The sequence below is a fragment of the Mya arenaria genome, chromosome 2, assembly GCF_026914265.1.
Source record: "Mya arenaria isolate MELC-2E11 chromosome 2, ASM2691426v1".
Lineage (NCBI taxonomy): Eukaryota > Metazoa > Mollusca > Bivalvia > Myida > Myidae > Mya > Mya arenaria.
Genome location: NC_069123.1, coordinates 38,261,317 through 38,333,405, shown reverse-complemented (window position 1 = coordinate 38,333,405; position 72,089 = coordinate 38,261,317). Strand labels below are relative to the sequence as shown.

The window sequence follows — 72,089 nt, the reverse complement described above, 5'->3', positions numbered from 1 at the left end:
TTAGTATCTTGTGCGCACGACAAAGTATGTCGTGCACACGCGATTAATAAAAAAACACATCGCATGTCACCTCTGTTCCACCGTATCTGTGTCATCGTATTTATTTCTTTTATATTTGCATAGTTATTCTCTCGACGAACGGAGACTAACGTACACAAATAAACATGGTATTCCATATGAATAATAACATGAGCTTCATGAATCGAAGACACACGTTAAGAAAAAATGTGTTTTTGACGACTGTATGTATATATATCCAGTTTACATTCATGTAAATTACACTCTGTTTGCACGTCCTGCAACCGTTTCCCTAATCAAACGGTCCCTGGTCTGCCTACCAGAGAGCACACACTGTCCATGTTCATCATCGTCATCCCTGTTTTCATCATCGCCCTCGTTATTGTCCGGCACGTCAGGCTCATCGGGCATCGGGATCCCCCTTGTGACACAAATATTGTGCAACACGACTGTAGCACAAATAATGTTCACACATTTCACAGGGGTGTACATGAGATGACAACCAGATTTGTTATGGCAGCGAAATCTTGATTTCCGAACACCGAATGTCCTCTCGATAACACATCGCGTTCTTTTGTGCGCGATATTGTATCTCCGTTCAAGAGCGTTTTTCGGACGCACTAGGCTCAGTGCGGAACGAAAAAAACGGATGTTAGTTCAGTAGAAAGGATTCCCACGCCACAGCTATCCGCGATAACAGATTGAAAACTCCCCGTTGCATAATACCGTTGAGCCAGTGTTATATGCAGCGACACAGGAAGTGCATGACTGCGAAATGTATGTATTTCCAATGCCCCACCCAGTACGTTACACGGGTGAAAACAGATTTTCTATCAATACGGTATTTACTGATTAATTCAGCATCACCCATGTAATCCATCGGATTCATCATGTCCCTAAAGACACGCCGGGCAACGTTATTTCTTCTATTTTGTAAATTCACGTGCACAAACACCGCCATGTTGCTACAGTCGTGTAAATTTCTTTATGATGTCACAATCTATGCATTGACAAAATGCGTACGACAACGCTAAATGAACCTCTTGTCACTTTAATTTATTGGTGCCTTTACGAGGAAACCTTAATTTATGAAGTTTTCAGGTAGTGGACAAAACGCCTACGAGAGGCCTGCGATCGATTAACAAGAATCGTAACACTTAAAGTGCTTTGAGATACTATCCCCAGCCTGGTAATTTTCAATTATTTACTTATTTGCTGTGAAATGTGCTGACATCCGCGTTCAATATGAACTGCATATTCCTTATTTATAGATACCGTATGATCTAGGTGTTATTGGCTTTAGTGATCTTTTAACCACTACAAGCCTAAAATGCGAGAGAATCAGTATTTTCTTTGCACACACCATACTGATTACGTGAATGCCGGACACCATAAGTTATCAGAGTAATGTCTGATTGAGAGAATTACTCTCAATATATGTATGGGAAGGGTGGGGCGGGATTGCCCCCAAAACAACACCTCTTCTGTTGGTGTAATTGTTATGAAAATTGGACGGGGAAGGTGCGGGAGTGTGTCCCATAATGCCAGAAAACACCGTGGCTGAGTCCGAGATTGTTACTGAAAAGATGGACGGGAATGGTATGGCAGGGTCTAACGTGTCTCTGTAAGAGATTGTAACTAAAATCATGGCAAGGAGGTTTGCGAGAGGTGTCTACCCTCCTGCAAAGCAACATGATAGCTGAGTGCGAGATACGAGTAGAAGGATGGACGGGGAGGGTTTCCTCTTTCCAAAATATCTATTGATGGGTGAGAGTATTTGACTCAAATGGACCTGGAGGATGCTGGACAAGAGTTCCCTCCTTCTTCATTCTCGTTTCATCTTTTGATTCACTTAACAGTCATCAGAAATGTGTTCTCATATAAATTTCAATTTCATGGCTAAATGATAGGTAGCTTTCTTATTTAAGAGGGTGGGCGCAACAACACAGTGCTTGAAATTATAACTGGCGCGCACGCCCTCTTTTTTTGATGCACCGTTTTGGTCAAAAATTGTTTTTTCTACTTTTATACTATGCATACAATAGATATGTTCCTCAAGATTTAGGTGTATCTGTATTCTGTTTTAAACCATAAAAGGAAGGTTCACATACAACTGGACCTCTTTCTTACAAATAGAGACGCACCTTTATATTTAGACCGGTCTCCTTTTATTAAGATCAGCATCTTTAAATAGTTAATTGCATCTCTATTTCTGTTCTACTTTTGACTTTAAGCGACTGTTTACCAAAAAATGGTACGTCATACTGTATGGGCTTACTCAGACTTAAGTACATGTATAAATTTATGCCTAGCCCTTGTATCAATTTATCTACTGGCTCATTAACAAGTCTGAATGAGATTACTGACACTATGACCGAATACATAATGTATTCTCTGCATGTTTTTTTCCAGGGGAAAAAAACTTATTGAAGAAGGGGGTGGTATTCGACGGTGTCTGTAAACTCCCTCTTAACTCAAGTCTGCTAGTGCAAATGGGTTATAAGGATAAGTGTTGATGCTTAATTCTGTACTTAATGTTATGCACCATATGTTACTGGAACAATCACATATGACATTATTTGCTCAGAAAAACGTTTCACCAGTTGAAATAACGACTTCGTTTGAATAAAATGTCTGGTTTATCATAGATACTGTACTATTCTTTAGTGTACAGTCTCATTAAGATTTCTTAGTCGTAAACCTTACCTACTTAAGAGGGATCAGAGACACCCATACTATTTAGGGCAGAATCTATGGAGTAAATGACATTACTGTTATATTATTGAAATGCAGTTTGCTCAGAAATCGGAGTTACGCCTAGAAAACTACGATATTTATTGATATTGATACAGTGCCCTCGGTTTACGACTTAGATAAAATATTGAAACGAGTTTCTCACCTTGAGGCATATAACTGTTTCTGTATTTCAGAATGCAGCTACCTCAACTGATGTTTGAGATTGTAACTCGTGTGGAGTGGTGTTTAGCAATTGCGGGAATAGTCTTGCTATATCCATCCGGAGGCAATCGGTTTTAAAATAAACCTGATGGTTTTAAGTTTTCCCACTGAAATAAAATCATTGAGTATTCAAGTATGGACCATTGGCAGTATGGTATTTAATAAAACAATAAGACAGTGTAACAGTTCAAGAAATTAACTAGATGTAAAGTTTGATTAAATAAAATATCTAGATACACTTGATTCGTTATTCAGATGGCCTCTGTATCTGAGTCGATTTTAACAAACTCACAAACAAACACTTATCTTTAATTTGATTATAATGTCAATTTGTTTCAGATCTGGGTCTATCACTTCAGTAACATGATTTACAAGAACACTTAATCAAGGAGACCGGAATGGAATATTGGATATATCACTTCAGTATACTACTAACCAGGGACGTTTAATCTAGGTGATAAATTTCATCTTGGATCGATAATTTCAGTATCCTGATCAACATGAAAGTTTTATTCTGTAGACCAAAGGTGCACCTCGGATCGATCAACTTTAGTATCATTAGCACAACGAACGTTTTATCCAGGAGACTAGACTTGCATCTTCAATCGATCATTTCAGTTACCTTATCAACAAGAACCTAGTATCAATGAGACAAGAGTTGCATTTTTGAGCAGCATCATGAGCACCCGGAATGTTTTATCCTGGAGACTTGACTTGCATCTGGGATCGATTTTTTCAGTTACCTAAACAACAGGAACGTATTGTCCAGGAGACGATAGTATCTGGGAATGATCACTTCAGTATCAATATGACAAGGAAAGTTTTATCAAGAAAAATAGAGATGCATCTGAATCCATTACGATTACATTAATCAGAACAACCAAAACGTTATACCCAAAAAGTCAGAGTTATATAAGGGATCAATCACTTCAGTGAACTTATCACCAGGAACGTTTTATCCGGGACTTAAGCGTTTCATTTGCACCACAAAGGGTTCTCACATAAATTTCATAAATGGTCATTACTAAGTGTTGTTTTTTTTTCATTTTAATTTACTAGTGGAACTAGTTAAATTGTTTGAAAAACTCCTTGAAAATGTACGTAAGGGAATATTGCTTTCTTTTATTTTGTTTCACAATTCCTGAATTTGCAAGAATGCATATTTTTGTGAATTATTGAAGAATTGTTTTAGATATATGACAGAAATGTTTTTTGTCAGTTTTGTTTAATTACCATTTCATGTTTTTACCACATATTCTGTTGCTGATAAACTAAGTTTTCTGTTTCGGAAAGATATAAGCCATTTCCATTTTTTACATGATTAAATTGTTCTTGACGTATAAAAGTATCAAGTTATTGATTTTTTTTAAAGAGTCCGGTTCGGCAATATATACAATACTCAATCATGGTGACAAGACTTGCATACGTTAGCCTAGTAAGTTTAGAACATATCAAGCTTATCTTTCATTGACATATCAAATAATAATGTAAATGTAGTATTAAATTGAGTTATTTTATAAATATAGTGCATTCATGTACGCAATATGTTATGATACTTTAACCGCTATACTTTACAATATTACAACATACATGTAAAACTATATATAGATATAATTATAATCGATGCATTATGTTCATTATTCAGTTGACTTTTTTCAAACTTTAAATAATCTCACTCCGATTGGTGATTGGTATATTTAAATCTATACATATCGAGGCTATTTTTGCATATATTGTTTACGTTATATTCAATGATTTAATGAACATAAAGAAGGTCATATTCAGTGGATTTTATATTCAGGGGGTTAAACCACTTGTCCTGGTTGTTTGCAGAACCTTAAGCAATTTTAAAAAATACACACTACTTCTTTGCATATTTAAAAAAGTGCATTGTATGTCATTTGATTGTAGAGTAGAAAATCAATCTGTGTCACGGGGGGCCGTTAATTGGGTTCCCTGGTGACAGTGTTATTAACTGGTGCAAGTAAAAAAACCAGGGAAGCTCTAATCAGGGTTTACATTCTGTCTGTGCACTATGCTTTAAAAACATGAAATTACTAACAATCTTATCGGATCACTTGCCGATACAGCCTTTCCAAGTGCGAGTACAGAAAAGCGTACATACTCACATGTTTCTGTGATATTACATGTTAACATTCACTGTGACACTGATATCCAAAAGCATAAAGCATTAAAAATATTACCTAAATCAGTAAAAAGTCACAAAAAAGAGTATATCATTTTTAATCCAAAATTACAAACGTTACAAAAATGATATTCTTTTTGTAATTTAAATTTTAAAAGCAAATCATATGTAACATTTTCAAAATGTAAAGGGATTTTTAAAACTTTTCTTTTGAAGGATATTCAAAACTTCGATGGAACAAACACGGACGCACATTCAGTACAAACGAATGCATTCATCTCGAGCTCGAGGGAGAAATCTTCATCAAGAAACCAGGATACTACATAGTAATTTCAACGCTGATTGTTAATGCCACAGGAACGACAACGTTCAGTCACAGCCTTAATCTTCTGTCCCACAAATTTGGAACGACTGGTGCTCTAATGCAACGCAAAACATCCATCGAAGAATCAAAGGACGATTATTTTTATTAAGTTTTATATCCGCGGTTTTCAAGCTGTATATGCATGACAGGATATCAGTTTCTGTCAGCAATCCAAATTATTTAGCTCATAATAATTCAAACGACCATTTCACTGCATACTACACGTACGACATGTAAATTTGAGTTCCAGCTCAAATAGGAAATCGTTCAACTTGTCCTTTGCAAAAGTGGTTTGAAGCGGACAGCATGGATGATATTTTGTCTGTTTATAAAAATTCCAAAGTTTGATTGACCGTTGTGTTTGACACTGACTCAATCATCCATTCAATATAAAAATTGTTTGTTCTTTGCTGTATTAACAAGACATATCCAAGATTGTTTTTATTGTTTTTGACACTGATTCTTTCATTTATCACTATTGTTTATTCTTCGCTATTTTATTAAGACAGCTTTTATGGTGTTGTTGTTGTTTATATTATGTTTGACACTGACCGATAAATCTGATAGTTTTAATTTTTCCCTGTTTCATTAAGACAGTTCAAATGTTTAATATCTGTGCTAATATGCTTTTAAAAAAGACAAACAAGTGCTTGTGTAAACACAATGTAATTGTGTTCTGTTTGATTGTAATAAATAACTTTTCAATCACTGATCATATTTACCTATTGTGTACATTGAAACGGAATACAACTTCTTCTCCATCTCCTTCTTTGTAACAGAAGTTGTTATTCTATCAAGTATTGGTACTTACAATTTGACGATTAATTTTACTTAAATTAAAACTATGCAAAAGCTTTCATGAAGGCCCAATCGAGTCACTTCCATCCTATATGGAGTTTGCTACTCATATTTAGTTTAGGGAAATCGCAACCTCAGAGGTTTTATTAGGGAAGGTGATACCTTGATACCCATGGAAACAGCATCAAAACAAGAGATGCTCGTCAAGCATTATGCCCAGCTTGAATGCCATGTTGTCAAGAATATTTGAATATAATTAGATAATAAATGCAATCAACCGACATGCTTGCTGATTTATCATTTCACATTCGATGCCATTTTATTCGAGTTTGTATACCGAGGATAGTACTTACAGTTGAGATGATGACTGATATTTGCAGATAAACATGTATCCTCCTGGCAGCAATGTGACCTTGATCCGATTACCTTCAAATCAGTTATGGTTATATACTGGTAACACCCAACCTCCAAGTTAAGTTAGATTACCATATGTCCAGGAATATTGAGTTATCACTCGAACAAGAGTTTCGCGTTCACATTCATTGTGATCTTAAGCTTGGACACGATGACCTCAAAATCAATACAGGCCATTTTCAGTCAATGTCAAGGTTGAGAACCATAGGCCTAAGCATTTTCTAGTTTCACTCGAACAAGTTTTGCGCATTGACCGTCAGTCACCTTGACCTTTGAACTTTATGATTCCAAGTTCAATATGGGTCCAACATCTAGGTTAAGTTTCAGGTCAATAGGTACAGGCATTGTCGAGTTATCATTTTGACAAGCTTTTTGCTTTCATTGTCACTGTGACCTTGACCAATAACCCGATGACCTCAAAATGAAAAGTGATCATGTTACGATCACGCCTAACCTTCAAATCAAGTATATGAGGTTCATTGATCCAGGCATTATTGAGTTATCACTCGGACAATTTGGTCTGCCGGCGGACCAACCAACCGATCGACATGTGCAAAGCAATATACCTCCTCTTCTTCGAATAATAAGATTTGGGAGAGTTATAAAAGACATTGCTATGTTAAGTTTTTTCACTTTGGTGAGATAAATATAAAAATGAATTGAATATCTGCTTAACTCCAGGTATACATGTGGAGCGATCTTTTAAGTGCAAACCTGTACGACTTTGAATGTGAATTTTCATATGAAAAGTATTTGTGTATAAATGGCTAGATTATTTTTTGTGAGATTGACGGTGTTTGGAATATATGAAGTTAAATTTGGAATTGTAAGAACATGTGCAAGTTACATTTCGGAATATATGCTTACAAGCATAAGTTATTTACAGGCATATGATCTTTCAAACACATGTCGTAAATGTTTCTTTACGTTTTAGTATCGGTGATTTTCAAAGGCAAAAAACTGAAATATAGATCTAGTTATCAAAATGAATCGAACATCAAGTACATATTATTGTAGTAACACGTCACAAAACGTTTGTTTAGTCTTTGGGAATTGCAAAGAAGGTCAAAATATGTCCAATTGCAGTTGAAATAAAGACCAAATATAAAAATTGTAATCACTTTATTTATACTGTACGTTGGTTTGAACAGTATTAATTGAACATAATTGTTTATCCATTTTCCCATCTGACGATGTTGCTTTTAAGTTTATTTTTCACCAGATTTTCACAAAATGACATTCAATGCAATATATCATTGCGTTCTTTATTTTTTTTTAAATTGTAAACCTGTGTACGTGAAAGGGGAGATTACTGCGATTAATTAATGGGGTGCTACCGTGTAATCTGTTGACTGTCAGCTATTGAAGCTTTTATTGTCTGCTGCTTTCCAGATAATGTGTGTTTCTGTTCAATATTTTCTACTTTTATTAACTTGCTGATGGCATAGGTAATGGCATGTATATACAGTGGAAATTCAGTTTTGTAAAATGTATGGATAATGATGTTGTTTAGTTTTTCATTTGCATGTTTTCAGCGAAAAGTGTAATTCGATGTAAATTCCGGACGACAAATTCGGAAAAAAACGTAGGTTAATGCAGACATGGACAGTGTGCGTGTTTATGTCACAACCGAATAACATCCCAATCAAACTCCTATCTCTCTTTCATTAATGTAAAACCCCTACTAGGTCCCGACCTAGAGATGAGAATAAAAGAAATGACAACTGAACTTTAAACCCTACCTCGTTGCTACACGCCACTGATTAATTTCCCTAAAACTCAATACTATGGTGAATTTACCAATGGTAGTTTGATTTGTGACCCCTTAAACCCTTAAAACCATATACACAATAAAGTATGATTCAAAGCTACATTTATTTATGTTATACCTGGTCGTGAAAATATTACTTTAAAGTAAAGATTCCAATCGTGAGGTTCCTATTACCCAGGGCTTTTTCTGCCCATTTTGAGAAAAAATACCCTGGACAATTGGTAAAATTTGCATCGCAAAATATGGCCAAATTGGGAAAATTTACAGTTAAAAGACATGCTTTTCAGTCTCATGCAAATGAGGATATTATTCAATTTATTTTCCCCTTTTAAAAAACCTGAATCGGCTAAATTATTAATCCTTGGGGTGTAAATATATTTTGCAATAATTTAGTACATTATTTCAAACTGGTCTCTGAATTTGAAGCAAATCAACGATTTCTGAATTCAATTATCCTCAAAACTTTACACCACATTATCTATTAGGATGTTGAAAGAACCGGTACAGTTAAAAAGACTCATAGAAAAAGTAATATAAATATACATTTCTTTTTCTATATACTATGGCATTTTCAATAAATGCACAGTTACCAACATATTTTGTCATTGTTGATTACTCACAAGCTTGAGATATTTCTTCATTAAAAATAATATGGTCTGCAAAAAAGCCTGGTACAACACATAAAGATAAATATGATTTTGTTAAATTTGAGTTATTTAAATACTATTTAAATATTACATCGTATTTTATATTTCAACAACAACAATAACTTGAATTTTTAGAACCAACCATATCACTTCCTTGCACTGTCCTAGAAACCTATTTCTGGACTGTTTTTAGTTCCAGGAATGCTATTCTATAGAATCAGGAAATTGCTTTGTCAAACACTCAAATAAAATGGCCATCAAGTTTAGCTTCAACTGAGAAACAACGATGTCACTTATATATTTTTATTCAAATAACAGTGTGCCGGAATCCATTTAAAGATGTTTCCATGATGAGCTTATTTCTGTATAGATTCAAGTATATATTGCTTATGATAATTCAAATCAATTTTCTTAATAGCAAATAGATAAAACAATATGATAAGAAACATGGACTAAAAATCAGAGAGATGACTAATGAGTATCCTATCTTATTTTGCTTTGATTACATGTATAACCCATTTATGAAGCAATAAATTATTCTTTTTCTAGAGTAAAAAACAATTATACACTTAAACATAATCGGTCTAGTATGTATGTCTTACCAGAAAGAAATCCGATGTTTTGAATTTAAATCATTAAAAGTCTCACTGTTACTAAGAATATTCCGAATACAATGTATGTCTAATTACATGAAGTCTCACTTTTAAAATATTAAAGCTACAGCTTTGAAGTAATCAAATTAAATAATTAAAAAAATAAAATATGTTTGAAAAATGAATCGCCAAAGGATGTTTCTATGCCATCAGAAACCAAGTTATTGTGGCAACAAATCACTCATGTTTTAGCTGTATTAACTCTGACATTCTTCATGTTAACGCCATCTTAAAGAAGAATGTTAAATTTGCTAGAAACAAATATTTAACCAATAACGATATAGGCAAAATTGGATATCAGGAATAAAACAAAAAAACATGTTTTCCCCAATAAATACTAGCCAAATACAAAATTTCAAGAGTGTCAATAAATAAGAGTATTATAATCAATAATAAATCAGTTTTAATATCTACAAACAAGGAAACATACTCGTATTTGATTGAAGACAAGGTTACTAAACCTCTAATCATAACATAACCAATAAAATAATAAATGATAAAATAATGCGATACCAGACAACAATAATGGTACAATTAAGATAAGGTTTTAAATAACATTTTTCCTTGAGTACGGTTGACTCCCAAAATTGCTATATTTGCAACACAGTTGAGACATACACACATGTTTTCATTAGTTGATCATCAGTCAACTCTGTTTGAAAGATCGTTCCAAATGCCTTTTAAATATATGGGGTAAATAAAAATGTAGAAACGATAGAAATATAGTACTCGGATATAAAATTGTAAACCTAATTTCATTTAAACATTATTTTTGCCACTCAGGTTATATCATTTATAAAGCATATTATATGCGGCTATATATAAGACCTGAAAAGCATTGGGTGAACGTCGAACAGTTCGCATACTATCATCACGTCGAAATGTGCACAAAAACTCACACTCTAGAATATCAGTTTGAACGAAACGATTTTCTCTTTTACCCGGAGATAAATTGTTTGTGTTTCATTACGATTCTTGCGTTTCATACGAATTATTTTAAAGGGAATGAACTATGTTTGTTCAGTGTGAATGATTCAACTTCTATAATTAATTCTCTATAAACATCATTTTAAAACGTAAGGATGTTGTCAGGGTTTTCTTAATGTATATCAAGTTACAAAGTTGTTGTTTTAAAACTGTTATCGTGGAGTGTTTGAGACCTTTACCTTTACTCCATGCTATAGACTGCTTAAGCTATAAATAGAGCGTGTTTTGAATTTCGAATTCAAGTACTTTCACTTGAATAAATAATCCCAAATCTAAATGTACGCAGTTGGTTATACATACATTAAACATACCGTCTCCGTGGCCTAGTTGTTAAGGCGTCCGCCTACGGAGCGGGAGGTCGAAGGTTCGAGTGTCACAAGGGGCTTGTTCTGACATGGCCGGTTAGTTAAATCGAGGGGTATCGATTGCCTTCCTGCCAGGCGCCAGGCATTTGGGATAAAGAATCGGGGTAAAGATTTTCACGAATGTAGGTGTCTCATAAGCCCAACGGGCTGGCGCTTAACTAAGAGGAGTGACACAGTGATAAACAAATACTTTACTTAACATATTGTATTTAAAGTCATGGCTCACGGATTACAAGTGGCGGCCAAACATGATATGAATTCATCTGGTTTATTTTGCATAATAATTAACTATTTAATACGGTCATCAACATACACAACGTGAACTTAAAAGGCCAATTTTAACTACTCAGGTCGCAAAAAATGCATGACTTCTAATTTGACAGCTATGGCAATGACACGAATTTACAAGTGCAGATGGCAATGAATTATTCATCATGAATTAACACGGTCGTATCTTTTAAGAAGTGTCTGGAATAATTTTGTATATCTTAATGTAAGCGTATTTGTGAGAGCCTGTAAGAGTCATAAGGGGCCCGCAAAAATACAGGTGCCCTGTTGTTATCCTCCTGTCCTTCCGTCTGTCGGTTCGTCCATCTATCCACATCTTTATGGGTTTCATTAATAACTTATCGGCAGGTCAATATATCAAATTACTGCATTTTTATGGTTTTGATAAGTCTTTAAAAAACCGTTTAAGATATAAAATTCAATCTTTCCATAATTTCTCAGAGTAATAATATTTGAGACAATTATGTAATTCATGCTAAAAATTGTCACACGCGCAAAAAAAAACGTCAAATAGAGAAACGTGCAAAAAAACGTCGATTTCATGACGCGTCGGAAGTGACGTCAAACTATCTTCACTTGTCCTTGAATTTAAGTGGCATGAAAATCTTCTTTTAAGTACATGTATATGACGATTGACAGATATACTCTTGTGTATATATTTAATAACATGCCTTCAAATAGCAACCATTTTTTAAATCTCCTTTCATTTGGGGCCCATATCACTCATGTGATGGCACAAGTTTTATGTTTTAACAAAACTTTTAAATAAGAACCTATAACTTAGTTCTTATATATTGGAAATAACAATTTACGACTTATAATAAACTTTGGCAGGAACTTAAACTCATCGTTGAGGACGACGAAGAGAAAGATTACGTCAAGAAAATATTTGGGTAGTAATTTTTCGCATTTGTTCTACCAATGTTGTCTGGTTTTTACATCCGTTTTAGTTTTGCTAAATGTTATCGAAAAAGGAAAAGTGTTTATTTCTCTCTTGATGATATAGAGTCTTTCAATTTCATTTCAATGGGCTCATTACTGCACGAAAAGGCTATCCGAATATGAACCGTTAGCTATACATAATATGTATACAGCAGTACATATATTTCGCTCGGATGTTTACAAGTTCTTTCAAAGTTAAAAATTGTGTTTGTAGGTTTCATGTAAGCATATAATAAATCATAAATCACTGTGTCGTAGAGATTCAGCCTCGTCTGCAGCCCTATAAAAACCCAGTTTGATCCCTACTGCCAGCGCAATGTGTTTTAGCTTTTGTTTTGATTTTTATGACTATCTTTACAACGTATCATATTAATATGTTTTCCATTTTTTAGATATATTTAATAATTGAGTGTATCAAAATTATGGGCCTTTAAGGGTTTATATTGATTTCCAACTGTGTGATTGCATAAACAATTCTCGTGCGTTTGTTTCAAAAACAGCAATACTGGAATCCGTAAGTGAAAAAATTATAATGTTCACTTCATGCTTTAAATGTTTTGTTGTTTTACATGTATGTCGAAAAACTATGAAATAACTCAAAATAACTTCATAACAAGCAAGATAACATTTTAACGGAATCATCCGATGGCCTTTTATACTATTAAAAGCATTTTTACTAAAATACATTGAAACACATTATCCATGGCATTGATTTTAGAATTGGCTATACATATTATATTGAAAACACTTTCCAAAGAATTGTCTCAGAAAGTATTTTACCTTAAACATATTGCAATACATGCAAACACAATAAAAAACCAATTGTGCATAAAGATGCTATGTTAATTATTGTTCAGTAGCCATTTACAAAGAAGACATGCGTATTTTCTTACGGTTGTGTGTGTACGCGTACTTTTTTATAAATTTTCTCGGACATCGTTTTTTGTGAATATGGAGTTAATGTATAAAATATAACTACTTTGAAAAAACAATGCATTTAATATTCAGATGTTCACTACGGAAGTGTTGTTGTGAAACGGGTTTTATGTTTCAAATTTCGACTTCTGTGCTTTTTTCTGTAGGTTTCCATATAAATATTGAAAATACACATATCGCAGTTAAAACCGATGAAGCATAGAATGTTCAATGGCACTAGCGATATAAAACATGACGCTGACAATATGAAACGTATTTATAGTTAATGCAATATTTTCAACATTTATATATATTATTTTACCTTAAACATATTGCAATACATGCAAACACTTTAAAAAAAACAATTGTGCATAAAGATGCTATGTTTATTATTGTTTAGTAGCTATCAGATGACTTCAATTGAATAAGGCTGTGGTAAGCTAGTCATACTGTTTAATGATAATAACAAAAGGTAAGGACCATAATTTCATTTTGAACAAATATCATATAGCAATGTTACTTGGTACCTACTTACATGACCTAATACTACAAATTTAGCACAGTATATTTACAAATCAGTTATAAGAATATTTACTCAACAAAAAGAACAACTAAAAAAATCACATTAGCTCGTTAAACGTTTGGTAATGCAGCAAAATTATCAGAGAAAAAAAGGCTAGTTTTCATGAGAGCGAAAATGAAAGTGTGTGGTTTGAATGTGATTCTAACCTTACACGAAATGTATATTCTTTTGATCCGATACCAGATGTGCTTCCTCGTGCGACGTGTGTATTGAGGAAACGCTTTTAGTGAGATTAAATCTAGCGTCACGACAATTGTTGACAATTTTGAACTCTTCCACTATATATGGACTACGTGGGGCTTTTCCAGATTCAGTCCATGTATGAAAAGGCCACAATGTGCCGAAATACGTTTAAAAAAGGGTACCAGTAGCTCTCTTGAATGGCACTGCGCTGAGAAAATTGTATTAACAGTTTCGTTTAAACGCAGGGTAGTAAAATCCCATGTATCGGTGCCTATAATCGAATATGTTAAACAGAAATTAAAGAGTCATCTTCACAGAAGCTTGGGTATAACACCGGATACCCATGTATCTCACTCAGTCTGGCGGGCACTGTAATTTGAAGAATCACGCGTATTCATATCAATAGGCAAGACATTGCAATATTAAAAACATTTTTTTTTGTGTCAAAGCAGGCACGATTTTCCGAAATCACAAGGTAGTCTTATGAACGGTGATATCGTAATTTTTCCGGCACAGTTTTAAAGCCACCAAAGTCCCACATGGTCTCTCATAAATAGATGTTTCTCGTATGAGTACATGTATATGTTTTTTTACGTACTCTTCGGTTATGTCACGGATCATAACGATGGTCGGCGCTTTTTATGAGCGTGTATTGCGTAATAACCTAGATAACCTAGATAAACAGATATAAAGATTGTTTTGATAATGACGAGGCCATCGACAAAAAATGGATAAGAAAATGACATGCCACCGAACGACATGCATTTAAAAAAAAATACTAGTCACATGATAACTCGGTGTTCATTATCATAATATACTGATCCGGGTATTTGGAATTTGTTAATCCACACTAAAAATAATTAGTCGCATAATAACTCGGAACAACAAAACCCACGCGCACTTGGAAATTCTGACATCATCGGTGTTTCAAGCGAGTTCGAATTAGATTGCGTTTACCGTTCACGGAGAAAGGAGGGAAGTTAATTGAGGTTTGATTATTGTATATTTAATTTAACCGAAGTAATTTCATATAAGAAATGCTAAAATTTGAATAACAAAAATAAAGAATAATGTTAAATTGTTAACATAATATTCTGATCCGGGTATTTTGAATGTCCATTTTTTAATCCACACTTAACATTGAACACACTATATAAGCACGGTTTGAATAAAACAAAACTTTAAACAATTATGTTTAATAAAGTTTTTTAATAAAATGATAAATCGTCAAAATGTGTTCGATGGGATTTCGAATAGAGCCACTACGTTAAATAATAAACGAAATCAAACAATGTAAGTACAATGATATATCATTTTAATTACTTAAATGTAATTAGATTTTATTTATCTCCGAAATAAATAAATATATATATAATATATATATATAATATAGTAATATATATATATATATAATATAGTAATATATATATATATATATATATATATATATAGAGAGAGAGAGAGAGAGAGAGAGAGAGAGAGAGAGAGAGACGCTTTTTAAGTTTATTTCACATGTCCTGACTGAATTGTTATGTACATAGCAAAATTTTTATTGTATTTTTTATGTATTGGTTATTTAGGTCTCATCAGCAGATGCTTTAATGCAATCAAATATTTCTAGGATCTGTCACTAGTATTCATATAAAACACACTGTATTCAACGATTTCAGGAAATACATTACTAAGCGAACCATTTGTAATTGTTCATTTCCCAAACTGTGTAACTTATATAATTATAATTAACAGTATTGAAATTCAAATAACAAAGTAGTTTAAAAAGATACGTCAATATGGTACAACAGTGTGTGTACAAGTATACCACGTGATTAATTACGTTAAAAATATTTGTGTAAAGTCTTTATTCGAAGCAAATATTGCCTTTCGAAGGAGCAGATATGACGCAATTTATCACGTGGTATACACATTGTGCAAATCATAAATCCTTTTAAGCATTTGTAAACAATTTTGTTAAATACATCTATGATATAAGAAGTTCTTATAAGGCGCTTTTAGTATCTAACTGTTGAACCCTAACACTTTATCAACGTTTATAACATTTAAATAATGCAAACACAGTTGTAATATATAGCTTACTTCATTTACCATTTAAATATAAATGATGTATTTTCACAATCTAATCAATCTATTTCACACTGTACAAGGAACGTCACATTTGGTATTCGTGATATGAGAAAACATACGCGTTTTAAAAGGGTTTGGACAATGAATCATTAGTAGCAAACAATGCTAGATTTTACAATCATAATATACAAATTTAGAGAGTTATTAGCTAAATTTTAACTGCATGTACTACTCGCACAATACACATTACTAGAGTTATCTTATAACATCATTATATGTATGTGCCATTTTGATATACTTAATAAAACTTTCATATTTCTTAGGACCACAACAGTTCTGTTTAACTTAGTATGTGTTTTATCCTTAACATATAGTGATGATTGACATGGCTTTATTAATTCATATATATTGTTTTACAATTGTTAAAATGGCATGTTTATTATTTATTTTTATGTCGACATTAATCTGTCAATCCATCCATCCATCCATCCATCCGTTCATGGATGGATTCATTAATTCATGAACATGAAACATGAAACTAGTATATTCAAGTACGTTAATAAGAAAGTTGATAAAAAAAAACATTAGCACATAATTGAACATCAACAAGCTTTTATTGAAGTTTAAGCCGATATTGATAGTTTAAAGGTTATTTAAATGCAATATGTGTCATTTATTGATCTTGTTTAATTAATTTGTAAAAATGGGGGACTTTTTGTTTCTAGTTATTGGTCGAGACCCTTTTTATTGCAAACAATCATTCTGGCCTTGAACATAAACTGGCGTCAAAACAATAGGGATAATAATTTGGTCATGACTTACCTTCCATTGAAATTGGAGGACATTGTCACATTTTGTTCATGGTCAGAAACCATATTGTTGAAAGAAGTCACTGTGATTACCTATATGACTGCACAATCAACTTTCCTGTGATATTTGAACAACCGGTGCTCAGTGTTTTTGTTTTTTTAACGGATTATGTTTGATTATTAAACAACATTTAACTTCAACGTCAATAGGGGTATCGTAGTGTCATGCCCGATGGATTTTGAGTAAACAGTTCTCAATCGTCTTTGAGCTATTAATCGGATCATGATTTATTACGATAATGAACCATACAGCTTTTACCTTTGGACGCAACATAAAATGCGGCAATCTACGTTCCATATCCTTTGCAAAACCTTCTTGTAAAATTAAGAGTCATGGCCTTATTCGTTATCTTTCGGAAAACAGATACACGAGCGAACGGACAACGGCACCATTACGAATGTGTTCCTTACATCGCAACCTCAGTAAGGACATACTGACCTCAAATTTTGTATCATCTTGAACATCTTAAATATTCACTGCAATAATAAAAGTATATATATTATAGCATGAATAGAGAATATTATGCATCGAATATATCTTCAATTTGAGAGTAAGGATAGTCCACTCATTTGATAACATGAACTTCGTTTCGGGGAATATTTGAATATCTAACATTTGATCAATAATAAAACACCCTATATGAAAAACGATCTCTAACGAATTACGATAAAGGCTGATTATGCATCACTTCTTGAACGAATATTATTCAAAAATAATTATCTAAATGTCTCATTTAAACAAAAACGCTAAATTCTTTTATGGAGCTTTAAATCGAAATTAAATTTACACAATGACTTGCATAGTGACAACTTTAACAGCATATGAGCATTTTATCTAAAATTGATCAATACTGTTATACTTTACAAGTCAAGTAAAGTCAATGCATTTACTCACTCTAATTTATTTACAACATGAAACAATCGAAGAAATTGATGTAAATAATATAATTCAGCGTCTCAAATTGAGTATACAAAGACAGAACATACATTTAAGTTAATCAAATATTTAAAGACTAGATAGTCCTGTTAAACATAAGTATGAATGCATATGGCACATGGATCATTCGATTCAAACAGTGTTACAATATCAAATTATGTATGTACGAATTACACAATTGGTTAAGTACAATGATACAATTTTAACTAATATAATGCAATAGTAATGATTGTTTTAAAGAAATAAGAATAACAAATATCATTTTACGAATATTCAAAATTTGCTTTTTTATTGGTTGTGTTTACCAGCAGTTCAAGTTTGCGAGTTTTGGGATGTCTGTTAAAATATGGTTTTATATACTGCTAAGGTTCGTAATCAAAAATGGAATTAATCCCCTACTTTGTTTAAGGTCTGGTATTCTATTTCAATTAGCGACTTTAGCGGGTTATCTGCCCCAAATCCCACTATAGGTGGCGCTGCTGTCGAGTAGGTCCTTTATCCGGGTATCCTCGGATCTTATCAATTCATCCACGCCATTGTTGTTTACCCAAGCGTTTGACAGTTATACATTGAAAGTGATTAATCATGCCTGAAACAACTTGTGTTGTACCATTTTGTTCACGAAAAGGACGTCATAGGTTTCCGAAGGACAAAGCCCGACGAGATGCATGGGTGCACGCAATTAAAAGGGGAAAATCGAAGTTCGAAATGTGGTCACCTACGAAGTACTCGTATATCTGTGAGAATCATTTCACGGGAGATGATTACCACTCTGAGACGTATTCTGGTGAGAATAATGCGTTTGTATATGTTTTAATTCATTATAAATATAAAAGATTTCAATGCAAATAAGAAATAGCAGCCCTAATTTGCGCACGGGCCATATATACAATATACATGTCAAGGAACTAAATCAGTAAATGTACAGTGCAGTCCGTATGTGTATCTTTCGAATCTGTTCTTAATGGCTCTCAGTTATTTTCCGCATACCAGAATTTTGTCAGATTATGTAGTGACTCTGCAACCCCCTCTCCCTGTTTTCTCATTACCCCTTTTATCCTCCTGTAATGTGGGTGGGGGGGGGGTTAAAACAATAAACTTGTGCAAAACCCCCACCCAAACCCCACCTGTGCAAGACTTACTTAGAAATCATAACTATTTTTTTAATCATAAATGGTGATTATGATTTTGATATTTAATATTTCTATTTCTTTTTTACATTTCAGGGGTCGAACGACAGAAAAAGGCTCTCCGAAAAACCGCCGTTCCAAGTGTGTTTTCTTGGACATGCCAAGACACATTGCAGAAGAAGAGGGCACGCAAGGACAGATGTCTCTCTCGAGATGCTAGAAAGAGGAAGCTATTCCACGACATTTCGAATATCAGTGAAGAGCCACAGCCAGAGTTTATTGCTCAGAAGTTAGAAATTGTTTCAGATGATTTGGATGTTGGGGCAGTTGAGGAAGTAATTCCAATGGACACTGAAACTGTATCTGAAGTTGAAACTGATGTGCAAGGGATACCTTCATATGTAGATGCTGTGGTTCAGACACCAAAACAACCAGCATTTTCTATTTATAACTTTGAACATGATTCAGCAGCAGTTCATTTTTATACTGGACTTGAAAATTATTTGAAATTTATGTTTGTTTTGAGTACACTTGGACCAGCAGCATATCATCTGAACTATATATATCACTCTGTTATTAGTGTGACTGTGCCTGACCAATTTTTAATTGTGTTAATGAAACTTAGGCGACACACAACAAGCTTTGAACTGTCTAGAATGTTCAGTGTTGCTGAAAGTGTAATTTCAAACATATTCATTACATGGGTTCTCTTCATGGAGAGACAGTGGAGGGAACTCAACATCTGGCCGAGCCAAGAACTTGTTAAGCACTTTGCTCCAAGCAGTTTCAAAAGAAACTACCCAAACACACGTGTTATAGTAGATGGAACAGAATGTCCAATTAAAAAACCTAAAAACCCAACCGCACAGCAAGCCACGTTTTCAACATATAAAAACAGGAACACTGTTAAAGTACTGATAGGAACTTCACCAGGGGGTTTGGTTTCATATGTGTCACCTTCATACGGAGGCTCAACAAGTGACAGGCAGATTGTGGAGCGTAGCTCATTAGCTAAGATGTGCGATAAAAAAGACAGTATTATGGCCGACAAAGGTTTTAATGTACAGGACATTTTTGCGCCGCATGATGTATTTATTAACATTCCAACATTCTTTAAGAAAAAAAAATAGAATGTCCAATGAAACTGTGATAAGAGATCGGAAAATTGCAAGTAAACGGGTACATGTAGAGAGGATTATTGGACTGGCGAAAACATACAAGATACTGACAGAGCCCATGATAGCAACAGAAACCAAACTCTCATCTGAAATAATTTTTGTGTGTTTTATGCTGTGTAATTTCAGAAATGGCATTGTGCCCTCATATGCCTGAACTTACAAAAATATTTTCACCTTTATATTAAAGCAACACTCTCATTCAAAATCAGAACTTACACACGTATAACAAAAAAAATGAGTGATAAAGCTTTTACTTCTTATTATATAATGCATTTATAAAAAGTATTAATAAGTGATAGCAAGATCAAAAGATCCTTCAAAAGAACCATAGTTTTCAACATTTATTCAACCTTTTTGGTCTATTAATCTTATTTGGGAGTAAGAGTGGTGCTTTAACATTTCCTGTTTATGTTGTGTTTTTTTGTAAATAAATATTTAAATATGCTGATGTTTTCTTTAATGTGTTACTTATGCCAACAAGGTTTTATAAAATAGACACAGTCACATGTCTCTGGTATTAGGTGGCCGTCAGGTGAGAATATCGACTCCGCTGATAATAGTACTGGTTTTCACACGATAAATGGTTCTTAATCACGTGTGTCTTGTGCATGGTATTCATTAAAGCAAACATGAATCCGTTTGTCGCTCAAAAGCTCATCAGAGCTTATGCTTCTTATGTATTCTTATGTTGAAGCCGCAGTTTTTTTAAAAATCATTGGATATGACATGAGGTCAAAGTATTTAAACAATCTGTGGCAGGTGTGCACTACTTGCACATTAGTGATAATAAAATTTGGGATTTATATGTAACATTGATTTTCATTTATTTACATTCAAACACCAGTCGAAGCATAATACTCTTATCATCTTTATACTCGACCCATCTGCTACCTTTCACGTGTTACTGTATAAAGACACCAGTCCTTTCTATTTGATAAACCAGATAAAAAATAATACAAATAAAACATTGAACCATTTTTATTTTACATTCAACTAAGACCTTATACATATATACAGCTAATAAATGGAAACAAGTGTTTCACAATGATACATTGTTCACAAATAGTTTTCAATCAACAAAGTCAGAGTTAAAGCTGCACTCTCAAACTAAAACTTTAAAAAACTGAAATTTATTCCAAATAAATGAGATAGAGATACATTCTATTGTGAACTATCTTATAAGACTTATTCTAAGATAAAAGAAATAAATATATTTCAAAACTGTACATCTGTGAGGGTGCAGCTTTAAGTTGTTATAAAACAGTTCAAAACACTTAAGTTTTATAAAAGTACTTTTCAAGAATTGCGGCTCTGAAATGTGAAGTATTGAACTGGTCAAGCTTGCATATCATGTGTGCAATAAAGTTCTCATTCCGATCAATTCTAGTGAACAAAATATCACTCAAGGTGTATATTACCAAGTCACAAAATTGTCTTTCTGCACAGAACAGCTGACCCTGAATTTGAAAATAATATGGATGCTTAGTACTCAAAGTCAGATTTCCATTTGTCTCTTTCAAGTATGGCACGGTGACTGGTGATATCTTTTTGTGTTTAGCACTGAAGGGGCACTTAACTTCAATAAGTAGGTTTTCATCTACAATGCCATCGGGTGATGCACCTAAAAACGGAAGGTTTTTTGATACAAATATCCCACATGGTTTTACTTTGACATTATTTTTGCTTTCATATTGATGGATGGCGTCCTTTTCATACTGAATTCCATGGCGCATTGCTTCTGTAGGTTTTAATCCTTTTCCCCGAACAAAGGACTTTGCCAAGTCATGTAAGTCGGTTCTTTCTGTTGCGGTACACACACGGTGAAAATTAGATGACTGAATTCTTTTCTCTCGTTCTTCAAACCATCGGTCGTTCTTGTTTTGTCCCCTAGTATACATTTCAATGTCATCCCTGTCCTTGTCACTTAGTTTGGTTATTTTACATTGTTCCAGGAAATTGTCTTCATGAGATACTTCAAAATAATCATGGTCATTGGAAATTGCACGAATATTGGCTGGGCTGAATGTCTGAAAAATTGGTGTCTTTGATATACCCCTAAAATTCATACAAATATTGTGAAAATAGTCTTGATATCCATCAACTTTACGGAATTTTTGTGGCCGAGGGTCAAAATCTTTAATGTCACAAATATCTGCACCGCCCAAGTTTAAATCTCGAGCCTTAAGGGGGGAACCAGTATGCTTTTTTGCTTTGTGAAATGACTGCAATTTTTCTGTGCATGTTGTCTCAACTTTAAATTCTCCATCTTTAACAAATTTACAACATGCATATATCATAGTTCTAATATGTTTGCAATGTCCAAATGGGCCTTCTCCTGCACCACATTCACACTGTGCTTCATGAATATATCCATTCTTGTGTAAAGAAATGTCTACAACATAATTAACCTTCTTCCTCATTTCTGCTTTACATGTCCCACGAACAAAGTCCAGAGATGGTGCCGAAAACAGTCGCATGTATAGAAGAAACTTGTCGTCGTACAGGTCTTTTACCTTCGCATCAAACTCCACCCGGTACTGGTCCATGTATTCGATGGCCTTCTCCATTGTTATTGGTGCCATTTTAGCATCTGAATTTACATCTCTGTATCCACTAGTCTTGGGCAGGCTCATGTTGAATTCTGGTAGAAGATCTTCTTCCCTGTTGAAATTCTGGTTTCTGTCATATGCCTCCAGTCTGGAAAGATACGAAATTAACTTGTGATACCATATTTTGTGTTAAAAATTTCCCCACCCACTGTATTTTGTCGTAAAATACATGTAAACACGAGCATATAATCAGCTAAAAGTCATTGCAATAAAAACACAAAAGTGTTCACATTTCAAAGCTTTATTAACATTACTAAAATGATAAAATCATTTGTTAAACAACTTAAATTATCAAGATATCGATTTAACAACTAGTTGTCCTCGGGCTACATTTTGACAAGTTTACCTTTCGATTAATTCCTTCTTCCGTCCAGTCAACTTTGCATTGCGTCGCCTTTGCTCCGTTTTAAGCTGGCCTAATGATAAGGTGCAAAAATTTGAAGCCATGTTGCGATATCAATTGAATATTTACAAATTTTATCGGAATTTTATCACCACTGTTATCGATCTGTAATACGGAAGTAAACTAGGGACCTATTCGACAACAGCGCCACCAAACGAGCACCTGTTTGACAAGGGCAGATAACCGACTAAAGTCCCCCATTACCCGTTTCTATTCGTAGTCTGTGGTGTCCTATTATAAATTTGATATTATCATGTTGATATTATAATGGTTTTGGTGTTGAATGAAGACACGTTTCTTAGCCAATTGATATTTTCAAGATTTTATGAAATTGTCTGTTGCTAGCATTTTTTTAATCAGGGATATCACGATGCTAAGAATAACTCTTTCAGCCTGCACTTAACAGTAAGTTTTGGCCAATTAGAATTTACACTTGTTGATATTTCCAAGTTTCTGGTGCATTAGGTTTGTATTTATTTACTATTGACTAGTGCATATTATTATTGCTACGTGTTTATCGATGATGATGATGATGATGATGATGATGATGATGATGATGATGATAATTATCATTATTATTATTATTATTATTGTTCTCTTTTAAAAAACACTTGCACACACCTTTAAATATTGAGTGCGAAATAGACTTTTTTCTAATGACAAAAATGATATCAAACAGTCAACAACATATGGAATACCATTTTCTGGGGCCATTGTTGTTTTAACTAAAATAAAGCAAAACAATTCATATCTTACATGAAAACGCTTACAAAACTAGATAAAGATGATAGATTAGAACATATGATTTTAAATGTATTGCTTGCTTCAACTGTAAATGTTTACTACGTTTTTTATAGATGTATTTCTTTCCACATATATATTTAAATAATAAATCAAATAGTCGCCATACGGTCAAACGATGAAGACGGGCGTATAAGAAGTATTCGCTGGAAAAAATAACGTTTTCTGTGACTCAAAAATAGAAAGCCGCCGTTCATGGTGTAGCATATTAAAGGGTCTTACTAGGTTATTTCTAAAGTAATCGTCTTCTCTTTTTAATTTATTTACATTTTGCCTAAAACCTTGCAACTCCAAAATTAAATATACGACATATTTCTGCTTGTCGCTGTTCATAGTTATTACAAACATAAAACCATTCATGCTCTTTGCAGCATGTTGATGCATTCGAAATAAAAGAACAACGTTTCTCTGCTACAAAAGGTCTGCCGATCCCAAGCCCAGAAAAGGGAATGGGAGGGGAAAACATATCATCTAAGTATTTAAAACTTTAATAGAAATGTACAACCAAATCACGCGTACTTATTTATACGTTTATTAGTCCACCGTATATAGCTATCCAACTTCCCAACACTAGAGATCAGGGTTTGTCTCTAGTAAACGTTAACTATGTCGCGTCCCATTTTTTAATAAAAATAAACATTACTATCCAATATCTAACTTGGAAAAAACGATATCTAAACTCGTAGTAAATGAAAGCGAATAGAATATATGTTTTAACATGATTTGTTCGTCTTAACTATAAATGTTTAAAATAAGTCTTAACACAAGCTACTTAGCTTGTTCTGTTACTGATATATCAATAAATATACAGAACAATAAGCGCCATATGGTAAAACGGACATGATTAGCGCACGCAAATATTACGCTGGAGATATGACGTTTCTTGTGATCAAAAATTGAATCCATTAATGCTCTTTTTAGCATTTGGTTTGATTTCAAAGTGGACATTCCTCGAACAACACCGTAACCCTGCAAGACAAAGTGTGCCGGTGCGTATCCCAGTAAAAAAAACGTAAAGGCAGTTGTAATTTATCATATAAGTATATGATTAAATTATTATGAGTAGATATGTTTAAAACATTTTATAAAATCAATATATAACCGTTGTATTTGCTCTAATTTGTTTGCATTATTGGTATCATAATTAATGGTTTGGTTTATTGGCTTAGTGATGTATTTGGATTCAAATACAGTATGATACATATAAGTTGAGCGTACTTGATTATAAGTTTAATATATCTTTACATTTGGAAAATAGATACCATGGGAACCACCTGCATTCAAAAAGATGGGTCTTGAGTTAACGTTTGAAGGAAAAATATTACGACATGTAGCTGTTGGATTATTCATACTGACAATTGTTCAGTTACTCCTTTTGCTCATCTTGGCTCTATCGTGGAGAATCATTATGGAACCGCCGCCATTGGAGAGCAGCATGCACTGTTTGATATGCAATAATGTCTCGCAACCGTACCCTTACAATGACTTAGGAAACGTCATTGATGCACGAGGACAAATGTATAACGAGTCGGTATGCTGTGATCCCATTCGTGAAGTTATGGAGCGCCGCATTCAAAACGTAATGAGCCTTTTCATGGTTTTGCCTTTAAAAAGAAGTTTAATTACTTTATATGCATTTTCTTACTATCAACTAACCTTACTTAAGCAAGTTATACAAGATTTACAAAATCGGTTCATGATTTCATTTCTCAGTAGATGACAAAGCACTTCAAAACCAGCCAATCATTTCCATTCATTTTGGAATTTCTCAAAATAAAACATCGATTTAATTTTATATCTGTTGTGAGAAGTTAAAAGTGCTTACAAATATTTTAAACTAATGCAACATTCCTTTTCGTGGTTAAAATTTGCCTTTAAAAAGAAGATTAACAAGAAATGTTCGCCGTGCATATGTCTAAATGGTGTTTATAATGTTTGCTTTTTTCTCAGGAGATGACAAAACAATTTGCCGAAAACAGACAAGCAAATCCGAGTAAGATATGCATTGACGTTTAGAGGTCGAATGAGAATCTAACTAAAATGATAAATGAGAACAACTTAAAAGATTTAAAACAAATGTAGTTTGGCACCCCATTTGTTTTTTATGTTTGAATACGTTCATTTTAATTATTTGAATTTCAAATGTACTGCACATATAACAAACCTTATCAATTTAATTAAAATATATCATTTGCATGCACAAAATTTTAAATTACATTAATTTTAATAAATTAATTGTTTTATGAATACCTTTATACAGGTCATTTGGTCGGAGAATCGTTTATCACCGACTGTGAGTGGCAGGGGCTAAAAACGCCTACAGCTAAGCTGGTTGGAGTGGTAGATAGCGTACCAAGTGATATAGTCCAAGGTAATCATAACACCGTCAACAACGTTTCAGTGAGAGTCTAATTCCGATATTATAATTAAATGATCATATGATGTGATATAAAATAATAATGAAGACAGCATAATGAAAGATATAATAATTTTATGTATTATTTAAAAAGAATGTACATAGCCGTATTGGAACTTGCATCCTATTGATTGTGGTTGCCGGGAAAGTACAGCTTCTGACCTGTTTATTATATTGCATGTATTTATGTTCAATATCCAATATCTCAAAAAGACCCAGGGAAGAGAAAGCTAGTATTCTGAAAAAAATTGCATATGTAACTGTTTAAATAAATCGGACATACAAGGACAGAGTAGTTACGGATTCGCGGTCTACTGATACACATTTGACTGTTAATCCAGATATTGCAATTTTGATTTCCCTACTTACAACTAGCAAAGACTTTCCTTAAAAATGAAAATTGGTGCGTTAAAAAATATATATATGTTTCACCGAGTTTGATTGCGTTTAAACATAAAATTAATAGAATTCGTTAAATACATGCACTGTAATAATCATAAATTACTAAGGCCAAGTGAATGTTTTTTTGTTGAAATTTAATGCGTTCTTTACACGTTTTTGTGTATGGCACACAGCGACTAAAACACTTTGGGGTAATGTGTTATGAAACTTAATCAATCAACTTAAATGAATACTCAACTACATTAAAAGTTTTACTTAAAACACATATAGACGTCAAATGAACACGTCAACGATATTCTCAAAATGAAAGAGCATATATTTTTTTAATTATAATTTCAAGAATACAAATTAACACATATGATTTATTTATGTATATTAACAATATTAATTACAACCATGTGCAATTTGATCCGAATGTAAATTTTGAATGTCTTTTCTGTGAAGAAAGTGCCCTCTTCGTAACCCTTTCCGCTGAGCAATTTTTTTCAAACTCAATTAAACATGTCTAATAATAATCAAAATGTACGAAAGTACTCAAATTATGTATCTTTAGTATAAAACCAATATTATATAAAAATCGTGAGCAATGTTTTAATCATAATGTACAGTTTGCATGAGCTATGCGGAAGCATGCATCCTGTGACTTTGCGGAAAGAGTCATTTCATTTAGTTAGTGAATCTGTGAGGGTACTATATAAAAAAGCAGTTTATTTGTTGTAGTTCTACAGTGAGATGATTGCACGAACTGGTTTAATACGACGTCGATTCCATCTAAATTAGCAAATATTCTTTATGACGCATTTTTTAATATTCGTACAACAACCCCCCCCCCGTCAAAATGAATCCGTGTTACGTCCTATAGTATCGGTAGATGCCGGTGAAAAAAGTGAAAAAGGGGATGAGTGAATTAATTAATAGCGATAATTTTGAGCGTTGGATTCTCTTCAAAATTATATATTTACATTCACACTTCATTCCTTAACGATGGTTGTTGTTTTTCAATTACACTTTATTTCTGTATAAAGTGCAATGGCATTTTCCATCGATATCGCGTGCGTTTGTTCGATACTTCTGTCCTGTCATTGGGCGCAATAATACCAAGGGGCGGGGCATATTTACTACGGAACTATTTTTTTAATGAAAACGTTGTACAATTATTAGCAACATGCAAAACTGTAATCTGCAGTAAAGCAGTTAAAGCAAAATAAGCAACGATAATTTGATTGATTTTAATGTAGATAATTTCATGATGGATGGAACATTTGAAGAATATTTTGTGTTTAAAAATGCTGTTAAATGTCTAAAAAAGGCGAAAACAGTTAGTTCAAAATAACCTCTTTAACGGGTGCTTGTATGACGTCATGAGTGATGTCACCGCAACATAACTCGACCAGCTGCATTTTGTTTCGACGCTTTTTTTTGCAGTGTTCGTTTTGAAAGGGTTGTTTTTTCGAAAATTGACTGGATTACTGGGATTATTTACACACAATACCTATTGGGTAATCAATGAATTACCTATTCAGTCCTACTTTAACCATTATTTTTTTTGATAACTAATTTAAGCCTGAAAATTTTGCAAACATGTTCTTGATAAAATGTACAGCATCTTCAGCAATACAGCATCAGAGAAAAAATATTTGAAATTTCTTTGTTCATTGCATACGACATAATGGAATCATTTCCATATAAGTCGTATGTTCTGAATAAAATCGACAGAAATAACTATAAGTTCGGAAGAGTTAGTCGTTTTAGACATAATTTAGTGCTTTTAATAGTCAAAACAACTGCAGAAAAAACTATTTTGTAAACATATCAGCTTGCCAGGAAAAGACAACTCGGCAGAAAATATGTAAGTTATATGACTTTTGTGATTTATTTCCTGTTTTGGTATTTGTATGCAGCTACATTATATATTATAAAATATGTTTTTGTGGAAAAGTTTGCATCGTTGACCAACTTTCGGTCAGAAAGCAGGTCGCTCAACCTTCTTTGTTATGATGCGGGCCCTGAAAGCGCATATGTAAAACAAAAAACCGGGCATTAACGGCACGTGAATTTACTGAATAATGCACGTTTTCTACCGATAACGCCCGGGTTTTTGCGTTTTAATACACCACGATAACGGACCGAAAACACACATTGTATGCAATAATACGTATTCATAATATTCTTGACCTTGAAAAGAAAGAAAATAAACATATAAATAAGGCACTATTTTATCTGTGCATTCATTGTCGTATACAATAAGGTTACGATAGCTGTTCTAATTTACCTACCGTTGAGAACAACGGGAGAAAGAAAAGAGAAAATGCTCTTGAATAATCAATTTATTTTAGCAAAAATGTAGATTTAAATGAATGTAAATATAAGTATTAAAATTCGACATGTTGCATTTTATTGGGGTATGGTATGCAATGGCGCAGTTCAAAGTCCTTAAATAGAAAAACAATTTAACGTAGTTTTAGGTTTTCCTTTGTCATTCGTAAACATTTATCAAGTATTTCAGAACAAATTACTTGCAGAATGCAATTAGCTCTATAAGGCCATTATGACCAATTGAAATAGGCATTACAGAGGCAGTAGGACACCAAATATGTAAGGTTTAGGTTTTGACCGAACATCACATAAAAGGACACCCTCCCGTTAAGTACGAAAAGATAAACCTATCGCTGGTGCCCTTAAAACAGTCTGAGGGACATCAGACGAAAGTACTGTGTGACAGTGATGTTTGCTGGTGCACGTTTTATAACCAGAGTAGCCTTAACCAGCGTTACATCCTCTATGTGCACATTACCAACAACCTTTCAAGATATTTCAATATTCTATATTGGAGCCACGTCAATAAACAGTCTGATGGCGTCTTAAAAACACACATACGCACGCACGCACGCACACACGCACACACACACCGTTCGGAGCTCATCGCCCATTTTTATCGAAAACAACCTCGGATAGATATGGACGGTTTACTTACTAAGAAAACGGTACGTTTAAGTTCGCTGCAAGTTAATCGCGCAGTAATTTGATTTAGCAATTACACTTAATAAACTAACTCTTGGGAATCTTAAATATGTTTGCAATGATACATTTCACTGGCAATCAATTTAAACTTAGATCTACAAATACAAGCTAATACACAACGTTTAATTAATGATATATTAATTTAAAAAAACGAACTACTTATACATATGTACCGGCATACATCCGATTTTGTTTTCAATAAAAATGGCTCAGGAGTTCCGAATGACACACACACACACACACACACGCACACGCACAGGCGCACGCGCGCACGCACACACACACACGCACACGGGCACGCACGCACGCACACGGGCACGCACGCACGCACACACACACACACACACACATATATATATACACATGCACATGCGCACGCACGCACGCACGCACGCACGCACGCACGCACGCACGCACGCACACACACGACATATATATTTAAGCATTATGCTTTGTGTAACTTTAATACAATATATTAATGCCAAATTACTTATTATATTGTCTTTAAAGGTCATTCAAAACTTCGATGGAACAAAAACAGCCGCACATTCACCGAAAACAAATGCATTCATCTCGAGCTTGAGGGAGAAATCTTCATCGAAAGACCAGGCTACTACATAGTATCTTCAACGCTGATTGTTAATGCCACAGGAACGAACAATACAACAGCAACCTTCAGTCACAGCCTTAATCTGCTGTCCCACAAATTTGGAACAACTGGTGTGCTTATGCAACGCCAAAAATCTATAAAAGAATCCGACAATGTTATTTTTACAATTTCTATATCCGCGGTTTTTAAGCTCCACTTGTACGATAGGATATCTGTATCTGTCAGCGACCCAAACTATTTAGCTCATAACGATTCTAACGACCGTTTTACTGCATACTACACGTACGACATGTCTTAAATTCGAATTCCTGCTCAAATAGAAACCCATTCCACTTCTCCATAGCTAAATAGTTTGAATCGGACAGCACGGATTATATTTTTTCTGTATAAAAACTCCAAAGTTTGATTTACAATTGTGTTTGACAGAGGCTCATGCATTCAATAATATTTTTCAATCTTCGCTGTATCAACAAGAAATTATCCACGAGTTTTTCATTGTATTTGACACTAAGCATTTCTTTTATCATTATTGTGTATTCTTCGCTATATTATTTAGACAGCTCCAATGTACTGTGTTTGACCCTGACAGATTAATTTTATAATAAGATAAACAAATGCTTATGTAACCATAATGTAATTTTGTTATGTTTCTTTACAAAAAAACAACATTTGCATTTTATGTGTTGTAACGTTTGAATCAAGGATCATTTACACCTGCTGTATAATGCCAGTCTTTAAAAACTCCAAAGTTTGATTTACAATTGTGTTTGACAATGAGTCATCCATTCAGTAATATTTTTCAATTTTCGCTGTATCAACAAGACATTATCCAAGAGTTTATATTGTGTTTGACAATGATGCATTCATTTATTATTATTGTGTTTTCTTCGCTATATTATTTAGACAGCTCCAGTGTGATGTGTTTCATTGTATTTGATAGTGCCGCATTCATTTATTATTATTGTGTATTCTTCGCTATATTACTTTAATTGGCATATTCAATGATGTTGTTTATAGTGTGTTTGACACTGATGCATTCATTTATCATTATTGTGTATTCTTCGCTGTATTATTTAGACAGCTCCAATGTGATGTGTCTCATTGTATTTGACACTGCCGCATTCATTTATTATTAATGTGTATTCTTCGCTATATTATTTAGACAGCTCCAATGTTTTTGTGTTTCATTGTTATTGACACTGATGCATTCATTTATAATTATTGTGTATTCTTCGCTTTTTTATTAAGACAGCTCCAATGTTGTTGTTTTTTATTGCATTTGACACTGCCGCATTTATTTATTATTATTGTGTATTCTTCGCTATATCATTTAGACAGCTTCAACGTTGTTGTGCTTCATTGTAGTTGACACTTCTGCATTTATGTATTATTATTGTGTATTCTTCGCTATATCATTTAGACAGCTCCAATGTTGTTGTGCTTCATTGTAGTTGACACTTTTGCATTCATTTATTATTATTGTGTATTCTTCGCTATATTATTTATAAAGCTCCATTATTGTTGTTTGTATTGTATTTGACACTGATGCATTCATTTTTTATTATTGTGTATTCTTCGCTATACTATTCAGACAGCTCCAATATTGTTGTTTGTATCATGTTTGGCACTGACCGATTTATGTTATAATAACAAAAACAAGTGCTTAGGTAAACACAATGTAATTTTGTTATGTTGTATTGTACAAAGCAAACATTTGCATTGTATGTGTTGTAACGATTGAATCAAACATTATATTAACTTGCTGTGTAATACATTGAAACTGAATATTATTTCTTCTCATTTGCCTCCTTTGCAACAAAAGTTGTTCTAAGTGCTAAACGTTTGACGATAATTTAATTTAAATTAAAACCATACAAAAGCTTTCATGAAGTCCAAGCGAGTCACTTCTATCTTTTCTGGGGTTGGCAAGTTTTCTTTCAGGTATTTGCAACCTCACAGGTTTATTGGGGTAAAGGTGTTAAAACTTTGATGCACATGAAAACAGCATCAAAACAAGAGATGATTGAATAAAATATTCAATGGACCGAAATGCATGCTGATTTATCATTTCACATTCGATGCCTATGTTCATTTGAGTTTGTATATCGGGGATAGAAGTTACAGATGAGATGATGACTGATTTTTGCAGATAATCATGTACCCTCCTGGCTGCAGGGTCTTTGTCAATGTCAATGTGACCTCCAAGTCAAATTTGATGACCATAGGTCCAGGCATTTCGAGTTATCACTCGGACAAGTGTTTCGCGTTCACATTCACTGTGATCTTAACCTTGGACCCGGTAACCCCATACTCCATCTTCTGTCAATGTCAAGTTTGAGGACCATAGTCTTAAGCATAGTCTTGTTTTCACTCGGACGTTTGTGTGTCATCAAGAGTTCCTACATTGATATAAAGAGTAATAATTTAATGAGTACATGTATAAATTCCTAGAATAGTAGGTAATTTTGCAAAACAAATAAACGGGACGGTCTTATTGGGTAACAAATTGCATTTTGGTTTAATATAAACATTTCCTACAGCTCGTGTCTGAATTAGACTTATGTTAACGTACGCTTATTCTGATTCTGCATCGAACAAAACTTCCACTCCAGACATAAAAGGTGTTTAAACATACAGAAATTGGCCATATGGTGCCCATGTTAAGTGCACACGCTGTCGAAAGAAAAAAAAGATGCAAAAGCTCAATCAAGAAATAACTGAAATCTGTACATGAATGGTACACTTTGACTGAAATATATTTTCAAGTCACGCAATTTTCTATTTTCACTTCGTAAACAAGCACTCGTTTAACTTACACTTTCAATTACTTTTCTGTTAAGGCCTCTAGGATCATAGGTTAAAAAACGAGAAAAGTTTACACGTCTGGCCTCCGGGAAGGCTTATTTATATTGCGGTAAAGTAAAATAAACATACTTACCAGGTCAAAATAGCCTCCAAAAACACCAAAAAAACTTTCAAAACCCGTTGTTTGTTCCTCATCAAATATTTCCCTCACTTAAATTACCGCAAAAATAACTAACGTTGGACCCCCTGAAAACATTATGTTTGATTTTGAGAAAAACTTTACAAAAAGAAAATATTTGCACGCACAACTTGGATTTTACGAGTAAAACGTATTCGTTCCCACAAAGTTTCGTATTCATTCCCAGGAAAGACTAGTTGCAATACCACTTTGTTGTAGAAAACAAATTCATGCAATGTCTAAGAAAATTAATTTCTCTATAAATGCGTACCTTTATGCAAATGGAATCAACTATGAAACAATTAACAACAATACAGTCTAAACTACAGGGACAAGTCCAGTTTAAATATTAACCCTGTTCAGACGCACAAATTGAGGGTACAAACGAATCTGAACGAGGGGCACAAACGTACACACAACACAACAGTCCACACATACATCAAAATAGCTTTATCAATAAATTTTGGGTTAACGCCTTGGAATGGTAAGTGAAATATGAGTTTACTGGAACACGAGTCTACAAGTTTACGTGCGCATAACCTCACACTTCTTCCAATAAATATCAATTAATACAAATTAACATATAAGCATCATCAGACACATAAGACTCATACTGATTGCTAACGGTGAACTGTTGTTATTGTCATTGTATAATACGATTTCTATTATCAAACGTTGCAATATTAGTTTTAAAACAGCACTTTGATACTATTTCGGTTTAAGGTTCATTCAAGGACTAAGTTTAAATAAAGATGTTTGGATACTTTTTTGCAAAATTTGAATATTTAATACAAAAAAATAATCACAAAAGGTAACAACATAATTTTATTATATGGATGCGACAGTTATAAACATGATAGTATTAACAAAAATTTCAGATATTGACAATGAAGTGGAAATAATTTTCTAATTGCATAGTATTTAAAAAGAATGGACAATTCAAAACGATATCGAGGTCATTGTTTAAAAAAATGTTGACAGTGACATTCATCATCTAAGGAATGTTTAGAACATTCCTGGCATATTATATCATTACGTTATACATTATATTTTAAAAATAGTTAACCTTTATACGTGTAAGGGGAAATAACTGCGATTATTGGATTAAGTAGAAGTTGACTGTCAGCCATTGACGCTATTGTTGTCTCTTGCTTTCCAAATGATTTTTTTTCAGCCAAATCAATCAAGTTCTTAGCGCCACACCCGGCTAAAATATCACTGGTCAAAACTGACACCGGACCAAACTGACAGCAGTTGCAATGCATGCCAAGTTCCTGAAACCGTAGATCACTTCATATTCTACTGTTAAATGTACGACGAAGCTATTAGCGGAGTGGAAGAAAGAACACTGGAAATACTATACAGACATTGTATACCTCATACAGCAATTACGTTGGGGTTACTAGCGGACGAAATAGAAGAAATAGCGAAAAGTGCGAAAGAAAAACCGATGGACTTATTGAGTTTATATCTGTCGAAAACAAACAGGTTAGTTTTATTTTTTTTAGAAAACACACAACTTTCCATAAATCATAATAAAAGTAACAAGAGTTCAAGTACATAAAATAAGGCACATACATTATATCGGAAAAATATTCGATTAAGTACATCGAGACCTTAAGCGACGACAAATCTGTTTTCTTTACTTTCTTCTTTTAATAACTTGCTGATGACATAATGAATGACATTCATACACCCGGAAAGGGAAATAGCGATTTGAAAATTGCAAGGATGATGATGATTTCTTTACATTTGCATGCTCATCGGGAAGTCAAATTAGATGTATTTTCCGGATGACGATTTCGGATAAAAAATGTACATAGGTTAAAAAACACAGGTCAGGGCGAGTGGTTATGCAGCACCCCTACAGACTCCCCTCCCCTAACTCCCATATCAATTACAACCACACACCCTGTCTCGTTGAAACAGACCACTTATTAATTTCCCTAAATACTCGATGTGAAAAAAACAAAACAAAAACTGCTTGTTAGATTTTTACGACCATTACAACCACAGACACCAGGTTGTATCATTCAAAGCCACATTTATTCACCTTTTCACTTGTCACATAAATATGTTATAGAGTGAAGAATCCAATCGTTTGGTTTCTAGAACTCTAGAGGATATTTAGCTTGCAAGTATGTGGTAATGTTGTTGTGGAATTATGATAAATTGTTGTTATTGTACCAGCAGTATGTAATAAGACCTAAACCTCAGTTGCTAAGAAATACATTATAGCTTAGTGGTAAGCTTAGTAGCCTAGAGGTAAGGTGTTCCTTTAGGAGCAAAAATGGGCATTTAGGGATCTTTTTTATACTTTGGACATTTTTACGTTTCCTTGTAATGTGACGCGGCCTTAATGTCCAATTCGCATACGTAAATCTCATGCCAAAAGATCTTTGCTATTATTTAAACTTTTATTATTCAATTTCACAAACAGTAATAACTTTTCCATTTCACAAAAAGTAATAACTTATTTTCAAATACACATCAACCTAAACTATATTTACACAGACAATGCCGTGATAGTTGAGAGAGACTCATGCATGGAATAATTCACAGGAAACCCTAGACCTGATTAATACAGTCTTATACCAGGTGAGGTCATATCGAGGGCTGATCGCGAAACTGTTCCATTTGACATATTTTCAGAAAATCATTTTTTGGCAAAAATATATATATAATACTGTGATACATATCCTACAAAAATATTAAGTTTATATCTCTACAAATATTTATTTTATTCAACATTTGTCCTTTAGTTCAATCTGGCAAAGCAATTTTATTTTCCCGCGAAACTGTTTCATGTGAATGCAAGCAAATAGGACAGTTTCGAAGTCAATTTAAAATTATTTTTTCAAATGGAAATTGTTCTATTTGAATAAAAGTGTTTTTTGTCATTCATTTCTTAGATTTATATGAATGAAAAGTGTGGATCTAAACTTATATGGCTAAAATATATTATTTCTATCAAAATACTTCTTCTGTTTTCAAATGGTACAGTTTCGCAGTATTTTTATCTTTGATAAGAGTTGACTTTTACTGCGAAACTATTCTAAGTGCAGCACATTTCTCAGTATTTGGCACATTTTTTATCAATAATGATATTTATATCATTAGAATATAAATTTATAATTACTATATGCTCATTAAATCAATTGAAATAAGGAAATATTCAAAAAATAAAAAGATGCAATGTCATATCTGCATGACGTGATGTGAATTGATATGTTTATGTTAATAAACGTTTCGATATTATATAGTTTAAAAAAATAATCTTATAATTACCATATTGATAAACCTTTATTTATCATTTAAAGTGACATTCAAAATCAATTAAAAAGACATACACAAAAAAGTCATGTATAACAAACATAAATTTTGAGTGATAAACCTTTAACTACTTACTAAATGATGCATATATGAAAACTATTAAAAACTGATAACAAGATTGTAACTGTGTATTTAATAGCTAAAAATATTAAATGATTGGTGAGTGCAAAAATATTTACTGTGATCTTCTCATTAGGTAGAAATACCGTGTTTTCTGCATCTTTCTTTCAAATTAAACCCAGCATCCTTCATAAGAAACATTGTTTTAAACATTTAGTCATCCTTTTTAGTATATTATAACAATTTTATTAGTTATGGTTAATCTTAATTGGGAGTAAGAGTGTATCTTTAAATATAATGGATGACTTATTATTTTATCTATACTCCCACATTAAAGATTTGCATCAGACCACACATTTTAAATCATTCAACTGAAATTTAATTCATTCTAGATATCAACTTTGTGACAAACAATTTTAAAAATTATCTTTTCACTTGACTTTACTTCTGTTTTTACCTGAAGTTACCAGTATAAAAATTTCTTACAATTTCAAAGGGACTAAAATGGCGACAAAAGTATTCATGAATATGTTTGAAGATTTAAAATTAATATTTTCAAATAAGGCAAAAAAAAATGCCCAAGTTTTGTAACTCTGCAACTGCAATTCTAATAGTTGTGGCCTTGTGCAAACTATAAACAGCAAAATTCTTATTCTTATTCAGAGTGAATTCTCTTTTTTTTGCCATCCCATTATGGCAATACCTGCGAAATTGGGAATTTGCACATCATAGAGATTAGAAATTGGGAACATGAGTCAAAGTGACATTAAATTAATAACTAAAAAGTTGAGAAATGTAAAAGTAAGAAATGTCAATAAATCAAATTGTTCAATGACTTTTTAGAGAAAAAAGCAAGTTGTTTAACACACTGGACCAGTTTCAATTCCTAAAAATGTATTGAAAATTTTTCCAAGTCGTATTAAGAAAAATATATTAAATATATTAACTTTTTCAGCATTTGGAAGAGCTGATTATTAGATATAAAAAACAGCTAAGAAAAATGGACCCGACGTTTAAATACCCTTTAACAAAATAAAAAATGTGATCTAGACAATACGTTGCATGTCATGAACCTGTCTCTTCTATCAAAGTCAAACATGGTATGTATCACCAACTCCCACAAATTTATAATTTAATCATTGTAATCAGTGTGTGTATACCACGTGATAAATTACGTCATATATGCAAAAATTGCTTAAAATGAAGACTTAAATCAAAGATAACTTTTCATTTACTACACCATTTTAAATGAAACAAAGGCAGTCAATGTCGCTTAAAGAGCCCCGCATTTGTTTTATTTCCAAGATTCGATGAGGTTATTAGTTTCATCAAACACTTCGACAAACCTGTATTCACAATAATGTTTTGACAGTGCTCCGTCAGACGGCCGTATTGTGAAAAGGTTTGTCGAAGTGTTTTAAGAAACTAAACTCGCAATCAAATTCTGGTAAAATACCGAAGGTGTGGCTCCGTAAGCGGCGTAGACAGCGCTATGCTTATGAAATCGACATGTGGAACACTAGAATAGCAAATGATCTAGAATTTATGTTATTTCGTATACTGTATCCACGTATCCAACCATGTGTCATTTACGTCGTAAGTAAACAACGATCATTTCGAAACACGACGCTAGCTATTGCTAAACTATGGTGCAAATCAACTGTCTTAAGAAACATGTACTGTATAAAATGTAATTGTATTTACCAAGAAGAATTGTCGCATGTTATTGCCAAATGCGACAACACTGTTCATCTTCTTCATGAGTTCTTAGTGCATGTATTGTCAATTTGTTCAAGTGACTTTGTAACCGAACTTGTTAGTCTTGATGCCATTGGTTTCTGTCTCCGTCTTCTTGGCGCTCCTTTGCCGCCATTACTTGATAGTTCGGATGAATACGCATTCCTTAACGTGTCGTATTATTTTATTGTGAAATGCATAAAAGCTTACTTCTCTTAGTAGAAGTATGTCTGATGTCTAGGTACATGTACACTTATAAAAGCCCCTAAGCATATTTTGCTGTCTTCCGATACACAAGTGTTAAATTATTTCGAAAGCGTTCAAGCAACGTATGATTACTACCTCAATTATGTACTGTATATTGCATATCGACTGGATATGGCACAATTGTTATATAGTGTGTGTTTTTCTCTATTGTTAACACGATTTTTTCTGTGTTCATTTAAATACCTTCTGTTTCGTTTCGCTAAGGTATTTAACACATCGATCACCTTGTATATTTGCTTATATTTATTATTTCGTTCATATATATCCATTTGACAATAGTTTATATTCATCATATATATATATGTATACCGGGGGTATACCGGGGATAGCCAGGGAAATGGGCCGTGTTTGTATCTTCCAGGTGGCCCCGTAGTACCGTGTGAATGCGGGCGTTTTGTCTTCGCGCCAAACATAGCGGGGAATGGGTCTTACCTGGGGTGCGGGGGCATTTGGCAGGGATTTTACCAGCAGTTCGTCCCCGCAGGGCGGGCATTTTACCCGGGTTTAGCTGGACCAAAAGTCAAATTCCCGCTATTCCCCGGACCTGGGGGAGGCTGTGGTAACAATTGACTGGTGCATTAGCATGTGTTGTTTTCAATGTATCATTAAAAGTATTATTTAAATATCCTTATACTTGGTATCATCCTTTTAATATGGCCTAGAGGTTAAGGCGTCGTGTATCTATTCTTTTCTTTACTATAATACCGGCGTTGATTCCAAACACACTTAAACCAAATATTAAATTTGTTTATACATGAAAAAAATAATTGTGCAATTTAGTTTTCAGATGCATTACTCTCAGAAAAATGTTAAGTCAAAAAACAATAGCGAGTGACCCGAGTACGACCCACATTAAGCTACTTTCTGATAAATCCATTAACCTGAATGTTAAATGTTGATGCCTGGTCTCCCCATATGATTTGTTGTACACAAACATGTTCAGTATACAATATATGTCCAAAGTACATTAAACATAAAGTTATGAGTTTTTAAATTTGTTCCTGAAATTTCAACTGAAATTAGGCTTAGATGAGCTATTTTTCAATATTTGATGGCAGATAATCTTTTTTTGTGATACTAAACTTGTATTTTCAGTAAAATGTTAACACATACTCTTACTTCACAAAACCCTTTCAAACTGTATTGCAAAAAAATGATAATAATATAGAATCACCAGGCATCAGAACTTAAAGTAGTTTTAGTTTGGATTCTTTGAGAATGTCTGTTTGAGAAAAATATGAAGTACAAGAGGAGTGCCTACTTTGCGCCAACGGATCTAAAGGTTATAGTGGCAATCTTATCAATGAGCCTTAACTAATTTGTGTCATATCTAGACATCTAGGTGAATAATAAGCAAGTGTCAGAAATCCAATGAAAGTATAAAATGCTATGTAATTCTAGTAGCTGTATGCCGGGTACTAGTATTTGTATGTATCGACTGAAAAATGATAGTGACAACCTATTAAAAGAAATTAAATGTAAAGAGGTGAGAGTGGTCTAGTGGTATAGGTGTCCGCCTCTCACCCAAGAGGTTGTGGGTTCGATCCCCACTAGGGGTACTTTCTCATGGCCTCTCAAAAAGGACACAGTACTGGTTTCTGCCCAGGAAACGGACTCGAGAGTGATCTTATAAGCTATCAGCTTTCGTCTCAATCGAGCTAAAATAAATTAGTATAAACCAAATTAAATGTGAAAAAGGCTATAACTCTGCAACAATGTGGTCTAAACTTTGAGTTTAAAAAACAAAAACTTGTGCTGTATTTCGAAATAAAGAACCGGCGTATGAATCGGACTACTTAATCCTTTTTCTTTATACATTTAATAATAATATCCATACAGATCAAGCCTAAATGATATAATGTAATCTAAAATTTTCGAAAAATGTTTTATACACAAGATATTTTCAAATGGTAGCTTATGTGACTTATACAATTGTTTTGCATTTCCGTTTCAAAATGCATGGCATGGCAATCAAGCAACATATTATTTTTAAAAACTTCATGAAATCACATTCTTAGACAGATCGACTGAGAGAAAAAAATGCATTGGTATAAGTAAATATTGGACCACAAGGCGTTTCTTTGATTTTATCTAATCATTAATCAGAACAGTTTCCAAAGCAAAGCTTTTACCGTGCAATAAGTTGCATGCCGATAAATAACAACAATGTTTATGAGTAGGATATGAAGGACTTGGCGTTATTTTCAACTATTTTAAGTGTGAACTAGTACATTGTGCTGCATATTGACATTAAAAGCTAACTCGGACAATTAATTAAAAATGACTTTGGGGGTGCCGACCGGAATTGCCCCCCCCCCCCCAATCATTCTCCTACAATACAACACACACACTACTTATCCGTCAAACCACTAATTCTAGTTGTTTATTTAACCTGTCTATTTGTTATTGTTTGTAAGGTTTAAGTGAATCCCAAACAGTGTGATGAAGTGTATTATTGTATAAATCATTGAGATTCATATCAAGGGTAAATAAAAATGACTAAGCAATCTTCTAGCATAAGTTAAATTTTAAAATGCATGTACATCAGATGTTTTTTGGAAAGAAAAGTGTCGAGGTGGTCTGACTGACTACTTAGAGAGTGCGAAAATTGACAATATGGTACTAAACAGTTCCATTACCCTTTTAATTTTAATAAATTATAACAAATAAAATGAATTAGTTGTATAATTTCAACAATTTAAATATGAAATCAGCTAATATCAGAAACAGACTGTTCACTATCAAATACTTTGTCAATAGACTTTCAGAATGATTCACGTAATACCGGATGAACCTCAGTTTAAATAAATATAGCAATGCCAAATTTGCATTTAAAATAACTAATAACAAACAAACTTGATAACTCTGAATTTTTAATCAGACTTTAGCTTAAGCTCTCCGAGTCATAAAAATGATCCCACATTTCATAATAAATTATAAAAATGATAAAATATGTTGAATTGGGAGGTAAAGGTCTTGATTCTGCCAGGCAAATTCATTTCAAGTGCACAAAGATATGAGACCACAATCATGCTTGGTATGCCTAAGTGTTAACGCTCATGTCTCCATTAAATGGATTGACAGACAGTTCTAATGAAAATAATCGCCAACTTTTAATAACCGTAGTTCATTTATTGGTCATATATATATACAGTTTCTTATCTAGACGTTTTGCATGCGCGTTGGCTAGTAAAGAGATATCCTTGTCAAACACTAATAAATAACTGTTTTTACTTCATTAACTATTATTAAAATTGTTTAGTAGAGATATTTTAATGTATTTGGATTATACACAGGGTAGTTATTACTGGCCACCAAAAACAATATGATTGTTCATGATCGACTGAAGACTATATGTGAATACTTATCGAGTACAGGATATCCATACAAAATTTCACACGATTAACTAGATTCTGACTGATGTGGCATTGCAGTAATTTGGTCATTATCGCAGATATAACGTGTACACATATATTTGTAGTGTTTATAACTGATGTTGTCACACATATTTAACTGATTGTTGTCACACTTTTGGTTTATTCTGTTTTGTACAATTGTACAGATGTTTAGCTCAGTCGTAAAAAATAGCCATAAAGATGGGGTTTTTTCGCAATAAAAAGTAGGTTTATAGTTCAGAGTTTACTTTAAAAACTTACATCATAGATAATGATACAATGCAATCATTTCTTCATGATCAAACGTGTTTCTTGCTTGGTAACATATCAATAATATAATATTATTTGTTCATTCAACTGAGGAAAAATGTTTCTTGAAATGCATATTTTTTTTCTGCAAATCATGCTTAATTAATGCTATTCATCTTATGTTTCAAATATTAACTTCAGTTTTCAATTTAAAAAAAAATGGTTTTAGTTCATAGTTGTTAAATATTAGTCATTTAATCTGGTATAAACATTCGGTAACTGATATATGAAGGGCGATTCGAAAACGGCAAATAGGACAGTTTCGCAGTAATTTGTATTTCAAAAAGTATATATTTGCTGCTTTTTTCCTAAAAGTGACAAATGTTCATAACTATTTTGTGTATAAAGTTATGAACCATCATTTAAATAGTAAAAATGCAATATAAACCATACTTTTAAAAATAAAATGTCATATAGAACAGTTTCGCAGTGAAACAAGATTTTAGTTTTAGTCAATTTTGACCGCGAAACTGTTCTAAGTAACATATTGTAATAAATACATATTTTAAAAAGGCATTGGTTAAAGTTTGAGTCAACCTATATTTCTGACACCATTGTGAACTTAATTTCTGAATATAGTTACAAGAAAAGCATAAATAAGAAAAATAAACAGTTTTGAGCTTCTCCTGAACAATTTACAAAAATGCAGATGGAACAGTTTCGCGCTCAGCCCTCGATATTTTCTAGGGGGTTTGGGTTGAGAAGGGGACGCTAGATGCTGAGAGCGACTGCTGAAATCGTCACAAAAAACACTTCACTTGATTGATTCAGTCTTACATTAGGTGAGGTAACATTTTTCCAAGAGTTAAGGGTGCAGAAATGACACCTGGTACGGCTATGGTCATTGAGAACCATTGAACAATTCACAGGGAACTCCAGACCTGATTGATTGTTAGTCATACCATAGGTGAAATAAAAAAAATGATCTCCTTAGTTTCAAAGGGTACAAGGTGTCCTGCTACCACTGAGTCTGTCCAAAACAGGTACATGTAAATGTACAGAAAAATGACAAAATGCATCATGGAGAGATTTTATATCATCATCAGTCATAACATTTATTGGCGTAAGAATACATATGAACAGTAACATTATGTTAAAGACTGTTCCATGTTTATACTGTGTACTAGAATACTGTTTTAGTATAGTGTAATCCAGTTTAAGATGGATTTAAGCAGGGTACAACACAACATAATCTGTACAAAGGTTAAGTGCAATAATTGTCAGGTCAATGCTGAATCCAATATGTGGCGACAAACACAACCCGATTGAATATGCTGTTTTATCCAGTACCACGTGCAAACTGGTAATACTTTGTTTAAAATTATATTGGTTGATCGTTTTTCAGGTTGAACGAGTTTTTAAACTGTGGCAAATTCATATCAATAACATTTGCGCAGCCCCACTTCCGGAGACCTCTACACGAACGAAAAAGTATGGCTGGGATAGTTAACATGTCTACGACACATTAATATTTTAAAATCCTAAAGAGGTTGTGTTTTTTACATGAATCAAGCAACATAGATGTAATAGTTTAAAGTCCTGTCGCTGAGTATTGATGCATCTAATTTTACATCAAACCAGAGAACAGGGATGGACTTCACAGTCGAAATTCCTAAAACCTAAATGACTAACCTTAATTTAATGGCGCCTTTCAAATATTTATCAGGTGTGTTTTATCACTAAAAACTTCAAAATTTACATTTGCTTAAATTTACTTAGCTAATTTTCCATTGTTTACAGTCATGGACATGCGTAACTTGAATTTAAATAATCCTTAAGTAGAACAGTATATGATAACGCATGCTTGTTTTTTGAATATATATACAGCGATGGCCCTTTGAAAATGCGAACACACGATCGTAACATTTGGCATGATTTAGTAAATGTATTACGAAAGCCTTCCACTGCCATTTTTAATAATTGCTTATAATTGAATATATGATTTTTTTTATTATATTCTTAGTTATTATAACTCACAACATACAACTTTTAATAAACAAAGCAGGAAATTATACTCATCGTGAAGAAGAAAGAGGAGAAAAACAAGCGATCAAATACATTGCGGTCTTTCATGTAAACACAATTTCCCTTTTATAGAACAGAACAGAAAGATGATTTATTTGGATTTAACATATTGTTTCTCATCCATACATATATTAAAGAAATGAAATAAACCACGTATAACTTCCATATTTTCTTCAGAGCTCTATTGTCCTGGCAAGCTGAGGTGTGTTTACTAGATAGTACTTTCTGCAGTTGTTTTGACTATATTTTTGCTTTAAAAGCACTAAATTAAGTCTAAAACGTATAACTCAACCCAACTTTATTTTTTTCTGTCGATTTTATTCAGAACAAACCACTTATATGAACATGATTCCATTACTATGTATGCAATGAACAAAAAGTGTTCAAATATTTTTCTCTGATGCTGAAGATGCTGTACATTTTATCCAGAACATTTTAACATTTTTTCCGGTTTAAATAAGATGCCAAAACATATAAAATGTAAAAGTAGGAATATATCGGTAATTATTCGACTTGCCGATAGGTATTGTGTGTAAATAATCCAAGTTATCCAGTAATGTACTAAAAAATCACTTTCCAATCGACTGAACACTGAAAAAATGGGGCATCGAAACAAAAATGCAACTGTCGAGTTATATTGCGGCCCTAATAGAGCTTAATGTAAAACCTTTTTAATAACATCACTCATGACGTCACACAAGTACCTGTTATTGAGGTTAATTTGAACTAACTGTTTTTGCATTTTCGTGAAATTTAACAGCTTTTTTAACACAAAAGTTGCTCATGGTGTGTAAATTTATGCAATAATGGCGATTATACACCTTATTTTGGTCGTTACCATCTGAAAGGCCCTCAAAAAGGTAAATTAACCCTATATTGTTCATGAATTTATATGAATTAGCAACATTGCAGCAAAAGTTGTCACCATTCACATGTGTATGATACTGTTGTAGGTGAGATGAACATGCTTCATATCAAAATAAGGCGAGTACACGTTTCGACACATTTCACTATCGGGTATTTGGTAGATAAGATTCGTTCAAGAGGTGCCAAATGTATTTTTTCATTATTCTTAAACATGAACATAATATTAACAAATGACAAAGTTGTGGTTTATAAATAAGAACAAGCGACGAGGCCGGAAATAGTCGAGTTAAAAGAAAAACATTTTCGTTGCTTCTTTTATATGAATAAACTGGCATTTTGATTCCATATAGACATTCATTCCATAAAATCACCTATCTTGAAAAGTTTGATACCGACATATTGATCGCGACATTTAGGGTGAACAACCGGTAGCGGATCCAGGTTTCGCCGTTGAGGGTGCGTAACCTATTGAACTTGCGCCCCACCCTTAGAACCGAAATATATTTGGTTGGAAGGGTTGGCAGGGGGTAGTCGGTAACGGCATGATGTTGCAAACAAGAGTAGGCGATGTGGCGGTTGAAAGCAAAGTGTTCTCAAGTTTATTAGGAAACAAGAACGGCGTAACTATTCAAGTAGATGTTTTTTTCCGCCTACCGTCTGCGTTTTGTTATTTGAAAAGAATTTCGCAAAGAGATTAAAATTGATATTGATTTTACGTGTTATTATTTTAAATTAAGAATGTAGGAAATAAAATAGATAAGTATTAAATTAATAAAAAATAGAATACAAATATTTTTAAAATAATTCCCGTCTGCGGCAGGATTCGAATTAGGGACCACTAGATTGCTAAACCAGACCGCTAAAGACCACAGTAACATGTATACATAAGTTGATCAGCCTTCAGGTATGCATACGATATCACGCCGTGATATACACTTTTGTTTTAAACTTTATTAACTGTATTAACAGTATTACCTAAACCTCGATTTCATCAGTTTAAACAAAACATTTTTTTCAGGGCTGGGATTCAGTATTGGTCTTAAGTGGATCAAAAAACGATGTAGTTAATCGGATAACTTGTTATTAATAACTGACAAATTGAGTGAATGAAGTCACCGATGAACTTAAAAGTACCTGCCAAACATTTATAAGGTGTTTACTTAACACTTAAACAGACATGTTTATATTTTCATAGCCAATTTAAATTTATTACATGCATCGACATGCACAACTTGAGATAATATGTGATTAGTTAATTTAGTATTTGACATGATTTAGTAATTACGTGTATTACGGAAGCCTTTAACTGCCATTTTCAATCATATTTTAACTGCAAATTAAGAACATTTAATTTTATTCTAAGTTATAAGAACTTACGAATTATAATACACTTAGCAGAAAATCATACTCATCGTTGAGAATCACGAGGAGAAATACGACGACGATCAGAAATAGAGGTTAGTTTTTTGTTTTGGTAAGATCGTAATATATTTCACCGAGTGGCGTAGCTACTCACTTTTGGTGTTCACGAGGTGAAATATATTGTGATCTTAAACTGAGTTTTCCATTTATATGATAAAACTGTTCTTATAAGACACCTAACTGCATTTTATCAAAAGATAAGACAAACTCTATGCGCACTTAACGCCATTTCATAAATGAAGTCGTCGATGAAATTTCCCAGTCACGCTGATGTTTGATTTGGATAGTGGAATGGGCTAAACTTTCATAAACATGGAAAACTTTAAAATTGATACGTTCACTGTTTGGAACTTGTTTTCTACTGGCAGCTTATTCTAATTTAAAAGTAAAACTTTAAGAATAGTAAGTCGTTCACCATATTTTGACCTGTTTATTTGCTGATATATACATACACAAAAAATAAGTGTGTTGCACTAGACCTCTGTGGAACTTTTTTATTAACCTGAGTTATATTGTGAAGCATGTCGGCAAAATGAAGAACTTCAAAAGTGTGTTTAAGAATAAACATAAGGATTTGGCGGTAAACATATTTTGCTCGAATGTTCTTTAATTCTTCCAATATTGAATAAATTGCATTGGTTTGTTTTATAAAAGCATAATAAACCATTTGTTACCGTTTTGTAGAGGACTCGAACTCCCCTGCAGATCCAGAGGACAGAGAGGACCTCGGTTCGATCTCTGCTGCCGTCGCAAAGTCTCATTTATTGTTTTATGGCAAATTTTCGTGTCGGTACTTGAGTGAAAATAAGTGCATGTCACAACTACGCCATGAATACGTTATTTGTTTTTGATAGGTATATTTTTTTTATTCTAAAGCATCATTGCAACCTTAGGGCCTTGTAGGGTTTAAATTAATTTACAATTGTGTGGTAGGATAAGAAAACATCGTGCGCTTGTTTTTAAATTGTTAAAGTCGACTTTTTGCTATAAATGTTATAGTGCTTAACATGAATTTCGAAAATGTGTGAAACAACACAACAGCATGACTGCAATATAATAAGGACAGCATACTAATTATAAATATGCAAACTATTGAACGGAAATATCGGATGGCCTAAAAACATGTTTATATTATTAATAGTAAAAAAAAAACACAATTTTTCGAATATACATTGAAACCCATTAGCTATGGCATCGGTTACACATAAATTGAAGTGTTTAGTATTGACGTATTTAACCTTAGAAATAATGCAATGCATTAAAACAGTCAAAAAAGGTAAACCACTTTTGTACACGAGGATGTCATATTTTCTGCATTGTTCAATAGCTGTTGATATCTAAGCTTACCTTTTCTTACAAATGGGTGAGCACTCGAATTGTGAGGTTATTCACATACATCAATTTTTGGCGTGTTTCGATGTGTATATATAACTTCTTTTAATGCACTTTATGTTGAGATTTTTACAAAGTAACTGTTGAAAATGATGCATATGTGTTTTATATTGTCAGCATAATGTTTTGTATTGTCATGCATTGAACATGCTTTGTCCTTCAGTAACTTTCATATGTGTATTTGGTAATACAGTCCATCGGCATCGACAATTAACGACATAATCGCGTGCTCTCGTAAGTAAAATGATTACATTTAGAGTCAGGTTAATTGAGGTTAATCCGAAAGAGCCTCTTTGTTTCTTCAAATCGTCGTGATGGCGTCACGGCGGGCAAAGCCATAGTGCAGCCATTTGGTGCTTGGAGACCTAATTAATCTATAACAAACCAGCCGGAGGCACAATGTTGAAAGATGAACCTCGCGTAGTCAAAACAATATACAAGACAATTCAGTTCAAAACGTTACTGTGTTGGCACAGGCGTATTTTTTCAAAAGGACAGTACATACTTATGAACGTTATGGTGCTATTATTTTCGCTCAGGCATATATTTAAATAATCTCTCATAATTAGCTGTTTCTCGTTTGAGGACATGTTTACGTTTTGATACATATTTAACGAATGGGACGCGGCTCCTTAAAATGATTGCTTTCTTTCATCGTCTACATTCAAATTGCCGTTATGTATTTAGTGTAGGATTGTTTACAATTGCTATAAATTTGTTTTTAGAATAACGAAACTAGGTATATATTAAAGGATGTGTAAATCTGCAAAAAGTTGATAGCACTTGTACACACATGAGTTAAACTTATACAAACGAGCACTTGTTTGACGTCATTTGCGGATGACGTTTGCGAATTCCACATCGTGTTAAATGAATAACGTACTGACATGCTCTAGTTGAAATGTTTCAATGCTAAAATCTTTGCTTAGATTAAGCACTTTTGATGCTTAAATACTGACATTTACTTAGAATATGATTCCACTGCATGCTTTTTTATACTCACGATCTGCCATTTGTTTGTATCGGTTGCAGAAGGAATACTGTAACTTTAATTTATGTCGCCTTAGTGTTTCAATAACCGTTTTAGTCGGTGATTTATAGAAGTAAAACACAGTGTATGCGAGCAGTTTAGATCGGTTGGAAATGAATTGCGTAATAATCTAGAAACACATTTACACTTTGATTGTTTGGATAAAGACAATGCCAAGGCCATATGCAGAATAATGAATAAGAAAATGACAGAACACGGAATCACTTACATTTTCTATTCACATGAAAACACAGATAAAAAATGCACGTGAACTTGAATTCATTACGGCATTGGTCGTTATCAGATTAAATCATGATATCAAATGTTATTATTTTAAGCGAGTTCGGATCAATATGAATTGGTCAGTCAAGAAGAAAAGAGGATCGAGATCTAAGGTTTGATTATTATTTTGATATATATATTTGTATATAAGGAATACTAAAATATATAATGACGCTTTTTCATCTATTTCGCAGATAATGTGTGTAGATAGAAAAAAACTTTTATTAATTTTATTATGTATTTGATTACGAAAGGCCGATCTGCGGCATGTTATTAAATATATATAAAATATTTGATAGTTTATAACATGTAAATTGTGCAAAAACAATTGCAAAAAGTTGTATGTAACTTACTTCATTTACAATTTCATTATGTTTTATAACGTATAACCTACATGTTACACACATTGTAAAATAAACGTTACATTTTGTTATTGATATTTAATTCGGTGCATACACTTCTCCTATATAACATCTTCGTGAAATTGGATGACCTATTGTATTTTTGTTTTAAACGGACACTTTAGCTTTGACCGCGAATTGACCTCAAAAGCAAAAGGGGCCATCATTTTGCCATGACTAACCTTCTTTTGAAATTAGAGGACATTCGTCTCCTTCTTTTTTTGGCAAGAAACCATTCATATAAGAAGGTCAAAATGACCTTGATTGTGACCTCTCTGATTGCAAAACCAACAGGAGTCATCTATTTTCATGTGAAATTCCAATGAATCTTAGCCCGGTATTTTTTTTTTAATGGAATCTATTTGATTGCTAAACATCCCTTTATTACAGCTTTGAGCTTCTGAACGCAAAATTTAATGCAGACACCTCTTTTTCGTACCAAAACATCTTGTAAAATTGAGAGAAGCTGGACTAAGTCGGTTTTGCGTTATCGATCGAGAAACAGATAGACGGACAAACGGATGGACGGAAGAACGGAAGACGGCACCATAATTGGACCTCCTGAGAAATATTCAGAATTAACTAAGAACATATTGATATAAGAAATGTCGTCATCTGGAAAATCTATAAAATGCAAAAACACAACTACAAATATTTTAAAAAATGACCGGAAAATATGAAAATAATAGGATAACAAGCCATTCGTAATGAAAATGGAAAATACTATTTAAGCTGAACATGCATCAATGCTTTTATAAATAAAATCGAAAAAAAAAATTCAAAATGTCTCATTAAAACTGAAACTGAAACAGAAATGGGACGTTTTTAACTGGGAATAAATTTACCCAGTGCCCTACAACGTTACAGCCGATTCACACATGTATATATATTTAATAATTAATTGAAATGCTTGTATGTATACGAGCATTTCAGTTAATTAAAAAAGCATACCTACAAGCAAATACTTGTTCATTAAATATTGAATGTGAATAAGCCATTTCTTATAATAAAAATAATAGGAATAACAGTTTGTTTTGATTTAACATGGTCTGTGCGGAATAAAGTATATAATGTCATTAAAAATCAACTTAAAAACTTTTTTTTTATCTTAAATATTATCTATTAAATGCTCCATTTTGAGAAATAATGATAAATCATTATTTTCGTGAATTCTTATGCGTATGAACAGGCTTTAATGTTTTTTCTCTTCAGTATTTATTCTTTGTTTAGTATGTTTTCATGTGTTTTGGGCGCATATGATGTTTTATGTGACTCTATTATAGAATGTCGCCTTCCACCATTATGTAGCAATTTTAAGGGTTTATGTTTTTCTAAGGTATTGTTCGTATTTAATACATATAAATAAAAGACCTATTTCTACTTGTCACGGGTCATATATTTTACAAATTAAAAAACATTTATGCACTTTTCAGAAAAACTCGGTGTTCCTGCCGGTCCCCAGTCGGGCAAAAGGGAGGACGTTTTCAATGTATTACGTAAGTCTATGGAACTGCTTTATATACATACATTCAAATAACGCTGACTTGCTATACGTTTAGTATACCACAAAATGTTGAATTCCAATTTCATCAATTGTCTATTATACGCGTTTGTTCTGTAACCCGTCCAATTTTTAACTAAAATGAAGCATGAGCTAGTCAATATAAAACGCAAAATGTACAAAACTACTTATCGGTGATACATTAGAATTCAAAATTATTTATGCACTTTTCAGATTGTTTTTAATTCGATTTGGATTAATCTAAGAAGAACACCGTAAACCTACCAGACAAGTTTGCCGGTCCCCATACGAGTAAAAAGGTAAATGTAGTTGAATTCTACCATGTCAGTTTATCAGATAGTTATTAAAAGATGTTTTTAAATTATACTTTAAAACCAACAAAATCATTATTCAATGCTTTATCGTTAAGTTTTGCATTATTATCTTCACATTTAACATTTAAGCAAAACAATTCAATATCGAACTTGAGAAAAACGCGAACAAAACTAGATATTGATGAGACATATATTATTAAGTTTATTGCTCGTCTCTACTGTCAATGTAAACTATGTGTTGTATCGATATTTGTCTTTGTTTATAGATATATACAACAAACAAAAATCAGCGCCATACTGAGGACCAGAACGACCAAATAAGTACGCAGGAGGTATAACGTTTTCTGTGACTCAAAAATAAAATGCCGCCGTACATTAAGAGAAAAAGTACAAATGGTTTGACGGTCCGTAAGCCAAAAAAGAGTAGGACGGTGGCAGATTTTCTTGTAAGTATATGAAAATGTTACGGAAACGTACATACATATTACGCGTCCTTGTTTATACGTTTGATAGTCCACCGTATATAGAATACCTGTTTGTCTCTAATAAACATTTCCCGTCCCATATTTTACTAAAAACAAGCAAAACTGTTCAATATCTTACTCTAAAAAAACGACAAGATAATCAGCTATAGATGATACATTGGAATATATGTTCTGAAATGTATTGTACGCATATACTATAAATATTTAATATTTAAGTAAGTCTTTATTAATAAATGAATATTTTAATAAAAAATCATCGCCATAGGAAAGAACGGCCATGACGAGTACGGATATATAACGCGGAAGTTTTCTTGTGACTAAACATTATTGCCGTCGTCCGTTATATAACATATTGGAGCACCATTTGTAGGGGACATCTGTATTTCTAGGTATTCTTCGTATTTTATGTGAAATGTGAATAGTACCCAAACACTAGCAGTTCTAAATTAAAAAAGAGGGCCTCATAATTCTCACCAATTCAAAACCAGTAATGCACTTTTCAGCATTCAGTTTTAAGTTCAAAATGGATACGCCACAGACAACACCGTAACCATGCCAGAAAAAGTGTGCCGGTCCTTAACCCAGTCAAAGGTGAAAGAAGTTGCAATTTAGTATTCAAGTATATGAACTTGTTATGAATAACTATATCTAAAAACATTTTATACAAACAACAAATAGCTGTTGTAATTTCTTCAGTGATATTTTCCTTATTTATACATTATTGGCATCATAGTTAATGGATTGGTGTATTGGCTTAGTGATGTAATTTATTTATAAAACAGTATGATACGTGCAAGTTAGGCGTACTTGATTATATGTTACATATATTCATACATTTGGAAAATAGAGACCATGGGAACCACCTGCAGACGGTTCATATTGCAAAAGATGGGTTTTGATTGCACGTTTGAAGATAGAACATTACAACGTGCATATGTGGGATTAGTCACACTGACAATTGTACAGTCACTCCTTTTCCTCGTCTTGACTGTATCGTGGAGAATCCATAAGGAACAGCCGCCATTGGAGAGCAGCATGTACTGTGTGCCATGTAATGACATCAAACAAACGAATCCTTACAATGACACAGGGCACGTCATTGATGCATTGAGACAAATATATAACGAGTCGGTATGCTGTGGTCCAATTCGCAGAGTTATGGTGCTCCGCATTCAAAACGTAAAAAGCTTTTGTTTATGTTTTGCGTTTAAAAATAAGTTTAGTTAGTGCATTTTGTTACTATGACTATCAACACATATTATTTAAACTATTGATATAAGTTGTACACAATTCTAAATGGGTTCGTGTTTTCATTTCTCTAGTGATGACAAAGCACTTCAAAACCAGCCCATCATTTCCATTATTTTTGGAATTTCTGAAAAAAACAACATCGATTCATTTCGATATCTGTTTGAGAAGTTAAACATGCATAAATTTTTTTATATTTTTGCGACATTCTTTTCTCGTGGTTTTATGTTTAAAAAGATTGATAAGTTATGTTAGGTGTGCATATGTCTAAATGGTATTGTGTGTTTTTTCTCAGGAGATGAAAAAACAATACGTCGAAAACGGACAAGCAAATCCAAGTTAGTTAGTTATTCATTGATAACCTGTTTAGAGCTCGTATCAGTATGTTATTAAAATTGAATATAAAAATATATAAAGCAGATTATTTTTTGTACTTCAAATGTCCTAAACATTATAATAAACCTTATCAATTTAATAAAAACATTTGCATGGACCAATGAAATAATTTCGAGATTTCAATATAAATCGAGCAAACGTAATGAATATTTACTCTTTCGTGAAACTCGATTGTTATTCAGACTTAATATTTAAAGAAGGCAAACGTTATCCTAAAATTTAATTAAGGTATATCAGTTACTAAAATGCATGCAGTGATTCTTGGTTTCATGTATACCTTAATACAGGTCTATTAGTCGGAAAATCGTTTATCACCGACTGTGAGTGGCAGGGGATGAAAACGCCTACAGCTAAACTGGTTGGAGTGGTAGATAGCGTACCAAGTGATATAGTTCAAGGTAATCATAACACCGTCAACAAAGTCGTTTGAGAGAAATAAGAGATCATAAGATATGATTTACAGAATACAAACAAGTCAGTATTATAATAGTAAAAATATATAGATAATTAAACAAAATGCACATAGCCGTAGTCGTGCATCCTCTTCATTGATGTTGTTGGGATAGTACAGACACTGACTAATTAACTATATTGCATGTGTTTACGGTCAATATACAATTTCTGAAAATATTGAAAATGTACAGAGGATCGGCCAAGGACATAGATAGCTAGTGCTCTTACACTGTTACTATGTACATGTAATAATTTCAATAAATCGGACATAATCACACATCGACCTTTTAGTGGCGGATCTGAGAGGACGCACGTTCGATATTCCTACCTTAAAACAAGGAAGAACTTTCTTAAATAATGATTATTGGCCCATTGAAATGCGTATAAACTTAGTTAAGGTAAAAACAAGAATTTAAGACTGCATCAGAGGTACATTTCATTACAAGCAAGCATAATTTTGAATTTTTAATCATCAATTAAATGTATTTTAATGTGAAATTTAAAGCGTTTTACAAAGTTTTTGGGTATGGTTAACAATGAACCCCCCCCCCCTCCCTTAAAGGCGACAATTATGAGCGGTGGACTTCAATCCTCTTTTAAAATGAAATCTTTAGAAAAAAATATTTTTACGTATTTATCTGATTTCATTAGACACTCGTAACTATTCTGATGTATACCATGTATTACGAAACGAATTACTAGCAAAATGCAGTCGGCTCTGTAAGGCCATGGCCAATCAACATATGCGTAACAAAAGCAGCTAGACACTAAATATGACTGGTTTAGGTTTTGACCGATCATCTCATAAATAGGACATACGGAAGTACTGTGTGACAGTGATGTACGCTGGTGCACGTTCTATAACCAGAGTAACATTAACAAACGTTGCATCCTCTCTGTGCACTTTACCCACAATCTTGCAAGATATTTCAATAGTCTATATAGGAGCCACGTCCATAAATAGTATGATGGCGTCTTAAACACACACACACACACACACACACACGCACACACACGCACACACGCACACACACTCGCGCATACACACACACACACACACACACACACACGCGCGCGCGCGCACACACACGCACGCACACCGATAAATACCTTTTAGCTATATACTTGTGGTGTTTCCGATCAATATATTTAAATCGATATACATTTCATATTTTCTCTTTTATAGGTCATTCAAAACTGCGATGGACCGAAAGAGGCCGCACCTTCATTGCAAACGCATGCAGACATCTCATACACGAGGGAGAAATCTTTATCGAGAAACAAGGCTACTATATAGTGTCCTCAACGCTGAATGTTAATACCACCAGAACAGAGAATAAAACAACAATATTCAGTCACAACGTTAATATACTATCCCATCAATTTGGAACAAAGGGTGTTCTTATGATAAGCAAAACATCCCTGTGCGAATCGAACGATAGTGGTTTTATCAGTTTTATGTCCGCAGTTTACAAGCTGCATAAGTACGATAGGATATCTGTGTCTGTGAACGACCCAAGCTATTTAGCTCTTAGCCTTTCTAACGACCAATTCACTGCATATTACACTTATGACATGGCCTAAATTCGAGTTCTTGCTTAAATAACAATGTGTTCAAATAATCCATTTCAAAATAGTGTGTTCAGATTTACACGGATTATATTATGTCTGAAATCCTTTGAATATTATTTTTGCTCGTCGCAGTTATATTTAGTCATCTGGAACGATTGGTGTTTTGTTGTATTTACCAATGGTGCATCCATTTATTATTATTTTACCCTTTTCAGCATTGATTCAGCATATTTATGTTTTGTCGTCACTGCATACATTTGATAATATTGATCCGTTAATACCTATATCATTGATGATTTATTAATTCCATTGCTTGTATAATAATTACCAGTCTTAGAAGTTACCAAAAATATATATTTGTGCTGTTTAATATTTTTAAAGATTATTGCATTACCTATTTGCTTAATCGAGTTATGTACTCAACTGTATAGTTCAACGGACTACAGAAGACAATTATATTAGGCTATGCCTATATCAATGTTAAATTTAGGCATATAATGCTTGGGTAATAGTTAACATACTTGTAAGTTAAAATGGCTTTATTGGTAGAGTGTAATATGATTAACAATACCTGTCTGTATTTTTAATTGGATCAATTGATTTTATGGATAGTTTCATAGTTCTACCGAAATAATTATTTAATAATAATGTTCGATTATTTTGAAAAGGCAATTTAGTACCTGATTGTATTACTAAATCACATATTGATTCTGATTTTATTATAACCCTCTATCTCCATTTCCTACACATTCTCTCTTGACATTGTTTTAAAAACAATGTCATGTTTCATATTATAATCAAGATTTCCTCTTTCTTCTTTCTATTCTTATTGTCCTCAAGTTTACATGCTATTCGCTTCATGAAAGTTTGTGGGTACATACCAGTGACATTTAATGTCGTCAATCGCAAGTTACCGGCGGTCATTTTGTTCTTGTTTCTTATTCACTCTATTTCATGAAAACATCTTTTAATATGACCCCGGCTGCTTGTTTGACACAAATAAACGTCAGGGGAAGTTGGAAAAACAGTATCCTTTTTATATTTTCAATTCCAATCATGTGCAGTGTGTTAGCTGTGATTTCTCTTAAATCATACCATGCTCCGCCCCCAATACCAATCACTGCTCTTAATTCCCTTTCTCCGGAAGTAAGATTAGTACCATTATCGCTGAAAATCTTTTCTGGTTTTCCCCTTCTACTCATGAAACGTTGCAATGCACATACAAACGAGTCTGTTCCTAAGCTATGTGCGATTTCAATATGTACTGCTCATGTCGTCAAGCAGGTAAACATGCACCCGCATCGTTTCTGTTGGCTACGACCGACCCTGACATACATAGGCCCGAAATAGTCCACACCAACATACGTAAACGGAGGTTTGTTCGGAGTAAGCCTCTCAACTGGCAACGGTGCCATCTGTTGTCGTTGTGTTTTCCTGAAGCGCCGTTTACAATCCATGCATGCCCTGACTACATGTTTCACTGTCCTTATTCCGTGAATTATCCAATACGACTGTCGAGTCAACGATAATACATGATGAGCTCCCATGTGATGATTAACCTCGTGATATTTCCGTACTATAAGTTCTGTCACGTGGTGTTTGCTTGGTAAAATGATCGGATGTTTGCTATCCTCGGAAAATTCAGTGTCGCCCGCCAACTCGTAACAGACCCTCATTAAGCACTGGACACAGTTTACCAGCGAGCTTGATGTTGCTATCTTCTTATTTGAAGTCAGTTTACTAAATTCGTCACCGTAGGCACTTTCCTGCATCTTCATTAGTATCAACTACCTGGCAGTTTGAATTTCTCTCAGTGACAAACAACCACCTGTGAAAATCTCCTTTGTTTCATGTTTCAAGTATCTGTGTATCATAAATGTCTTGAACCTAAGCAGCCAAGCAACAGCTCGTTGCAGTTTATACCAATCTGAATATCTGTTAAGGATATCAGATACCACGTCCTGGCATTGAGACTGGACCATACTAGTCACTACAGCTGGTTTCATTTCAACATCTTCGTACTCCATCAGGTTCATGTGGCCAATCATCTTTTTCCATGTTCAGAAATTTTGGTCCGTTCAACCATATAAAAAGTTTCCCTCCTTCCTCCGGGTGTACACCCCTGGAAGCTAAGTCAGCTGGATTCATGTTTTTGGGCACGTACCTCCAATCATTTGGGGAAGTCAATTCATGAATAAGAGCTAACCTGTAAGCAACATACGTCTTAAAACGCCGTGAAGTATTTCGAACATACCCTGGAACAATCATTGAGTCGGTCCAAAAATAGCAGTTGTCGACCTTTGTGTCCAGTTATTTAACCAGCATCTGATACAGTCTTACCGATACTACTGCAGCTGCTAATTCAAGTCTCGGTATGGTTACGGTCTTGATGGGCGCTAACCTAGATTTCCCCATCACAAATGAACATTTGCCGTTTTCTTGTCTGTCATATATCGTAATGTATGCTGCTGCTCCATAGGCGTATTGTGAAGCATCACTGAACATATGCAGCTCTACATTGCATGAAGAGATATCAAGGTCACCCGCATTTAGACACCTTTCAATTTGGACAGATGACAACTTTGGCAAATTTGTAAGCCAATCACACCACTTTTCTATGTCGGATTCATTAAGTTTTTGATCCCACGTTAAGCCTTGACAACATGCGTTCTGTAGTATCAACTTCGGAATCAATGTCACTGGAGCTACAAGCTCGCTACAGATAAAACTCCTCTTCGTGTAGGCGCCTTTTCTTTCAGATGTACGTCAAAAAAGAAAGCATCATCTTGGATGTTCCACTGAAGACCGAGTGTTCTTTCGAACTCGTTGTCATCTTCTAGATTGACAGTTAGGGACGGTTTTGCTCGCTCTTCCGGTGGGATTGAATCAACAACTTCTTGGCAGTTCGACATCCACTTTGTTAGTCTGAAGCCACCTCGACCGAGCATTTCTCGGAGATCCTGACAAAGCAAAACTGCATTTTCCTTGTTGTTTGTTGACTTTAATAGATCATCAACATAGAAGTTCAACTCCAGTGTTGTGGCTACTTCCGGTGCATTCATTTCTGCATTGTCAGTCGCCGTTCTTCTTAATGCATACGCTGCGCAGCTCGGCGAGGAAGTTGCGCCAAACAAATGCACTTGCATCTGGTGGCATTCAGGCTGTCGAGTTAAGTCCCCTTCGGGCCACCACAGAAATCTTAGCGCTTGGCAGTCTTCATCCATTACTCGCACTTGGTGAAACATAGCTTCAATATCTGCCACTAACGCAATCCTTTCCTCTCTGAAACGCGTACGTACTCCGACTATACTATTTACTAAATTAGGACCTTGAAGCAGCCGATCATTCAGTGACATACCTTTGTATTTTGCAGCGCAGTCAAATACTACTCTTATCTTTCCTGGCTTCCGTGGGCTTACAACTGGGTGTTGCGGTAGGTACCAAATCCTGTCACTTTTACTCTCTGTCTCACATTCGCATACTCGTTTTGCATGACATTTCAATATATATCCTTCCATTGTATTACTATACATTTTATGCAAATAATTATTTCCTTGCAATTTCCTTTTCAGGCCTGCTAGAGGTGTAAGTGCCATGTGTTTGTTATGTGGAAAACATTGGTCATCGCGCCAAGGTAGTCCGATTTTGTAATGTCCATCCTCTTGAGTTATTGTCTGCATCATTATACCTAACGCTCGTCGGTCGTCTTTTGACATCTCCCGTTTAGCGTCAGCTACGTACTCCGGAAAGTCTGTAGACCAAAGTTTGTGCATTTGCTGTAATACATCGGCTTGTTGATAATGCACATTGACATTTAAATGTGTGGACACCTTACATGTAGGCCCAATGATCGTCCAACCTAAAATCGATCTTATAGCATATGGTTCGCTGCGCTTACCTCTTCTTTCTTCTTCCACCCAGAAGGCTTCCGGTGTGTCACTGCCAATCAATAGCCCAACTTCATTTGCATCTATATTAGGCAACTCAATGCCAGCTAAGTGATCCCACTTAGCCAACTCCAATCTTCTCGGGAGTGAATCCAGAGACACAGACAAACGTTCTACAGACCACACTCTTTGAAGGGTCAAATGCCCATGTCCGTCAATAGAACTTACCTATGCATGAAACTCTATGCCCTTTTTCTTCTCCTTACTTCCATTAACAGTTGTTATAGAAAACTCTATAAAGGACTTACCTTTGGCGTCTAGTCTTTTAACTAGGGAATCGCTACAAAGTGTGACGTCAGACCCCGCATCCAACAAAGCATAGGTTTGCACTGTCTTCGATCCCCGATGCACGGCTACCGGAACGATTCGTAGACATACCTTGTGCCATAACCACTGACATTCGTCGATGTACAACTGCCCGTCGCTATGCTCTGGTTACCTCGATGCAGCATGACATGATGTTTCATTCTGCATCACGGTACGTCACATCCGCTCTGCTTCCTACAAAACTTTGCAATATGCTTGAAGTTTAAACAATTGTCGCACATTTTGTGCTTTCTTACAAATGCTATTTTGTTTTCAACATCCTTTTGTTTAAATTCATTGCAGTCTATTAGTTTATGCCGACCCTTACAGAATACACATGACAAGATACGCGCTGCTGGCACAATGTCATTATTACTTACTGATGTGGCTAAAGTTGTAACTCTCTCACTTTTCGGCCCATTCACACCAGCTCTATCTCTCCCTTTATTGACCCCATCACCAGCTAAATCTTGCCCATACATAGTATTTGCAACGGTAGCCCGCTTCTCAACAAACTTCATCAAATCATTAAAGTTTGGTTTTCGGCCTTCGTCAATAATTGAACTAGCCTTATCAACCCATTTTGTTTTAATGTGCATAGGTAGGCGTTTTACTATTTTCATCAAATTTTCAGAGCTATTAACATCTGACATTAAACCTAACTGAGATAGTGTAATCTCACATTTTTCCATTTCTATGGATAATCTCATGATACCCTGAACATCATTTGCTTTTAACGGCTGACCATTAACTAAACGATCTACATGGGACCGCGCGACAAGATGCGGCTTACCATACCGTGAAGCTAAAATTGCCTTTGCTCTTGAAAAGCCATTTTCAGGTGAAAGTACAACGCAGTCCTCAATAGATCGCTTAGCCTCACCTTGACAATATTGAATGAGATAAGACAGACGTGACCTAGAATCAGTAACTCTACTCTAAATGTTTGTTTCAAAAGTTCTCATAAATTTGCAATAATTTGCCGGATTACCACTAAAAGTTAAAATGTCAGGTCTCGGTAAATTAAAACTCTCCTGGATGGCATTGGCCATCGCTTGTAACCCCTGGAAAATGCCTCCATCTCCGCCGTCTCCTCGAGGTGCGTTCCCGCTTCCACACCTAGCCGTCAGTTCGTCAGCACCGCCGTTCTGCTGCCCTACAACGTCACCAAACGTTATCCCCCTCGATGGTTGTTCAGTGAGAGGTAACGCTGCAACAGAGTGGTTCTTATCATCTGTGTCATCGTGTTGCTCCGTGAATATTGGCAATTGAACAACAGGTTTAATGTCTGCCAAACTGGGCAAGTCATCTTCGTCACATAAACTTAAGTCTTTGTCTTTCCTTTAATTGTGAAAGTTTCAGTTCAGACAGTTTTCTCTGTATAGAAATATCTCTTTTACTTTTTGACGACACTGATGAGCCAGTCTCATGTTCTTGTCTAACGCTCCGGCACCAGTCTATAATCATGTTATTATTTTCCACAAATTCAATTTGTGACCTTTTAAACGACTCTTCCAGTTCATCTCTGCCCTGCCCACATAACGAGCTGATAAGCCTCTCATATGTAACGGCCAGAACCTCGTATTGTTCTCGTATTTCTTTCTGTATGCCAATTAGCGAGGTGTAGTTTGACACGTTCTTGCTCACCATAAGCAGCTCTGCAGTTTTGTACTGCCTGGCTAACAAAGCCGAATTCCTAGCTAGATCATGATTTAGCTGTTCACCGTCGATCGCCGCTCTCTTACTGCCGTCTTCAGAGACGTCGACGTCACGTATCGAACCAGTTGACATCGTAATCCAATTAAACACTTAATCCACTTTGCACATTGCAAATTTCAATGTTTAATAACTGTCGCGGTTTCAACGTCACTAAACCGCGGGATCTACTTTTTCACATAATAAACCGGAACTCGTTGTAATATACTCGTTCACATTTATTCCATACAATCAACATGTCAATCAGTCAGCATAACAGTACGTAATGGAACACATCTTTACACTATTGTACGTATAGGAACGTAAATGAACGCTAAGGAACGTTGGAACGTTTGAACGTATGAACGTATGAACGTATGAACGGTTATCTGAAATAACCCAAACACAATAATCAAGACACATACATCATATACACAATAATAATCCAAATAATGCAATTAACATAGCAAATAGATGTTCACAGAGTAATTTCTAGACATTCTAAAATACTTAAAGTTACGAAAATGCTCTGAAGTTTTGTAGCCATCAACAATTAATTGCCTTAACTAACCTTTCCGTTATATATTGTAGATTAACTTCATTTATAAATAACAAAAATGTTACAAAATGTAACTTACTAAACACTGGTACGTATTCCGATTTATTTAACAAAACCCAAACATTCGTTCATGTCATTTCACTCGCACCTCACTTACTGACTAAATTTACTTTCGCCCGGAGCCCTCACAGTTGCCAGCCAATCAAAACACAAAACATTCTCATGGTAACCATGCTAAATATATTTTGTATACGTATCTTGCATATCCCAAGCAAATAATCTAAACAATGGGCCTGATTAATTTGTTCTATTATTACTACAATGAATCATACTCGTTAGCGACTTACAAAGCTGATGAATTTAATAAACATATTCCTAGCTGCGGCACAACTATTAATATGCTCTTTCAATGGCTGAAAATACCTTCAAAAACATGTATCACAATTTGTTTTTAGTTATACTTCATTTGATTATAAAGTGAAAAAACAACAACATGGTGCTGTTGCATCATAAGAAAAACAACTAATGTCCTAAAGTTCAAACCTGCAACATCCATTTTACTATATTAGTGTTTATAGTAAAACGCTATACGATTTGTGTACAGATTAAAACGTATTAACCATAAATGTGTTTCTTTTAATAGACAAGTGGCCACAAATTCTCGTTAGAAAAGTGCCATAATATAGCTAATATGTGTATATATGTGTATATATGTAGTTAAATCATATGCATTTAACATTTGATCATTAAGGTCAAATGAGTAAGACATAATAATGCATAAATATTATATATATTTTGGGGCATCAAACTATATATTGCACATAAATTTCTCACCAGATGCTAAATTTATAGAAAAAGTAATAAACCAAGTCTTTGATAGTGACAATAGCTCAAGTCTTCCTACAAATGGACCAACGCATCAATATGATTTCTTTCATGGCTGTGATAACAGTATATAACACGTCTGTTCCAACATTTCAGACAATAAATAGGAGCAACTAGTAAGGACCAACTGGCATACTTATAAGTAAGTTCCTTGGTGCAAGCTTTCTTTAAATATTCAACGGGGAAAAGGTTTTATAACTCAATGTCACCTTGATCTTGACCTTGGACCTACTGATCCCAAAATCAAAAGGCTCATGAACTAGTCATGACCAACTGGCATACCAAGTACGAAGTTCCTTGGTGCAAGTGTTCTAAAGATATAAAGCGAAACCTTTTTTCACCTCAAGTTCACCGCGACCTTGACCTTTGATCTTTTGCTCTCAGAGCCAATAGAGGTCATGAACTGGTCTAGTTATTGAGCATTCATCGTTTTTTTTCACCTCAAGGTCACCTTGTCCTTGACCTTGGACTTTACATTTTACAGCTTAATGGTTAAATATAACTGTCATATCAACCGTACAAAGCGGTATAAGTATTTTATGGGCTAGAAATTCAAGATATGTTTCAAACAAGGTACACACTTTTTAAAACAGTCGGTAAAACGGAAAACAAAATGGCCCCCATTTAAAATAATTTTAAGCATTCTCATCTTAGGGCGAGTTTCGACAACCAGTTAAAATGGTCCGTTCCTCGAACACCGTATTTGGCGAGTTAAGTAGCCAATTAAAACGGGAGAAACTCGTATTGACCAACTTTGGTTTATATTGGGCGAGTTTCGGCATAAATTTTCGTCAACTGACAAGTATTAGAACTACGATTGTCCCGGTATCGCGTCAAAACGCAAACATTATTTTAAACGATAGCGTTGCATATGTGCATATCAAACATTTTTTCCAATAGAAAAACCTGATAATTATATACAAATTATATTCCAAATACTTACTAAAAGCTATTTTTATGTGATCAATTATAAGTATTAAAACTTCTTCGAGCAATCTATGTTATATAGTTTTAGTAAATACTATGCCAACAGTTTCAACGCCATTGTTATTTTCACCAGCATCATTTCATACAGCAGTAAGTGATGAAATTATTGTTTGCAGCTGTGGAAATGTTTTTAGTTCTCCTTAGATATAATTGGATATATAAACCCTTTATTTCCAAGTACTTTTTTATACACGTACGTCCAAACCTAAAACGTAATTTGGTATTACAAGATTAAAACACAATTTTATTAAAAAATAAAATCTAAAAATGTAATATAAGAAAACATAAGGGTTTGAAACAAATCTAGTCAGCAGCAAAATTCGAACTCGGAACCCCTGAGTTGCTTAACCAGACTGCTTAAGCTAGGACAGTAGTAGAAAATACACGTGTTATAATAAACATGACTATTTCGAAAGGTTTCTTTCATAAGAACAAATGTACTGACCACAGCCGAAAATGTGGCTTAAAATAAGAATCAGTGACGTGGCCGGAAATGTCGAGCTAAAATAAATACCATTAATATTGCTTCTATTTATACTGAATAAACTGACATGTTTTAATACATATAGACATTGATTCAAAATAATTTTAAAATTTGTGTTAAATAACCAATTCATCTGTCTTGTATGGTACAGACATATTGATCGGGACATCTAAGGCGAACCGCCCAATGATGTTGCGGACAAGAGTAGTAGATGTGGCGGTTTAACGCGATGTGTTTTGAAATCAACTAGGAAAACAAGAATATTGATGTTGTACTTGATTGTGATTGATGGTTATGTTATACATATATTATATTAAAAATTCCATTTCACTACACTAAGAGTTTCCATTGATCTTTTTTAATCAGTCTTTTAAATAATAATAAGCTATTACGCTATTTTTCTGTAGCTAGGTAACATTAAGCTTTCGTTCAGAATTCATATTAATTTTTCATATAACTAATGTCTAAACATGAAGAAAAACTATACGAAAACAAAGGTATTTGAAATGAATCCATTCAGGGGCAGGGCTCAAAATCGGGACCCAACGTTTGCCTAACCAGACAGCTGCAGATTTCTCCTCAGTAGTAGCAACATATGTATATGTAACACATGTTATGGTAAACACAAATCATGACTGTATCGGAATAATCAGAATTGCAGCAAATGCTGTAGCATTCAAATTTGTATGCTTATTGCTGTAGATAAATTGAACAGTCGAAATACTTCACTATTTGGTAAACACCAAAAACAGTAGTGGTTTTTTTTTCGAAAATTTAAATGTATAAAATGACCAACGCCGAGAATGTGACTTAACAAAGGAATTGGCGAGATGGGAAATATTCCAGGTATTCCATGAATACCATTAACGTTACCTCTATCACTGAATACACAGACATCTTTAATTCCATAGAGAAATTAATTATGGAAAAAATCACGCAGTCGGCTTCCACTTTACAGAACATATATCTTGACAATTGCGTTTCAGACAATAATAAGTTGTGAACAACAGTAGGTGATGTGAAGTTTAAAAGCAAAACGTTATTGGAGTCTTCACCAATCCATCAGGAGACAGGGAAGGGGTAAGGAAAGGAAATTAATCTTACAGCCGATGTTTTCCCGGAAAGAAAGTGATCCAAGATGCAAGAATGACAGTCTTCCGTCTAACAAAGCAATCTTCTTTTGTCCAATTAGGAAGATTGAAACAAAATATATTAGAATAGATATTGATTTTTCACGTTTCTCACTAAATGAATATCAGTGGTCTTTTCATTATCGAGGCTGATCATTCATAAGTAAAAATTTAATTAAGGAAAAGACAATCTTGAAATAAGAATGTATAAACATTTGTTTCAAGAACAAACTTTTATGGCTGCGCGTTTTATTTTTATTCACTTGCTCTTGCACACGCAAATTTTTCGAAAATCATGTTGTCATTTGTATAACCGACATAAAACAAATGGCAATACTTTGCATTAAAATGAAATACACGGCGATAACCTAATTCACATACGCTTTTGACAGTATTAAGGAAGTTTTGAATCTAGTGTATTGGTAATTTGAAATTTAATTTTGTAGGTCCTAAGGAATTTCGAATTCCGGTAAAAACATCTCATCGTCCCAGTACGGTTATTCTATCAGTTACGCTCTTTTGATGGGTGTGTGTTTGTTGTTTCTGTGAATGTCGAGGGGATGAAAGCGAAAAGATTCTATCTTCTGCTTTATTAAATATCACTTAGAACCTTTTCCAATTCACCCCTCGATTTGGTGTGTTTACTTTTACATTTACATACGTACTCTGAACGATAAAACATTTTGTTTTATTTTGCATGAAGCGGTCGACCTCTCGTGACCTTTGTTGGCGGTGTTTTGCAAGAAAGCAACGCTCTGTTTGGGCGCTGGTGAATCACCGTTCGTAGAGATCTTACTACGATCTATTTTTTGCTAAACATAGCACGGCACATGTACACAAACAACTGATAAAATGAAACGTAAAATGTCGAAATGCATTTTTTTCATCATAAGAATGATATAATGGTATCTCTCATGTTAAAGAAGAATATTTTAAAATATCATAACTTATTATAAAACAACATTTAAATACATGAAAGGATTGGAACCTGTCAAATTGACATGTATTTTTCAGGTAAGAACAATCGTCTTAAAGTATCAATTCGAGAAGACCTGCACATCTTTAAACTACAATTTGATGGAAAACATCAAAATACAACAATAGAATAGTATTTTGAAGCTATCTTACCTATTAAACTGAACGTATTCCATAAAATCATCGCGACAACATTTATTATGCCCACTCACATTAGTCATGCATATGTAAAACAGGAGTTAAAATAAATCGAAATTTTTCGTGATAAAAACAAGAATATTACATAGGAAATCATTATTACCACCATATGCATTACTACCAAATGATTAAAAGGAATCTTGGATTCTTTATTTTTTCTGCATTTTTTTGGACAAATTATTATGTGGATGATAAAAAGAACGCCGAGCTTAAACACCAAGGGCGACAAGCGCTCTTACCATTTTCATTTGCTCTCGCGTTTTGTTGTAATTAAAAAAGCTAGCGCGGTTCATGGATATGCAATATCGCGGCCGAGCGTTCATACTGGATGAACGCTCAAAAACAATAATCAATCCTTAAGTGTCTCTAGTTCATTATCGTTTAAGCCCTTTTATTGTGCCTCTAAACAGGAATCATTTTTGAATCTTTGACTACTTTGCTTGTCTCTATAGTTTTCATTATATTACTTATGTAAGACGTAGCTTTCACAAACAAGTTTAATCTAGTTTGCTATGATTAAAAAGTACATTTTCTTTTAATTTTAACCCGAATGTCCGATGCCGTTGAGAAAACTAGTGAAATTTTCACGACCTGCTGCTGATATATGTACATGTAAAAAGGTCAACGCAAGGATGTCTGGTACAGACGTCCTTAAGGCTTATTTTCATTTAGTAGAGCTAAAAGGATTCGTTTATACCACATGACCTGCCTGATTGCGATATAATCCTCTTAAACTTTATGTACGGTTTATTAGTGTTCACAATTAATGAACGTCTTTTAAGAATCAAATTGCTTTGGGTTTTTAGAACACGGTTACGTAATTGCAAAACATCAAGATTCCTTTAGAGCGTATTTCATCCTTCGTTGAAATTTGTCTGTAGCGGGCATGGATAATGAGAACATTGTCTCCTTAAAACCTGATATATTCTGTTCGATGATAAAATGTATTCAAACCATGCAAACCTAAATTTAAAATGGACAATATAGTGACAGACCCATCTTCCCAAACTGTACTCCAATCTCATTTTAAATCAATAAAATCAACATCAAACAGATAAACAATACAGGACAAACATGTCAACACACGTTTATATTAAAATATCGTTTATCAGAGATTTTTAAAGCATTCAAGTTTGACTGTCATATGATAACATTAGGAACTGATGGTACTATCATTTTTTTCTTGTGTTTCTTACGACTCGCAACCCTTAGTTTAATACCTATAACTCTCATTACTTTAAATTAAAAGAAATATAAAACGAATCATTTGTATATCGCCTGACATCAATACATAATTGTCTTTATTCTAGGAACACCATATATACCCCTTAGACCTTTATAAATGAATTTAATATAGAATAAATTCTTTCTGACTTGATCATGTCATGATATAATCAGTCAAAACTTTCAAAAACATTTTGAATTCATGAATAATCTTGTAGGCGTTACCTCGGCCTTTAAAAATATAAAATAATAGGTTGCTATAAATACAAGGTTATTTCAAAACGATAAACCACGAGCAGACTCGTTAGGTAACATTTCCTTTGCAAGTAATATTTTACATAAATACACTTTAAGTGATCATTTAATTCCTATATTAACACTGACATTTTATAGGCCTTAGTAGATGTAAGTAAAAGATTATCAGTAGTCAGTCAGTGGCGAACAAACATCACACAGGAGAGCCGCAAGTGAATGTCGTCAATTGTTCGTTTTTAGATTATCAACGATATTACGCTGCACATAAGTTTTCCAAAGTTATGAAACTAGCATCATATGTGCTGTCAGTACGTTTTAGGCTGAACTATATAACGTTGCTTAAAAGATATTTATGAAAAAAGTAAAACTACCGAAGACAATATGACTAGGACAATACCTTGGATTTTTTCTTTGGAAACTCCCAGACAACATAACAAGTCTTTGTGAATACTTATGTGAAAAACTACAGAAACCATAATATGGGCAATGCTTGGCGGAAGTAGAGTTACCTTTCCAACAAATCGATAAATAGAAGCCGTAGAACTGAGCCGTTTAAGCGAAAAAGAAGAAACCCGGTATGTATGCGTAAAATCTCGGTCCTTGTTGACATTCATGTACCGGATCATTTTGACCTGATACACGCTGAGGAGTTTTTGTTGACTAATCAATGGCGATTGCCATGTGGTTATCGAATCGGACTCTGTATCAGAGGTTCTGTTCTTTAATTCCGATTCTGTTCTTTAACTAGGTAGTAATGGTATCACGAATTAATGGTTAATTTCGCAAAATAGATATACGCTTGTTCATCATCGCAACATAGAATATGTCATATATTTATTGATTCCGAGTATCTTCAGTTTTCAGTTTACTAGAGGACACAACGCATCATGTTCATCTGCAAATTTTTCGCAAAAATAATGAAACGCGCTCTTAATGAGCTTGTCTTAATATAATAAAGTTTGTGCCAAGTTTAAAGTTGATATAGTAAATGCGTCACTGACAGAATCAAAGCATGACAATACGTCGTAAATACAGACGTGTTTACAAGCCCTTTTGAGACCATAACTTAAGCAAAGTCCAAAAGTAAAAGAGAACAAAGCCTGGCGTAAGTAGAAAAAGCTTGCAAACAAATGAATAATCATGAATCGTTAAGTCGATGAACATTGAAACTCCCTGTTTAAAGCATAAAAGACGGGTCCAGGTACTCGGTCATTTTGACCTACTACCCGCTTATTAATAGATGAGTACTTTAGCCGCTTTATCAGTGGCGATGAACTTTTTGCTAGCATATCGAACTTTGGATCAGAGAGTCCGTGGTACGATTCCAACTCAGTTTTATGTAGAGATAGTACTGGTTGCTACCAAGGAATGGTAATTTGTTCTTAATTTCATAAATATTTTTACTGTGAAGATCCTCAGTACCTATGCTATATGTTTATGAATGTGGCGCAAATGAAATAGTACCTATAACTTTATTATCATGTCCAAGCATATTCTATCTACAGTAACTACTATTTACAACCAATTTCATGTTGAATAAATTTGAACTTTTCTTAATTCAATATTCACTTTATTATATGCAATCAGTTAAGCGTAAATATGTAAATGGTTTTTCACTTAATAATTGGAAAGAGCCATGTCTTATGTTTTACTAACTCGGGACCGCATAGTACAATAACTTGTTTTGTTTTTGTTGTCTTTGTTCCGTTATGATTTCAAATACTGGACCATCGAATAGTTTAAGAGAGGGATGAGGTCATTAGGTTCTTTCAGAACAACATAGACTAGGACATCAAGATTTTACTGGACATGAACTCAGCAGCAATTCTACGTAGCAATGCCTTCGCCAAGAGAGAAGCAATCGTAAACAAAATACTTAACAAATGAATTGGACGCGAAAACTTTACGCCATAAATCAATGTGTTCAATGAGTGTGCGCTTGCTTGTACGTATTACACGTCTTTCATACAGCAATACTCACAGTGATGAGTTATATGGCTTTTGTGGAGGATTACAGTTTATAATATTTTCTGACTGAAATTTTTAGCAGAAGTTATGACCTCAAGCTGATAATTCAGAATATATCAGTAAAATGTTGATGTTGAAGACATTTTGACGCCAGACAAATTCAATCACCTTATCTATGTGAGGAATTTGAGGCGCTAATGGGCAAATATTGAGGTAATGTGCAAATTATCGTCAAAAATGAAATATTTTACAAGGATAATACGATTAATATACATAAAACTGGACATATTTTCTGCGACTGTAAGTTTCGTTGCACATAGGAGTAGAATGCTTTTAATAGAGTTTGGTTAAAAATTTAGACCAGAACAAGAAATACCTTTAATCATATGAAATTTGAGGATTAGAGCAGATAAATATTTTGGTACCTAAATAGAAACAAACGTTTAGCCGAATGACAATCCATATTAATTAAAGGTTTATATGCTGTAAATTGGTTAAGTCTCGCGAGGGCTTTATGTTCGCGATCTACTGTTAACGATATTAATAAATTACATAAGGACGGTTATATAAAATCATATTTAAGGATGTTTAACAATTGGAGGTATTCACTTAAGAATGATCTTTCAAATAATGACCTCTAACCATGTGTGCCTGAGGTCGACTGTTGCACCCAGAGCAATCCCTTTTAGAATTGTTAGGTTTAGAGAGTTTTTCTTTGTGATACACATGTAATATATAATATATTCAATTTTACTGTAGTGTTGCAATAACATCAAATTCATTCCAAAAGAAGCCAACATACTTATTGAATAAGTATATATCTCACCTCCTACATGAATGATGATATCCGATTGGCCTAGAGCGGTCACGTGCACGACGTGTATAATCCCCCCTCCCCTGTAATTTCCAGTATGTTTCATACCACCCCTGTAACTTTCATAATCCACAAAAGACATAACAAAATAGCGGCCGAAAAATATCTCTCTCGGCTTATCTTTTCACTGTAGGGGAGCTAACTCATGCACGTTATGGAATATCCATTTTATTCAAGCAATCTGTTGTGTGTAACCGACTGTTTACATGAGTCAATGGTTACAAAATGGCGACTAAAAACGGTTTACAAGCACAACAAGTGACGAATCTTTCAAAAAAGGTTATAATTAAATTCAGAAGAGACGCTTTGATGCAACAAAAAATCTGCAAATGTGCTGAGGAGTTACCTTCAAGAAATTGTTAAAAAAATAAGTGTTAAAAACAGATAGCTGTTGTTTTTTCCTTTTTATTACATTTATTGACTGTGATACATCTTTCTTGTACAGTCAAAATTTAACATAACCTTACTGAGAATATATATATATGCTGTCAAACCATGTTATTACTAGATTTACATTGTTATTGTATTTATTCCAAATAAACTTGATTACATAATCTTTTTGTACTTTTCAAAATATAATTTTGAGACAATATTTAAGCGTCACTGAATATTTTCATAA

The 72,089-nt window shown here is 33.9% G+C and overlaps 4 protein-coding genes and 1 pseudogene across 4 annotated transcripts; 3 read left to right on the top strand and 2 right to left on the bottom strand.

The window, feature by feature from the left end:
- Window positions 1-18,569: 18,569 nt before the first annotated feature.
- On the top strand, window positions 18,570-20,532 carry LOC128220303 (uncharacterized; annotated as a pseudogene).
- Window positions 20,533-21,502: 970 nt separating this feature from the next.
- LOC128214746 (uncharacterized) lies at window positions 21,503-23,284 on the bottom strand. Its single transcript, XM_052921378.1, has 2 exons — window positions 23,184-23,284; window positions 21,503-22,925 (listed from the first exon to the last, which is right to left on the bottom strand). The coding sequence occupies exons 1-2, from the start codon at window positions 23,282-23,284 to the stop codon at window positions 21,503-21,505; spliced, it is 1,524 nt and encodes a 507-aa protein (XP_052777338.1).
- Window positions 23,285-24,159: 875 nt separating this feature from the next.
- On the top strand, window positions 24,160-32,249 carry LOC128214739 (uncharacterized). The gene is made up of 7 exons (XM_052921366.1): window positions 24,160-24,171; window positions 24,413-24,513; window positions 24,964-25,030; window positions 25,300-25,620; window positions 25,992-26,034; window positions 26,302-26,412; window positions 30,391-32,249. The coding sequence occupies exons 1-7, from the start codon at window positions 24,160-24,162 to the stop codon at window positions 30,786-30,788; spliced, it is 1,053 nt and encodes a 350-aa protein (XP_052777326.1). The 3' UTR covers window positions 30,789-32,249.
- Window positions 32,250-50,112: 17,863 nt separating this feature from the next.
- LOC128241673 (uncharacterized) lies at window positions 50,113-53,905 on the top strand. The gene is made up of 6 exons (XM_052958709.1): window positions 50,113-51,489; window positions 51,729-51,814; window positions 52,096-52,275; window positions 52,818-52,905; window positions 53,162-53,493; window positions 53,858-53,905. The coding sequence occupies exons 3-6, from the start codon at window positions 52,192-52,194 to the stop codon at window positions 53,903-53,905; spliced, it is 552 nt and encodes a 183-aa protein (XP_052814669.1). The 5' UTR covers window positions 50,113-51,489; window positions 51,729-51,814; window positions 52,096-52,191.
- A 3,346-nt stretch (window positions 53,906-57,251) lies between these two features.
- Window positions 57,252-57,761, bottom strand: LOC128214728 (uncharacterized). Its single transcript, XM_052921355.1, has one exon. The coding sequence runs from the start codon at window positions 57,759-57,761 to the stop codon at window positions 57,252-57,254; it is 510 nt and encodes a 169-aa protein (XP_052777315.1).
- Window positions 57,762-72,089: the final 14,328 nt, after the last annotated feature.

Excerpts from the sequence above, each read along its gene's own strand:
- LOC128214746 (XM_052921378.1), bottom strand. The coding sequence starts at position 23,284 with ATGGCTTCAAATTTTTGCACCTTATCATTAGGCCAGCTTAAAACGGAG. Across the intron at positions 22,926-23,183 it reads AAGAAGGAATTAATCGAAAG|ACTGGAGGCATATGACAGAA; the intron begins GTAAACTTGTCA and ends GTATCTTTCCAG.
- LOC128214739 (XM_052921366.1), top strand. Across the intron at positions 25,031-25,299 it reads CTGCAAGACAAAGTGTGCCG|ATACCATGGGAACCACCTGC; the intron begins GTGCGTATCCCA and ends TTTGGAAAATAG. Across the intron at positions 26,413-30,390 it reads ACCAAGTGATATAGTCCAAG|GTCATTCAAAACTTCGATGG; the intron begins GTAATCATAACA and ends TTGTCTTTAAAG.
- LOC128241673 (XM_052958709.1), top strand. The coding sequence starts at position 52,192 with ATGCCGCCGTACATTAAGAGAAAAAGTACAAATGGTTTGACGGTCCGT. Across the intron at positions 52,276-52,817 it reads GGACGGTGGCAGATTTTCTT|CATTCAGTTTTAAGTTCAAA; the intron begins GTAAGTATATGA and ends TGCACTTTTCAG. Across the intron at positions 53,494-53,857 it reads TGGTGCTCCGCATTCAAAAC|GAGATGAAAAAACAATACGT; the intron begins GTAAAAAGCTTT and ends GTTTTTTCTCAG.
- LOC128214728 (XM_052921355.1), bottom strand. The coding sequence starts at position 57,761 with ATGAAGATGCAGGAAAGTGCCTACGGTGACGAATTTAGTAAACTGACT.